Below are 71,592 nucleotides of genomic sequence, written 5' to 3'. Positions count from 1 at the left end.
AACTTCCCTGCAGGCGAAGGTTTCAGCACCTTGACAGTTATAATCTTCTGTGCACTCCATGTCAGGTACTGAGGCTGACCGAACTTGAGATAAAAATCGATGAGTTCACGATCAACCTGATGGTGAGGTGAGGGAACTTGAACAGTCGAATCAAAGCAATGAAAAGTAAATGCCTTTCGTGTTATAGGCATATCAAACTGTGAGTCCCTCGAATTCTCACAATCAAAAGAAGCTACAGGTTCCAGCAGTACACGCTCGGAAACTCTATTGCTTCTTTGATGAGCGTTTCTCTAGTCCAAAAGGGAAACAAGGCCTTCTTGCAATTTAAGGCATCTTGCTCTTCTTTGTTCTTTCGCTCCCTCTCTTCTGCTTCTTTCGCAACCCGAAGGGTTTCATCCAATTCCTTATCCCTTTTCTTTCGTTTCAGGGCTTTGGCAATTGTTTCCTCTTCATCACTATTATCCGCAAGTCCCTTCTTTTTATCTTGATTACCAGAACCTGAAGCTTCATTACCCTTCGCTTCGGTTTTGACAGTGACCTTTGGTTGAGTCGTTTGAACACCTTCTCCCCCTTGTTTTGGAGGTACGAATCTCTCCGAAACACCCTTTATCTCATGTAAGAGTGCAAGTACAGGAAGAAGCTTGGAAGTCAGATGATTCCTGATGGTCAGAGTAAGTATCGGATCATGAGCACTAAGAAGATTGGTTAGCATATTCGTTACATCACCAGCACAACTCCGGAATACAGCTCGCTCAGTCTTCAATAATGAAATCTCCCTTTCAGCTTGAGCTAATTGAACTTTCTGAACTTCAATAGTAGAGGTTTGTCGTGCAAGATCCTCCTTTAATGCACTCTCCTTCGCTAAATCAGCCTGGAGTGTTTCAAGGTGAGAACTCACTGAGCTAAGTAGAGAAGTGTTCTCAGCTTGAATGGAAGAACGAACATTCTCAAATTTAGCTTGCTCCTCTTGAAGTGACTTGGATAAAGAATCAACTGAAGCGTTCACTTTAGCTGCATTTGAATCAGCATGACCTTTGAGGGATTCGAGAAAAATCTGAGAACTGTGAACAAGTTCTGCAACTTCAGTAGTGGCCTTCTTGCAAGAAGAAGTGGAAGCTTCAACCGCCTTCGTTGATTTGTCTATAGCTCCAGTATATTGCTCAAAAGCGGTGTCCAGAAAAGCTTTGAGCACAACATCGTTATATGTTGTTGTAGAGGCAAGCAATTGATCAAGTTTCTCATCTAAACTTTGCACTTGTTGTCTGGTGACAGGAGCCTCTTCATCGTCGTCTGTTGGAAGCCAATAAGGACTGTAATAAGTCGAGTCAAACTCAACATTATCACCACCGAGAGTATCACCAGAATCGGTTGAGGGTGAGGGTGAAAGAGGTTTGGAAGTAACCGGAGGTTCGGTTTCAGTATTAGCCCCCGTATTAGATACGTTGACGTTTACTGGAGGTTCGGTTGTTATGGTGGTGGGAGTAGTTGTGGTAGTTGCTTGTGAAAAGATAGGAGGTGGTAAAGGAGTTGTAGAGATTGGTATGGTACTAACTGGTGGTGGTGGTGGAATAGAAGTAACTGAAACTGGAACAGTGGTTTTCGGTGGAGATGGAGGGGGTGTTGGAATCTTGTCATTAAGCGGTTCAGTTGGAGTTGGAGAACGAGGAGGAGTATTACCTCTCGGTGAACCATGATGCCGAACTTCCTCTTCTTCATCTGTCGATCGCTCCTCATCATTGTCTGAGCTTGAAGGAGAAGGACTTTTTGATTTCTTTGCCATCTTTTTAACCTTCTTTGGAGCGAAGAATCACCCTTTTCAGCCTTTTGCTTTTTAGACTTGGCAGCTTTAGACGAAGGACCTTCGGTTGTCACTTTCTTGGTAGTTGCCCTTTTGCCTCGGTTGGCTGGCTTCTCCACAGCTACTAAAGCAGCTTGCTGTTCAGGAGTCAGTTCTCTTGGTCCTTTAGGAGGAAGCTTTCGGTATTCGGCCATCACTTTACTTTCGGCTGACACACACCTGTACATCGTCTCAGGTATTGAACCATTGTGGGAGAACTTGGTGGCATCAGAGAAGATGATCTTCTTCGTATGAAAAGTAGCGACAGAAGAGACCAATGCATCCTTCATGACTGGAATCTTCAAAGTATCAATGGCCCTGCGTGTGACGATGGTCCAGAAACGTCCACAAGAAATCTCAGAATGTCTCGTCGAAGTGTTGAGACTTTGTACCAATTGCGACCAAATGATCGACCCGTAATCGAGATTAATTCCATTGTAGAGACCATAGAGAATGGTCAGAAAACCCTTACTGGTACCATCTGACCCAGCAACCCTGTCCGCTAAACCCTTGTTGAGAAGAGTAAGCAATCCATTCCATTGTGGCGGCAAACACGATTTCTTAATCTTCGTCACTGTGGTAAGAACATCAGTGTATCCCATCTCGTAAAGCATCGTAAACAGTTGGATTGTAGTGACGAAATCGGGAGAGATAACAGAGGCATCGACGGCAAGCTGTAACAGGGAACATAATCGCCCTTTCGAAATTGATGCCTTGTGCGAGAAGATTTGAAAGTAGATCCTCTCCTTGTTCTTGTCATAGGTTGCAGTAGAATAGACTTGGGAAAGAAGAGACATTGGGACAGATTCCACTTGTGTGAGTGCGATAACCAGAGGAGAGTATTTGAGACATTCAACAACCTGGAGCATGTACGAATCATACAGAAAGGGGTTCAGTTGAATGATCATGTTCTGATTGGGTTTGATCACGAGCAATGAGGACGAAGCTGTTTGATCTTGAACAGATGAGGAATCCGCCATTATTGAGGTAAGGAAGAAGATGAACAGTTGCAAATCGCCTTGTGTATTTGAGAGAATTTGAAGAAGGTAAGAAGGTACAATTTGTGCGAGAAACCCTTTATATACCGTTGCCAGGAGAGAGAAAGAATCTTCGTGATGATGATACGATCACTGAAACGTCGCCTGAAAAAGTGCTATGTGACAGCTTGGTTTCCCCAAATAGACGTCAGCAAGCGTGGGTTTAGGAACCGTTCAAATTCACGCGCCCAAAATCTTATCCACATATGGTCTTTTCAAATTCACCTTCGCTCCAGATGTGTTAATAACCACTTTCGTGCCTAAAAGAAACTTCAAACGAGCCATAAGAAACATCAACCAGAATTTTGGAAAATCACAAAGTATTTTCGTGCAAGAGTGTGCCAAAAATTAAGAAATAAAGCAAAATGTGTATAGGATGTGAGTGATGTCTGTTAGAAGATATAAAGCAGATGATTCCGGGCATGAATCTCTTCCTTCAAAGTCAAGAGAGACTTGAAGTGCTTGTGTGGTTTCCCGAGAAAATATGATCGAGTGCTTGTAAAGAAACACCGAAAGGCTTTTTTTTGTTTTTAAATAATAGTCTAAGAGTGGCTTATCTTCAACCGAACATCGATTCTTAACATAAGACCGAACGTTGGATGAAGTACTTGTGAGACCGATATGGTCTGTTGAACAAGTATGTTGGATACAATTTGTTGTGACTAAAGATGTTATAAAAATCTCAAAAACAAAAACAAACTGGATCTTGTTGGGAAGAAATGCCTTGGTGTTAGACAATTTCATAAAAGACCACTCAAAAATAAAATGAGATTTCGTTAGGTATCATGTAAGATCTTGAATATAAAGATTCACCGTCAATTCGTTGTTGGTGTTGGATTTTGGGTCTCACTTAGCACGTGGTGTACGTATCTAAGATCATAAACACAGATTTTATGCAACCATAAACCTCAGTGGTAAAAGCTGAGAGTCTCAAGGGTTACAGTGTTGAACCGAAAGTTGATGGAGAATGTAAAAGAGGTGGTTAAGGAACCGAAAGTACCTCTGCTATATAAACGTGACAAAGCAGAAAACTCTTAACTCATTTGAGAAGAGTAAGGTAGCTCATGACATGAGTGGATTTACCAACCTAATTGGGAAGAAACGATAGGTATAAATCGATTCATTAAGGCCTTGCTCTTAGTCTTAGAGGCTTCGGTCGACATGCAGCAGCATGCTTCTAGCGACACTTAACTAGTTCATATTAAAAGAATCATACCTGCCTTAGCTCCAAATTATGTAGCACTGAAGTACTTGAGACCTAGTAAAGAGAACAAGCAAACAAACAAACCACACAAACAAAACAAACAAAAAAAACAAAATAAAATAATTAAGAAACAAAATAAAAAAAAACTTTTAGAAAAATATTTTTGGTTTTTTTTTTGAAATTTCTGAAAAATAATAAAAAAACAGAAAAATAAACAAAAAGAAATTAGCACAAAACACTCCAAAAAAAACTCTTAAAATAGAGTAAGAAATAGACTTAAAAACGAGTGTACAAAATATACAGCCGAAACCAAACCGTAAAAGAATGAAGCGAAATAAGTCGAGCGTTCGGTTCATTCCGGTTCCCTAAAATTCCAGAGCCGAAATAGACCGAGCGTTCGGTTCATTTCGGTTCCCGAAAATTATGGAGCCGAAATAAACCGAGCGTTCGGTTCATTTCGGTTCCGAAAAATTATGGAGCCGAAATAGACCGAGCATTCGGTTCATTTCAGTTCCCGAAAATTATGGAGCCGAAATAGACCGAGCGTTCGGTTCATTTCGGTTCCCGAAAAATCCGAAACCGAAATAGACTGAGCGTTCGCTCTATTTCGCTTGTCTAATTTTCAGAGAGAGATTTGAGGATTCGGTACCGACTCTGCTTCCATCATTCCCAAACCTTGTAAAATTTTATTGAAGCTTGCTTCTGGTAAGGCTTTGGTGAATATGTCAGCCAGTTGATCAGAGGACCGAACAAAATGTACTTCCACGTTCCCATCTTCTACATGGTCCTTGATGAAATGGTATCTTAGTGCAATATGCTTTGTCTTTGAGTGTTGCACTGGATTGTGGCATATTCTTATCGCACTTTCTGAGTCACAATAGAGAGGTATTTTCTTCATACTTAGTCTGTAGTCTCTTAGTTGGCTTTGTATCCATATCACTTGAGAGGTACAGGATGCTGCAGCTATGTACTCAGCTTCGGCTGTTGAAAGAGACACACAGGTTTGCTTCTTGGACTGCCAGCTAACAAGTTTACCGTCAAGGAATTGGCATCCACCAGTTGTGCTCTTTCGGTCCAGTCCACATCCTCCAAGATCGGAGTCAGAAAAGGCTTGAACAAAAAATCCAGATCTAGCAGGGTACCAAAGACCGAGAGAAGAGGTTCGCTTTAGATAACGGAAAATATTTTTCACTGCCACCATGTGAGGTTCTCTTGGATTTGCTTGAAACCTGGCGCAATAACAAACAGAAAACATAATGTCTGGTCTACTAGTCGTTAGATACATAAGAGACCCTATCATTTGACGATAGAGTGTTACGTCAATAGCAGGTTTTTCCAAAGACGGTGTTAGCTTTGTGCCAAACGCCATAGGAACCTTCACTTTCGAATCACCCGTCATACCGAACTTTGCCAGCAAGTTCTTCGTGTAGGCCTCCTGGTTGATAAAAATACCTTCTGGTCCCTGTCTTATATTCAAACCAAGGAAAAAATTAATTGGATCCATTGCGCTCATTTCAAATTTAGTCTCCATCAACTTCCTGAATTCAGCCGTTAAGCTAGGATTCGTGGAGCCGAAGATGATGTCATCGACATAAATCTGAACTATCATTAGATGTTCGCCTTCTTTCTTTCGGAAGAAGGTTGGGTCAACCGAACCTTGCTTGAATTTTGACATTTTAAGAAAGTGAGTTAAAGTTTCATACCAGGCCCTCGGTGCTTGCTTCAGACCATATACAGCTTTATCTAACACATAGCAGTGATCAGGGTATTTCTCGTTCATGAACCCAGGTGGTTGCTCAACATACACCGTTTCTTGTAGTTCTCCATTCAAGAAAGCACATTTCACATCCATTTGGAAAACTGCAGAGTTTTTATGAGCAGCATATGCCAGAAAGATTCTGACCGATTCCAACCTTGCTACAGGAGCGAAGGTCTCCTCATAGTCTATCCCTTCTTCTTGGCAGTATCCCTTCACCACCAACCGAGCCTTATTATGTATGACGTTGCCCTCTTTGTCCAACTTATTCCTGAAGACCCATTTTAAGCCGACCACTGAAGCATACTTTGGAGTGGGAATCAGCCTCCAAACTTGATTACGTTCAAACTCATGGAGTTCATCTTGCATAGCTTGTACTGCCAAGTGCAGTACAATCAGCATGATCAAGTGCAGCATTAACCATCTTTGGTTTGACTTTGGAGACAAACGAATTAAACATACAGAATTCAACATTAGAGAATAATGCAGTTTGTTTCGCTTTCAATTGAGAACGTGTGAGAACTCGCTCAGATTATTCACCAATTATTTGTGCTTTGGGATGATCTTTAGTCCATTTCATTAGAGGAGGGTAATTAGGGTCATAGGCTGGATCCAACTCTGCATTTACTTCTTCTTCAAGTTCTGATTGATCACCTTCGTCATTTATGTTCGCATTCTCCCCCTCAAAAGGCGAAGCGTATCCCTTGTCAGGTTCATAATTCTCCTCCTCTGTTGGAGTTGGATTCTCCCCCTCGACTGGACTTTTATGGGTTGGGGAGTGAGTTGGATTCTCCCCCTCGACTGGACTATTGGTTGTTTTTGGTGTAGATGAACCCTCCCCCTTGAACGGTGAGCCGTTGTTTTGAGGGTCAGTTGAGGGTTGACCACCAGTCGGTTTAGGAGGTTCATTTTCCATTTCTTTTGCAGCTTCATCAATGATCTTTTTCAGATTGTCGATTTTGTTGTCTGCTGCTTTCGCCTCCGAGTGTGCAGCCTTCTCTGGTTCATCAAATAACCTTATTTACTCTTCAAACAGGTTGGAAATTGGAACCGAGACTTGTCCTGATTCAGGAAATATTTCCCCCAAGGCACTTTCGCTTCTTTGGACTTTCTTCATGTAGTTGTCATCAAAGGTTACATAGTATGTCTCTTCAATACGTTTGGAGCGTTTGTTCAAAACTCTGTATGCCTTTGAAGTGAGTGAATAGCCAAAAAAAAATTCCCTCATCAGCTTTGACGTCAAACTTGTTTCGGTTTTCTTTGGAATTGAAAATGAAGCACCTTGAACCGAACACGTGGAAAAATTTAACGTTGGGCTTTCAATTGTTCAGAATCTCATACGGAGTGATGGAGAATCGTTTGTTGAGTAAGGATCGGTTCTGAGTGTAGCACGCGGTTGCAACTGCATCAGCCCAGAAGTATAGCGGAAGAGAAGCGAAGCTTAGCATGGTTCGGGCTGCCTCACATAAAGAACGGTTTCGTCTTTCAACAATCCCATTCTGTTGTGGTGTATAGGGGGCCGAGAAGTTGTGAGTTATCCCCTTGTCAGCCAGAAAATCCTCAAAATCTTTATTCTTGAATTCAAGCCCATTGTCGCTTCTGATATTCCTCACCAGCTTTCGCAGCTGCACTTCCACTTGCTTGATAAACGTTTTCAACTTGGGAGTCGCGTCTGATTTTTGTTTAAGAAAGAAAACCCAGGTGAAGCGTGAAAAATCATCTACTATAACAAGAATGAACTTACTACCACCGAAGCTTTCGATAGCCGAAGGTCCACATAAGTCAATATACAGAAGTTCAAGAGGTTCAACAATCTTTGTATTGATACGTGTAGGATGGCTCTTTCTGCTTTGTTTGCCCATCTCACACGCTGCACATAGGTGTTCCTTATCAAACTTGAGAAGAGGAAGGCCTCGAACATGATCACCAAGCACCAACTTATTAATGTCTTTGAAGTTCAGGTGCGATAGGTGCCGATGCCACAACCAGCTTTCATCAGTGTTCGCCTTTGACAGCAGGCATATTGCTGGTTTTCCTCGAATTGGGTTGAGATTTAAAGGATGCATCTCTCCCTTGCGTTCAGACTTCAACATAACTCTTTTGGATTGCTTCTCAATTCTTTCTGATCCCTCATCATCGAATGAAACCTTCAAACCAGTTCCCACAACCAATTGTGATACACTGATGAGGTTGTGCTGCAACCCTTCCACATAAGCTACTTTTCGAATCGAGAAGTCTCCGTTGGTTATCTTTCCATATCCTTTGCTTGTGCCATAAGAGTTATTTCCATACTTCACACATCCGCCATCCTTAAGGGACTGAAACTCCCTCAGCTCTTCCCTTTTTCCTGTCATGTGACGCGAGCGGCCACTGTCTATGTACCATTCGTCATCGAACTGCTCGTCGCTAATAACCTGCAAATTGAAGCAGATTTAGGAACCGAAAGTCTCTTGGGCCTTGGTGAGTCTTTTACAGAGAAAGGAATAGCAGTAGAAATATCAACCAAATAAGTTCTTTTGATTAGAGTGGTTTGGTCTTTTCTTTTGATGGTATACACCTTGATTTTGTTTTTATCTTGTTTAAATTGTGGTGTATTAGATGGTGTGTTGTTAGATGGTTTTGGAATATTTTTTTGAATCCTAGGGTTAGCTGACTTTTTCTTATTTTTGATATCAGAATCTGAATCAAGCTTTCCCTTTCCTTTGATGTCCTTCACTGAATTCGGTGTTCTTTGGGAGTAGGAAGGACCGAAACTTGACTTTCGGTTGTTAGCCTTGATGTTGTGACCGAAACTTGACGTTCAGTTCTGAGCGTTGGTGATGGAGCCGAAACTTGACGTTCGGTTCTGAGCTTTGGAATAGTAGGAGCTTGGACTAAAATTTTCTTTTCCTTTTGGCTTTTCATTTTCTTTGACAATTGACTCTTTCTTGGAAGGAACGTAGTTGGGGTTTTGAGATTGCCAATACCGTTTTCGCTCATTCAGATTTTTCATGTATCTCTGATTTCTTTGGCGTTTCTGCTCAGCTAAGTGCTTTTGAGATTTATGAATATTAAAGCTTGATTTTGGCTTCTCCTTTTGAGTTTCGGTAGTCTTGGAAGAAACATTCGGTGTTTTCTTTGGTTCTTCAGGTATCTCTTTTATTCCACTTGTGCTTGGTTTGTCAAAACTTGAGGGTTTGTTGATGGGTTCAGCAACATATCTACCTTTTACCCTCCATGAGGTTCGCTCCGATAAGCCGATGGTTTTGTCTGCGTTATCAATAGGGGCTGACCAGAAATAATCATCGCACCCTTCAGCATTGTCTGTGTCGACCAAGATTTTCAATTCTGCTGTTTGTTTTGCAGTGACCCCTGTAACAACATATACCTGATTTGGCACAGTTTGAACCTTTTGATAAACCATTGCTTTCTCTTTGAGTTTCTGCGGCATGTCCTTTGACAGGCGAACGTATTCAACCGAGTTTTCAGATATGAGGGGTTTCTCATTCGCGGTTTCGCTCTTCATAAATTCAGAGCAATCAACCACATCTTCTACTGAGATTTCGCTCATCTCACTTTCCTCATCAAATTCAGACGTGTTTTCTATATTCATTTTATGTTTTGAAATTAATTTGGCATTAGACGAGTCAAATGATTGAATGGTCTCGGACTTAATTTTTAACCTATCATTTTCATCTAAAAGATTTTTGAGCATACACTTATGTTCCTTAGAGTCAATGAAGGTCTTTATCTTGTCTAGTCCGATTTTATAAGCGATGGATGTCTCTTCTGAGGACATTATGGATTCACATTCAGCGATGACCTCATCCTCCTTAAATTCAAGGAAGGGTAAGATCATCTTATGAATCTTTTTCCCTATTTCACAACTTAAGTGCAACTGAGAAATATTTGTATATAAGCGTTTAGCAATTAAGCAAAAAACATTCTGTTGTTTCAAAAACTTTAAATTGTCTCGTTGCAAATAAATAATCTCATCCCTAGCCCTATTTAACTCCGTCTCCTTCAGCTCAATCCACATCCTTCTCTCCTCACTCTTTGAAGACACCCTGCTGAGTTGGTCTGTTAGGTTAGAGTTCACTAAGCGAGTTTGCATGAGACTACCACTTAAGTTAGAAAATTTAAATTTTAATTCATTTAATTCTTCTTCATAATTTGTTACTGGAACTTTAAGTGATTCAATGATGGATTGTACCTTTTTGATCAGCCGATCACAGTCGTTGATCTTCTCACTCACGGGCTTGGCTGCAAAGCACTTGTCCTCAGTCAGGTTCGGCTCCTTATGCTCACTTTCGGTTGGTCTTCCAGCTGTAACCATCAAACATTTTCCAGCCGAACCAGTATCCCTCGCCACATAAGCTCTTCCATGTGTGGGTTTTATTACTTCTTCATCCTCAGAATCGGTTGACCAGGCTTCAACGCCACCAAACTCATCTTCATCCACATTTTCCTGCATAATCAAGGAATTCATTGAACTGTTAGTTGCCTTATTTCTCTTGATTTCTTCCAACTTTCGCACGTAGTACGCCTCATCATCTTCACCATCCCTTTTCTCAGCCATCTTCCTTAGCATGCAATCTTTGGCAAAGTGGTTCTTGCCATGACAGTAATTGCAGTTGAATCCAGAGTCTCCTGCAAGCTTGCTTTCCTTCTTATCATCATCTTTTTGAGAGGTATTCTTCGTTTCTTCTTTCACCTTCTCAGAATTGTAACTTCCTTGCCAGTTTCGGTTCTTATTGACAGGGAACTTCTTTCGTGCAAACTTCTTTGGATTAGTGACCATCATTGCATATTCTTCGCCTGTAAGGTCACACTCAGACATATCTGACTCTTCCTCTTCTTCTGCAACACTTTTGCCTTTTGAGACAAGGGCCAACGATCCCACACCCGAAACTATCTTCGCCTCCTTGGTTGCCACACTCTCATGGGATTTAAGTATGCCCACCAGTTTTGCTAGTGAGTAAGATTTAAATTGTTCATGAGCTTTCACTGTTGAAACCACTGCCATCCATTCTGGTCTTAAGCCATTCATGAAGGTTACTTTTTTCTCGATCGATTTTCTTTCTATACCATGCTTGATCATCTTGCTAAGGACATGATTGAAGCGATCGAAGGTATGTATCAGTTTCTCTTCAGGTTTCTGTTCGAAAACTCCAAATTCTGATAGCAGCAAGGTTTGAATAGAGTGTTCTAGATCTTCATCGGTTGAGTGGAGTTCTTTCAACCTATCCCAGATTTCTTTGGCCGTCGTGCATGAACCAACTAACCGAAAAGTGTCAGATTGCAGTGCGAATCTGATCATTCTCATGGCCTTCACATTACATAGCACCTTGTCCTTTTCATCCTGTGGCATCTTATCTACGTCCACCACGAGCTGATTATATTCTTTTTGAGTCTTCACTATCATGTTCGTTCCAGAGTGAACAAACGGCCCAAGCGTGATAGCTTCCCAGATGAGATAACCATTATCTTCAGATCCAACCACGTAATCTTCAAAGTGATGCGCCCATACTTCATAGTCTTGAGTGTAAAGAATGGGAACCCTTGTAGTAGATCCAATGCTGTTGGAGATGTTGATGGGATTAGTTTGAGAATCTTCGTGAGACATGGTGAGCCTTTCCTTAGAACTGCTAGAATCAGACCTGTAAATTTGAGATTAGGGTTTTATCAAACACACGAGTTTCCGTCGACAGGAAGAAGACGGCTTCTTTATATTCGATAAAAGCGGAAACCCTAAAGAATTCTTAACACAGAAGGAATGTGTATTGATCACACAGTCTCCTGCTCTGATACCAATTGTTAGAACAAAGTTCTTGTCGGAACGATAGATTCTAAGCAGAAACACAATTAAAGACGTAACAAAGAACACAGGAATGGTTTAACTGATGTCGAATGATTAAACTTTAACACCTCAGAAGAGCTCGATTAAGAACTTCGACTGTAGAGGTGTTTAGGGTTACAAAGCAATAATAACTATAATCACGTTAGTTTCTAAGGCATACATGCATGCACTATTTATAGCTAAACCCTACTCAATAATCACGGATGGACAGGCCCAATCCGGATATACAATACTAAGCCCATGACGCAACATAAGATACCCAACAATATTAATTAGTCATTTGAAAAATACAGTAGGTTGCATGCTCCCAGAATTAAATAGTTTTATATTGCTTGATTTGGTACTATTTCGCAGCTCTCGTATGAGTCTAACTGTTGTAGTATTGAATCTTTCACTCGACAGACTGATTAATTTTAGCGGCATGCAATTTTATTCGTCTGATGATTAGTTAATATTTGTAGAAGTTCTTCCTTGGCTAAATAGTAGGGAGAAGTGAAAAGGAATCCAAGATGGAGATTTTAGGAAGTTTAATATATTCTTGATAGGGCATATATTCGTAATGTAGGGCATCAGTAAAGATGCAAAGTCCTAGTGGAGTATAGGAAAATCTGTTGTATGTGTTCATGGGACACACACATACACACAAACACACGCATATATATATATATATATATATATATATATATATATATATATATATATATTGGTTATCGTGTGTACTTTTGGAAGTGACTTGGAAACTGCGAGACAATTCTTGGACAAGTATAAGTAGGTGTGAAAGGTAGTAGAAGCCAATACTATCCGAAGCACAGGACTCACACTTGGATCAGGAAGAGTCACAAAGTTGGTAAGGCATTGGTAGTTATATAGATAATGTGGCTAACACTATAAATTTGTTTGTGTTATTTCCGTCATTACCCATTGTACGATGATGTCTATGAGAGTGACTCTAAGTTCGGGCCCAGGTGGCCATAAAAGATCGATTCCGAATAAATTAGAATTGCGTAAGTGATTTGGTTCTGAGAACCTCTCCCCATGTAGTACCGACTTTAGTCATAAGGATGAAAAAGGACAATTGGAATGCGACAAGGTGATCATCCCAGAAAAGCAAGAAGGATGGAGTTAATTCAGTAATCGTTGTTGTTGTTAGTAGTTTAACTACATTAGTAATACCCCCTTATACCATTTAGACATGCATATGAGTTAGTGCGTCTCTAGACAACGTTGTGCTTGTCATGACCTTATCATGTTTTGGTTGGGCTACGTAAGGAGATCACTACAGTAGACACGAGCAGTAGTACGATGATAGGGATATTGAAGGTCATTGAATACGACAACCATGAGTTTCTTTAAAGTAAAAAGGAGCTATAAGTCACATAGGAAAATCCAGATTAGACTTCGGCTAGTTACGAGCAGCTGCAGATGATGGCTCGAACCTATGTGGGGGAGAATCGTCCCTTAAAGAAAAAGTGCAAAAAGTAGTTAGACTTTTGATTTTGACGTCAAGGTCCAAGTGAGTTGCAACACAAGTATGTGGAGGTTGTTAGTTTCAATTTCGTTATGTGAGTAACAAAAGAAAGAAGTCTTCAGTTATATTACCCATAGACTACAAGCTTCTTGCTTCTCAAGGAAAGGTTGGTCTTTCATTTCCATACGTTAGATGGGATTTAGGAAATACCTGAAATCCTAGGTGTGGCTCAAATATCCAAGAGAATCATCCAGGTTCCATACGTTATATTTGAGACGATTAGTATTTATATAGTCATATATAGAAATCTAATGTAGCTAAAACTTATACCTATGGTCACATGAATTCTTTGTATGACCATATGTATCATTTAGCGACACATATAGAAATCTAATGTAGCTAAAAGTAATACAGATGGTCACATGAATTGTTTGTATGACCATATGTATCATCTAGCAATGTATAATAAACGTAACAAACCATGTGACTGTAAGCATATTATGGTTGAATTTTGTTAATATTTTGTGTGTCCATATGCATGTATCGTTTAGCCTCATCCGAATAATACGGTGACCATCTGACACGCCTTTGTGTTCGATTTATCGGAAATAATGTATAATGGATTCTAATGTAGCTAAAGGTAATACATATGGTCACATGAATTGTTTGTATTGCCATATGTATCATTTAGCGCCATATAATAAAGGTAACAAACGATGTGATTATAAGTATATTATGGTGACATATATATTTTTTAATAATTTGTGTGTCCATATGTATCGTTTAGCCTCATTCGAATAATGTGCATATGTATCGTTTAGCCTCAGTCGAATAATGAGGCAAAATATGACCATATATATCATTTAGCAGAAGATGAGGTATTTTGGATTGTTTGTATGACCATATGTATCATTTAGGAGAAGACGAGATATTTTGGATGTGATTTCAAGTGCTTTGTTATGGACCATTTGGACATACAAGAACGGAGTGGTCTTCAATAACAAGGTGAATAGATCGGTTATTTTAGCCTTTGATGATAAGGCTTTGGCCTTCTTATAGGTTAAGAATAAAGCTAAATGGGGTAGATATTTGATATGGGAATCTTGGGCTAATAACCCTTTGTATTGTAACTTGTAACTTGTAACTCCAATCTTTTGTTGATCTATTTATAAAGTCTAGTTGTTAAAAATAAATTTATAATTACTATATAAGATAATTGGCTTCATTTATGCATTACTTTATGAATATAATTAAGTGTTGTCTAGTAACCAAACATCCATAAAAAAGACAAAAGATATTACCCATTATGATTTAATGTCTTAACCCTTAATCCCTAACCCATTTGATTTATTGTCTTAAACCATACGACTTAATGTCATAACCCTTAAACTCATGACCCATATGTTAATTACCTATTGTCGTCGGTCATCCAATGTGTCTTTTCAACATACATAGATTTAAATATTTTTTTAACGTACATACATTTCTTTAACATGCTTTTTACTATATTGGTTGATATCATCAGTCTTGAGTTTAATTTGTATAGAAAATTTGAAATACTAATTAAAATTTATAAAAAGCTAATAAAAGTTATTAAAAACTAATTTAGTATTTTTTTTTGTAGAAAGGGTTTTTTAAATCAACGCTTAAACTATCATACTTTATATTTATATAGAACTTTAATACTAAAAACGAGTTTATCATATTTTTTTACATAGATTGATTTCAAAAAATAAACATCTTTTGTCAAGATTTCATTAAGTAACATAAAATATCAGTCCCTATTTGATTTGATGTGTTTTGAGAAAAATACTTTTACTAATAAAATATGAATCAATCTATATAGAAGGGAAATTATGTCGTTTTCTCCTTAATTAGTGGATTTTTTAAAAGACATAGATCAATTGTACTGGGCGTGTTTTCAAATAGATTGGCTTTTTCAAATTATGTGTATTCACAAAAAATATCATTACTAATCAAATATGAAGCATTGTATTTTTAGGGGAAATTTTCTCATTTTGTACTCTACATTTTTTAGATGCCATAATATCTTTGACATCATCATGTCGTTTCAGTTCTTTGGCGATTTCAAGAAACTACAACCATCCCCAACATCAAATTTCCTACCCTCTTGAAAAACCCTAAAATCCTTGTTCTTCCAAAATCCTTATTATACTCGATGCAAAGCAAGATTATGGAAGGAACCAATTCATCTAGGATGCTAACAAGACATGCCAGTTGAAGTGATCGAAAAAAAATGATTTGGAAAATTGCTAAGTGACATGTCAGTTGATGTGATCGGAAAAAAATTAATTTTATTGGGGAAAACATCAACAATTGATGTTTTCAAGTGCAAGGTTGTGTAAGTTTCATGTACAATCCTTCCATTACATGTGTATATTTAATTATGTGTTTACATTATAGATCAATTTTGTGTATGCATTATAGTTGCAAACTCTTTAGAGAGCAGGAAAGACGGATAAAATATACAAAACCATGGATATATATCGATTAATATTGTGTCAATGGTCTTTTGGGAAAGAGGCAGTCTTTTTCAAATGCGAAGAGTTTAGAAACCCAAACATATTATTCAAGGATGGAATGGTACTCAGGTTTATGCATTCTATTTAACAATTTGTTTTATGTTTTGCATTGGTTTAAATTAAAATCGTTTGTTTAATGTATTTCAAGCGATTTTTTTTTTCTTGGAAGATGAGGCTTGGAAACAGTTGCTTCAAGATGCATTTGATTTAGGACAATTAGATGCAAATTTTTTCCTAGGAATGTTGCTTATGGCAGAAGGCATAGAAAGGAAGTAAGAAGATTTGAGCATGTTGAATGTTGTGTACCGTAGTAGAAAAAGAAATTTGAATATTACAGAAACATGCTACAAGGTTGAAGACCACTTGAATAAGTAAGGGAGAAAACATATAGAATTCTATGGATTACATAGAAATTATGAAGTGCATGGTGATGTGCACAACTTATCACGTGCTTTTTTTGTCTCAATACAAATGGTTGTTCAGGTGTGAATTTTTTTTGTGAGATGCTTGTTTTATTATGTTTGCTAGTATATTTGACATCCATTTTGAGTAGTTAGTTGATGGTTGTTTCATTATGACCATTAATGATGTATTGTAATTAACTATTTTGGTAATATATGAATCTACATATTGTATTTTGGGATTTGATCATTACACTGTGAACTTTGTATGGTATATTTAAGTAGTTACTTGATGTTGTTAGTATGTTTAAGTTTGATCATTAGATTTCATCATTATTATTATGAAAAATATGTAAGTATATGCAATATACTTACATACTAATGAAATATATGCAATATACTTATATACTAATATATTTTGGGATCTGATCATTAGAGTTTGGGATTTGATCATTAGATTTGATCATTAATATTATGGCAAATATGTAAGTATATGCAATATAGTTATATACTAATGAAAGTTTATTAATTTGTTTAAGTTTGGTTATTGTTCGAATAACCATGTGCAAAAATATTTATCTATGGTGTGTAGATGTTGTACATAATCAAAGTATGAGAATATCGAAAGTTTAATATACATATGTGTTGATCAAGGGTTGAAATAGAATATGATTTTGTATAATTTGAATCGGCTTAGATTTGAGTTATGAGGATTTAAAAATAGAATTTAATTGATTTAGGTAGAAATAAAATAAATAACCCATGGCCATCTTATTTATTTTACTTAAATATCCATATCAAAGTTATCTCATTATTTATATTATGGTTCTCATTATTTATATTATGGTTCAAATGACCTAAGACAACATAAATTAAATTTTTTGTTATTTAATTTTCATATGTATATTTTTTATTAACTTAAGGAAAATATGTTTTGTTTATTTTGATTTAATATCCATTACGTATTTAAAGTTTTTATGTCAATATGCAAATGTTTCTTTTTATGGCATTTTCAATTATATTCTCTCCGTCCTAAAATTATAGTCCATCTTTCCTTTTTGGTTTGTCCCAAAATAATACTCCCTCCGTCCCAAAATTATTGTCCACAGACAAAAAATACATAGATTGAGAAAAGTAACCATTAGTTTTGTCTTTTTGAGTAAAATGACCATTTTGCCCTTTTTTAAAACCAATGGGAAATGTGCGTTTGTAATTATTCAAGTTTACTTTATTAAATGTTAGGGGTAATATGGTAAAAGTGTATATCTACTTTTGGTAGTGGACAATAATTTTGGGACAAACTAAAATAGTAAGGTGGACAATAATTTTGGGACGGAGGGAGTAGTCCACTTCTAAAAATAAATAACATTTATAACCAAAATACCCCTCATTATTACTTAACCAACTAAGCATTTAATGGAACATTAAATGCAAAGTAAGGACAAAACTGTCATTTTATTAAATAAAGTTAGTGGTAATTAATGCTTTTCTTAATATGTGTGTTTTTTGTCTGTGGACAATAATATTGGGACGGAGGGAGTATTATGCAAAGTATTTTATACATTCCAAATTCCAAACAATTAAAGTGGTTGACCCTTTTTTTATTTTTACAATTCCATGTAGCGTAAACAAAAACTAGAACAACGTAAACAATACATGGATATTTAATATTAAACTTTCAAATGGTTTGAAAATGCAACAAATACACACACTCGTTAATAGCAAACTACTTATTGTTTTGACAATCAAATAATATATAATATGTGTTTCTTGTAAAACACGGTAGAAATAAACCATGGATCAAGGTTTGTCATGTGCCTTTTCCTGAAAGACAACTTTTTTCATGTGCATGATACAAACAAATATAAATATTAGAGTAAGTTCAATGAAATATAATATTATATTAATGTAATCATATAAAACAAGTATAAGAGTTTTAGTATGAATGCGGAATACAAACCTTACGTAAAAAAATACCACGACAGTCGGTCCGAAAATAATCATTTCAAGATTCCTTATACAAATCTTGTGGGTCTACATGTGATAATATATTATCATTTTAAGGAAAAACTTCAGTTCTAAATTCCTCATCCACATCCTCATATGCATATCTATAATTTTCGGGAAGTTTCTTGAACACAATAGACATTTTTTGTCTAGTTGATCGGTCACGTGAAATACTTGTTTTGCTTGTGAGGCCAATATGAAGGGATCAATGTTTTGGCCTAAATTATTTAGGTTAACCAATGTGTACCCTAGATTGTCCTTCTTGTAACCACTTCTATTGTCTACCCTAAAAACTCATGGGTTTAGGCTGCCCATCAGTCATCTCGTGGTAGCCTGCTTGTCACCTCGTCGTGACTCATCACGTCATGGGGACCTGCTCCCCACATCGTGGCGACCGGTTTTCACCCGATTCCACTCCTACTTCAAGCATTCATAACTTCTTCGTTTCAACTTCATTTTCGGCGATCTTTATATGTACGAAAATGTATTGATGAGCCCCACAACCTATCTAATTACTTTTGACTTAATACATGTCAAACTAAAACCATAATCCATGCAAGAAGCCCGAAATATTACTTTTTCCATTTTACCCCTTTGCTTCAAAGCATAATTAGAGGGCTTTAATCACTTAATCCAACATTATCAACATCCGATAGGGTTTAAACTCTACTCCCTTGAAGCCCAAGATCTTTATTTGATCCATTTACAACTTGTTATCCCGATATTAGAAGCGTCTTAAAACTAGGTGTTATAATTCTCCCCCACTTAAACTGGATTTCGTCCTCGAAATCTAACTCGGTTATATGTAGTTGGGTGTAGGGTTGTGGGATGGTTCTTTGATCTTGTTGGTAGGGTGCATGTTGGATACGACCCTCGATCCATCGTTCATGTATACACTCTATATACCGCAATTAAGTAGATATATTGTATGTGGTTGGGTCTAGGGTTATGGGTTGGTTCTCTGATATTGTTGGTAAGGTGCATGTTGGATACGACCCATGACCCATGTTGCATGTATACACTCCATATAACACAATTGAGTAGATAAATTGTATATGGTTGGGCCTAGGGTTGTGGGTTGGTTCTTTGATGTTGGTAGTAGGGTTCATATTGGATACGACCCATAACACATCTTGAAAATGACATTAAAATAATTTTATTTGAATTATTCATATTTAAATTTATAATTTTAATATTTTAAAAAATTATTATTATTATTACATTATTTCCATTTTTGTCTAGGTATTACATTATTTATAATATAAAAATAATTTGTATTCATTTAAAATTTTATGCATTTGTAGGCTAAATTGAACTATTAATCTAAAAGGATCAATAATGTAATTATTTTTAATATATTTAAAAGAACTCGCCACATCATTTTCTGAATTTTTAAAAATTTTGAAAACAATTTTAGGATAAACAAGTATGTATCATATCATATTTTGGAAGCGTTTTGAATTTATCGACACAAGTAAAGAGCGAACGTGGGATTAGGAAAACGTTTGCAGGATGATTTTCGCCTCTAATAGAAAGCGAGAATTCATATTCATTGTCACTACCAAAAATATACCAATTTTAATCTTCATAGAAAATGTTGATGGACTTAAAAAACAATCCCGAATGAATACATTCTTTCATCCTTGATAAAAAGAAATAAGATGCTTATGTAGAACATACAAAATCAGAATAATTCCAAATATAAATTGCAGATTTTCGTTTAATTTTAAATTTTATTATATTCTTTAAGAAAAAACTAATGATTTCATTGACATATATTACTATTAAAGGATGTGTCGAAAAGAAACGTGGCAACACGTGCCAATTTGCCTTATCATCAGAGCATGGGACGATGGGGATATTGTTATGTACATGAGAAATCGGTATGTTCACTATATTATTTAATCGTGAGTACTTGTGTTTGATTTAATAATTGTTTTTTTTTTTTGTAAATGACTACAAGATTGAAAATAAAGTAATTGACAAATATGACCAGCCCCCCCCCCCCCCCGGCCATATATGTGGTGTAAAGCATATCAAAATAAAGAAGACCACATTATTGACCCGGAAGCTAAAGTGAAAGTAGATGAGATTGTAAGTTTTATGAAATTTTATACCGTTTTGATAAGTATATGTTATTTGACCATTTTGTTGACAAGTTTTATGTTTAGCTTGAAAAAGAAAAAGAACTTTGAGAAGGGAACTTGCAGCTTGATAAGGACATGGATGTCATGACACTAGTATTTGGCAACGAAAAAGGTAGGTCCTTCAAGGGGGGTTGGCTTCGGAGTTACACGAAACAAGTATTTCAATCTGTAGAGAAATAAGAGATCTTCCAGCAACAAGATGAGCGAACTAAAAATGAATTAGATAACATGAAAAAAAGAGTGCGGAAAAAGATGATAAACTAAGGGAAGTGATGAAACAAAACGAAATGTTAAAACAAGCTTTGTATGCACTTAAAACTCAAGGGATTAAGGTACCAGGTCTTTCAATTCCAGAAGATTTGTCTAAATCAGAAGTAAGTGAAGTCTCCTTTTTACCCCTTCAACCCATTAGAAATTTCAGTATGTTACTTAATATCCATAAAAAAGAAGTTTGTTTATTTTTTTAATTTACGTGAGCTATAGTTATAGTTTTCCTCTTTTTTTATGTATGTACTTTTATCGGTGGACAAGAGTGTTGAATTAGAGCCCACTACAATCTGTGACAATAACCTAACAAAGACAAATAAAGCATCATGACATGTAAGTAATAAGTTAACATCCTTATACTACAAAAAAATGATTTATGTTATTTAGATAAAAGATAGCTATACTTTTCTTATTTATTTATGAAATGTAATTTCATAGTGGGCAAGAATGATGAATTAGAGCCCACTCCAGTCCCAACCAAATATAAAACAATATCAAAGGTATCATCAACACCAGAAAGTAATTACCACACATTGTTATAATGCATAATATTGATTTTAGTTTATTCACATAAACTATACTTATACTTTTTTTTTCTTTATTTATGTAGGTAATGTCATCTGCGGGCAAAAATGTTGAATTGGAGACCACTCCAATCAATAACAAAAACAAATCACATACAAATGATTCCATAACATCAATAAGTAATAAGTTAACAAATGATTCCATAACATCAATAAGTAATAAGTTAACATTCTTTTACGAAGATTGATTAATTTTTTTATTTACATAAAGCCTACTTATACTTTTCTTCTTTATCTATGCAGGTAATTTTTGTGGACAATATTGTTGCATCTGAATGTACTCCAATGCAGGTAATTTTTGTGGACAATATTGTTGCATCTGAATGTACTCCAACGCAGAAAAAAAATACAAACAAGACAAAACAAATCAGTAATACCAATAAGTAAAAACTTGACAAGTTCAAAACTTTTAATATACTATTTCTAGTAATTTAAGATTCCACATATACGAGTACATTTATGGTTTTCAGGAATTTGAAAAACCTCGGAAAATAAGTATGCAGCCAAAAACACCACAAAATCAGGCACCAAAATATATACAAGTATGTACTGCATCATCCTATATATATATATATATATATATATATATATATATATATATATATATATATATTTGTTCTTATTATTCTATAATTCATTGTAGGGGATAAAAGTGTGATTTATACATAGTAGGAACCAATATCAAAAAAATCTTGTTGCCCGTGATATAGCTTACTTCTCAATAGAAATGGAATATCTTCATGAGATTCCACTGAAAGATGATTGCTATAAGGTGTCTATTGAAGAAGTGTTAAAGGATAATTCATATTTACCAAATCAAACTACTGAACACAAATTAGTTGGAAAAACACATAAAGATTTTGTTGCTTGGACAAAAGACCTTGCCATATTACATGGACATGTTTGTTTATTATGTTATATCTTTTCAAGTATTTTTTCTTTTTATCATTTTTGTTTTAATTTTTGACGATACGTATAAATTGTGTTGCTACAGGTACTGGCTACAACTTCAAGTAAGGAGGGTAAAATTGTCAACTCTAAAAAAAACAAAATATCATACATAAAACCTAAGGTGTTAAAGACAAGGAGCATGGTTAATAGGATGAAGAATTAATGTAGCTTTCGTTTTATGACTTACATTTCATTTTTTGTTTGTATACATGCTAGGTATATTTTGCTTACAACATTTTTGTATATTATTTAAGTTGGCTTTATGATTAATGTTATTTTCTTTTATTCTTGTTTGCTCTTATAGAATATATTTGCAACATTTAATATTCTCGTCGTCCATTAATAAACGTTACCGAATGTTAATTAGAACCACGATCACAAAATTAAATGTGGCTAAAGGGTAACAAATAACCACACCAATTAGATAAAATGTGATGGTTTTAACAATTATGTATCACCAAACGCAAACAATGATCACATTTTTTCTTTATGATTTTCTTTATGTGACTAAATGATATCATACGTCACGCTTTTACATAAAAGAATGTAACTAAAGGTAACAAATAGTCACATCATTTAGAAACTATACGTTGCTATAACTAATAAACAAAATTGCAAAAATGGTCCCTGTGGTATGCATTTTTTGGGGGTTTTGGTCAAAACCCCGACTTTTTTTGGCTTTGTGGTCCTTTTGGCCATGTTTGTACGTAGATTTGGTCCCTCGTAAAATTGAAATGACTAAATTGCCCTTATTAGATTTATTTTCCATTTTCTTTTTTTATAAGTGTTTTTATATAATAAATAAAGATAGTCTCTCCCTCTCTCTCTCTCTCTCTCTCTCTCTCTCTCTCTCGCCAGCCAACTTCCCCCCCCCCACCTTCTTCTTCATTTACAATCAAGAACACCCCACCGGAGGTGGAGCTGTTTTCCGGCCACCAGGAAACACCGCTGCCACCATCCATCTTTCTACCTCTTTAAATCACATTCTTAACCCCAAATGGAAACTCGGAGGAATGGTGGGTCGCAGGTGGTGGACTGCAGCGACGATGGAAGGACAGCTACGACGATGGGTATCTGTGGTTGGTGGCTGTGGGCGGCCTTGCTGCTTTATTTCTATTGGCGGATGCTCGGCGAGGGATCAAGACGAAGCAACAGCGACGATGGCGTTTGGTGGTGGTGGGTTACGACAGGATGGAGGTGGAGGGATTGCCACCGTTGGCTGTGGTGGTCCTCTTCCCCGGTGAAGTGAGAAACGGGGCAAAGTAACGAGGGGAGGTGGTGATGGGTGGTGCCTGGCAGCCTTCTCCGGTCAGTGGCATGAGAGGGAGAACCACGGTGGTTCTTGGTGGTTACACAGCAGCAACACCACCCTTGGTGGTGGTGTTTCTTGGTAGTGCAGGCTGCAGGTAGAGGAGGAAAGAGCTCCAGCAGAAACAGTAGGGTGGGGATGGTGGTTTACGGTGGGGAAGGAGGTGGTGGCAGTGGTGATGCTATGGTGGAGTAATGGTGGTTAAAGGTGGAGAAAATGGGAGAAGGATAAGCGAGGTTTTATGGATTTTTGAAAAAGAAGAAGGAGAAGAAGAAGAAGAAGAAGAAGAAGAAGAAGAAGAGAGAGAGAGAGAGAGAGAGAGAGAGGTGGGTCCCATAATTTTTATTAATAAAACTTTATATTAAATAGAAAAAAACATAAAAAATGTATGAAAAAGGTATTTTTGGCTTTTTAATTTTACGAGGGACCAAAACCACAAATAAAGTAGCTCAAAAGGACCGTCAATCCAAAAAAGTCAGGGTTTGGACCAAAACCCCAAAAAAATGCATACCACAGGGACCATTTTTACAATTTTGTCTAACTAATGTATAGTGATGGTTTTAACAATTATGTATCACCAAAAGCAAACAATGGCCACATTCTTTTTTATGAGTTATCTTTATGTGGCTAAATGATATCATATGTCACAATATAACGTAAATAAATGCCACTAAATGGTAACAAATAGCCACATCATTCCGAAAAATGTGTTGCTATACGTACTATTCAATGATGATTTTAACAATTATGTATCACAGAAAGCAAACAATGGTCACATTTTGTTCTTTATGTGTTTTGTTCATGTAACTAAAAGATTTCATATGTCACGCTTTACCGTAAATGAATGTCACTAAAGGGTAATAAATGGGTGTATCATTTAGAAAACAAGTGTTATTATAAGTAATATTCAGCGATGGTTTTAACAATTATGTATCACTAATACCCAACCAATGGTCACATTATTTTCTTTATGAGTTTTTTTATGTGACTAAATGATGTGACATCCCCAATTTCACGGCCAGAAAAGACCGATTTGTTTATGCTTTATTTGGAAATCAGAGTATCATTTTTAAAGAAAAGTGTTGCGGAATTTGTTCCTAGAAAAACATGATAGAGATATTATCAAAGCATTTCCGAAGAAATATATTTGGTTTATATTAAAACTTTGGGATGTCATCGTCAATACAGAAACATAAACATAAACAGACCTTACATTCATTTACACTAGTGATTTACATTTCCTTTAATCTCTCAATGTAGTGTAACTTCGTACCGACACATGTGATACAAATAAATTGAGTGGGTCAGGTTGGGAAACCTGGTGAGTACATAGGGTTTTCAATCCCACAATGTTATATCATATACAATTTCACCATATATAAGCAACTTTACCCCACCCCATCGATCCTCACAACGATACGATCTATACTCTAAAATTAACCTCTTTACCTAATTCATACTCCCAGATCTAAAATTTATCTCTTTACTTAATCTATACTCCCGGATCTAAAATTTACCTCTTTACTTAATCCATACTCCGGGATCTAAAATTTACCTCTTTACTTAATCTATTCTCTCGGATCTAAAATTTACCTCTTTACTTAATACATACTCCCAGATCTAAAATTTACCTCTTTACTTAATCCATACTCCCGGATCTAAAATTTACCTCTTTACTTAATCCATACCCCCGGATCGGGTATGTCTAATCCATACTCCCAGATCTAAAATTTGCCTCTTTACATAATCCATACTCCCAGATCGGGTATGTCTGATCCATACTCCCGGATCTAAAATTTGCCTCTTTACCTAATCCATACTCCCAGATCGGGTATGTCTGATCCATACTCCCGGATCTAAAATTTTCCTCTTTACCTAATCCATACTCCCGGATTGGGTATGTCTGATCCATACTCCCGGATCTAATAGCAAATAACTATGTCCTATCCATACTATCGGACTAAGGACAACTGACTAAGTCTAATCCATACTCTCGGATCAATGACAAGTTTTAAGCTTATTCCCTCCGTGTATATCTCACTCGTACTCACAAGGAGATACTACCCAATGTCCCTCTTAATTTATTTAGGTCTACTCTGCATCCTAAATCATCATATATTTACCAGATATGCTCTTAACACGTATTTCAGACAGTATCAAATGTTCCACACATAAACATATAATCTAATACTTGTACTAAAATCATGTTCATGAAAGGAACTATGCACTCACTTGATAAGGTGGTGATTTTAACTCGGGCAGCGCTTCGCTTCTTAAAAATATGATTTCCTTTTACGAAACCGGGTGGTTTGCTGAAAACTGGGCTCTGCGGGGGCGGAGCTTTCTGAGCCGAAAAACTCTTTTTCTCGGATCCTTCGGGCGCTCCGGAGCCTTCTCCTAACACTAGGAAGATTCTATGGGTTGGGGAGTGTTTAGATAGAGAGAGAGAGAGAGAGAGAGAGAGTAGAGAGAGTAGAGAGAAGAAGAATGGGTAAGGAGTGAAGAATAAGGGCTGGCCTCACACCTCCTTTTATAGTTGGCTGAAGCCTCGGTACGCAGGGCGTTCCTGCGAGGAGCGCAGCGCGTTCCGGAGCTCAGGGTGTTCCTGCGAACGCAGCGCGTAGGAGCGGGTTCGTACAAATGCGTGTCATCCTACGGCTGGAGCGACGTGGTCGAATCGAGGCCTAGTCTTTGCGAACGCGGGGCGTTCCTTCCCTCTACGCGGGGTGTTCCCCCTCGGACAACTTTGCAATTTCTTCTCTCGACTTCTAAAATTCGTAACTTTCGTATACGAGCTCCGTTTTCGACGTTCTTTATATCCACGTGTAGGTAGAGACGTACTCTACAACATTCGTTTAGACTCTGTCGGCTAATTCTGACTTTATTTTTAAAGTTATATTTTTAACAGGTCGGGACAAGAAAAGTCCGTTAAAAATTCATAACTTTGCCATCCGACGTCCGATTTCTTCTGTCTTTTTATTTTTGAGCTCCTATTGACGAGATATTTGATTCTCGTTTAGGTTGTGCCGGCTAAAAATCGCTTGATCTAAAATTCGAACTCCGGGTTGCACACTGCTATGCCAAATCTTAGAAAATTCATAACTTCCTCACACGAAGTCAGATTTGAACATGTTTTTATGTCCGCTCTTGGTTTAACGTATACTACGAATTTCGTTTAGATCGCTAAGGCTAAAAAACACTTTATCGTAAACTCACTTTTTACGTCACACAGCGTCGTGCCGTTCTTGTCACGAAACTTCGACATGTCATAACTTCTTCGTTATAGCTCGGATTTCGGCATTTTTTATATCTCCGGAATCCTTGTCACGACCACTGCAAATTTCTTCATAGATATCAGGTTTATCTATATTTTTATTTTTGACGCTTATTTTCATTCTTAATTTATTATATCTTATAAATAAGTATAATGCACATAACATCACATAATTCAAGTAATTCCTCTTTATTACTTTAAAATAAGTTATATTTGTTGACCCTAACTATTACATCATCGTACCAATGCTTAGTCTCGAAACACGGACGTTACAAATGATATCATACGTCACAATTTAAAATAAATTAACGTGACTAAATGGTAAGCAATAGTCACATCAAATATAAACTAACCATGGTTAACACAAACTCGGCTCACTTTATATGTGACTAAAAGGTATCCATACATAAATGTTGAATTTTAATGTGGACGTAAGATACCTATGATGTCACGACATACGGTCATACTTTTGACAAAAAAATAAATAAATAAGTGTGACGGTAGGATCCGGTCACATTTTTTAGGCCTTAAAAATTGTGGGTGTAAGCCATTTTTCTTGTAGCGAGTAATTTATGTTCTAAGCATAAATAATAAACTAAACTCCAATAGTGAAGTTTCAACTTGCTTCTTACTCTTTTGGAATATCTGTAAATATTTACAAATATTAGATTAACATTAAGTATCAAGTACTTGACTACTAAGTATAAGTTCTACCTAATAGATACTTGAATTACTGGCCCGACCAATATTTCTCAAATAAGAGGGACAAGTCCTCTTCCAGTGTCTTGCTTCTTGACAATAAAAACACAATCCATCTTTATGGGCCTTTCTGGATTTCTTGGGTTTATATGTATCATTTCCGTAAACTATGAGCCTCTTAGATCACACATGATGATTCTTTTCAGCATTACATTCTTCCATTGTTTAAAGTGGCTCAAAACAAATATCATTGTATTGTTGGAATATCTGTTTAACCTTTCGGAACATTTGATATACATCTAAGTTATCCAAAGACTTCCTGGAAGTCATGAATAACTATTCCCAGTATGATGTTAGAAACATCTATATCATCATAGTAAATCCTCCACCAGGATCATCTTACAAAGCATGGAAAGATTAACACAACCATAAGAAGAAAGAGCTACAACCTTTGAAGACTTTGATTCTTCTCAGGAGGTTGGAAGTTGATGAAGATGGAAAAAGACTCAAAATAGAGCTTCTCTAGAAGTATCCATAAAGCAAAAGCAAACCACTTAAAGATGCTAGTCTTCACTTCTATTAAGTCGTTCTTAATCTATTAAGACTTATATCAAATAAGCCTTAAGGAGAAACAACTTATGAACACTTAGTTCATGCACCAAATTGCAAGAAAGAAGAGAGTGAGAGAGGCTTCGTATTCTCGAAAATGGCAGCCAAAGAAGAAGGAAAATAAACCAAAAGATCAACCCTTTCTTACTAGTAATACCTTCCTTTTATACATACAAATATGTACCAAAGTCTAGCAAGTAATACATGAAAGTATGGCTCCATCTTATGACATGTAAGGATGTAAGAAGCAACACTATAATCAATCTCTGACTCCATAAAGGAATACATGGTTTTGGCAAGGAAAGTCAAGACCAAAGTGTGTGTCTTACTCCATCTCATAACTAGTGGTTACATTGCAAGTAAATGGTTTACTCTAAGTGCCCAAAATATTGTACATAACCTTCATATTTATATCATATGATATTTACTAGTTTTTTTTCTCTATATTATTATTTCCTAGAAATAATAATTTCCAATATGATGATAAAATATTATTTTCATAAAATTTTGTTTTTCCAATTAAATACAAGTGCTGATATTTATTAATAATCAAAATTAATCTAATAAGTTATCAATTAGTAACTTGTTGTAAATAGTTTATGTCATTAGCAAATATCATTTTATAATGATTCTGGGCATAAAGATCTTTCAAAATATACAAAACTTAAAAGTATATTGATAACTCAATGTATATTGAACGGTCAATTAAAAAAATATGCTCCAATGAAATAAAATAGTCAATAAAAAATCAATAGCAATAAACTATAAAAAAATTCCACATTAAAGATGTTATAAGGTCAACCTTAAGGCTGAAGGGAGTAGTGTTGAGGTCCCGAGCTCAGCAAAGAAGAGGAAATTCTTGAAGAAGAGAAGGAGAAGAGAAGTGGTGAGCTATCGAGTTCAGGAGAAGAAAAGGCGAATCAAGTGTAGAAGGAGAGATACTCGAAAGAGGGGTGCCGATTTACGTTGCCAAATAGTCTTTGCGGAGCATGAGACGTTGTATGCACTGAGTCCACGTAGACATGGTGAGCTCTTTTCCAAGTCCACTCCGTATAACCTAATACAATATAAATATAAATGAGATACACATAAAAAAAGATAGAATAATAAATTTAAAGCAAATAATATAAAATGAAACCATTTCGCAAGGATACCATAAGCACTCTGTTAACAAAATAAAATTTAGCCTAAATTTGTGATTTTTCGAAAGCAAAGGGACCATTTATGTAATTTTGTTTAAAATAAATTATATGAAAGTCAGGTTGGAAGGAAAATCAGATTTTGACTGCACGCATGTCAAATATTGTTTACAAAAACCTTTTTACTCAAATTGCAAGTATACACATAAACATACGCAAATCTGAAATCCCCAATATTCATCCATTAGATTCTGTTTCCTGTAACTCGTACGTACCTATAGATCACAAATCTCCCCTATTTTATCACAAATTCGATTTAATTTCGCCGATTCACGTCATCTAAATCAAAACCCTAGAAGAAACGGTTTGTCCTCTTTCTCTCTGTTGGGTAATTTCAATGTATGTTCCGTATTGTTATATCTCTCGATTATTATCGGAGAAATTTCGATATTTTATCTGCTTATAGAGCTGGTTCGATTACGAATACACTCGATAGAGAAGGAGACAACAATGTCGGAATGATTATGGCTTGAATGAATATTTCAGCATTTGTTATCACTTTCTATTTTGTTTTCGTGGCTTGACAAACAGTTTTTTGTTTTCGTTTGTGGGTAGATGAGATTTAAGATAAAGAACCGATCTTTTGATCATATGTGTTTTAATGTCTCTGTGTTGTAGATGTCCAGTTGTTCTAGTAGTGGCAGTAGTTGCTTTGTGGACGATGAGGAGTTATTACAGTTTGAAGCGAGATGTAAAGAGGTACATTTGTTGTTCAATTCCCATGTCAAAGATAGTTTGTAAACTTTTATGGTCCTGTTTTTTGGTTGTGTTGTAAGCACCTTATTTATATTCAAGATAAAAAAAGAAAAGGCACCCAATAAAGATAATCAAATCATTGATGAAATGAAACCTTTTCTAAGCCTCATTAAACAACGAATAAGAAATAAGACATCAACAAAACACATATGGCAATGTTTACTACTTTACTTCTTTTAAACTAGAGATATAAAAAAGATTCCAACATTGCTAAGTAAAGTAGTTTTTTCATGTTGTGTATTACCTAAATTCTTTTAATCAAATATCACTCATTAAGAAGCTTTTTCATGTTTGTGTAGATATAGAATTTACATCCAAGTATAGTAACACTTCTAAGTTTTTTCTCATTGTTCTTGGATGTAGTTGAGGATAGAAAAGGACATGCTGAAAGAATCAAGCTATGAACTCATTCGGGTAACGTTTTTTTATTGTTTATAAGCCTTAATTAATGTCATTATTTGGTCTAATGCTTTAAATCAAGACAATGAACCTATAGCTTAAATGATACAGAGCCTTGAATCACATGCAAAAACATTATCCCAAAATCGTTCCAATGACAAGAAACGTATACAAGATTTAGAAAGAGAGCTAAGAAACTGCACACAAGAAATAGGTAAATGTCTCTTATGTAAATATTGAGATTTTATTCAATATAATTCCATGTAGGCTTCACTCATTGCAATACACCTCATAGATTACTTGCAGGATCAAGTAAACACAAGGGACACAGAAATAAACCACATGACTGATTACGTCCAAATTCTAGAGTCAAAACTCAAAGCAAAAGATAATTTAGATGGAATCATGAGAAGTTTAGAGCAAGATTTGAAGGCATGCAATTTGGAAAAGTTGGTTTTGTTGGAAAAATTAGAAAACAAAGAACAAGAATTGCATGATGTTGCTTTAGACTACCAATGTGACATAGAAAGCATGAATCTTGATTTAATGGCTATGGAGAATAGTTTTCTTGAAGCTAAAGAACTCCAAGAAGAAGTTGTTCAAGAACATTGTAAGATGCAGGAAATGACTAAAAACTACAACCTTCAAATGCATGAATATGAACTTCTTGTGAGCCAATTGAAGGTATGTAGGGTTAAGTGATGTGTAATACAAAATGGGTATCACAAATTTTTGAACTTTATGTTATAAATTGTTGGTAGGAACAATTAAGAGATGAAAAATTTAAGGCAAAAGAAGAAGCTGAAGATTTAGCTCAAGAAATGGCTGAGTTAAGATATGAGTTAACCGGATTGCTTGAAGAAGAATATAAAAGACGCGCATGTATAGAACAAAGAGCTTTACAAAGAATAACCGAGTTGGAGTCTCAGGTATTAATATATATAATATATTTATTTTTTTTGGAAATACTAATATTTTTTTTTTATCTTTTTATTGCAATCAAGATTGAAAAAGAACGAAGGAAAACTTTTGCTAATGTTCGTGGTCTTCCAAACGCTTAAAAGTGTTATTGTATTGGTTTGTGTTATTGAGATTGTTTTTATGGGTAGGAATTAGAATTTGATTTAATTATATCTTCTTTGTAGCGCAAATTGGTCGAATACAAAGAAATGTATATATTGTATTAATATAAGTTATTGTAAGCATTATTGCTTTAGATTTGGCAATTTATGATTGGAGTGTTGAAAGGTTTGGTGATGGAATTTATGTGGGTTTGTGTTTTATTAACATTTTTTCTACAAGTAGACTTCTCTTGGTATTAACGAAATGATTCTTTCTAAAATTAGGGTATCTATGATTTGCGGATTCCAAGAACGAAACGGAATTGAAATCTGACATTCTATTCCTTTCCACGGCTTGTTAACATATACACGAATTCAATTCCGGCGAATCATTTTCCTGTGTTTTATTATGATTGTATTGAAAAATTATTGTCTATTAGGGAGGGAGTCATTTCCTCCCAACCCACTGAATCTACTGCCACATCACTTTTTCTTTTTTATTTTTCTTCATCTTTCCCAACCCACAACATAAGGAAACCTATCTTTTTGAACCCACTCAACTCACTCATTTAAAAAAAATACAAAACAATCAAAGATAAAATCTTAATTAGCAATAGAGTTACCGACGGTACCACTCCCGCTTTAACGGGTTGGTTAATTGGTTTCACGAATCCACTTCATCATCTCTCTCTACTTTCCCTCTCTCATTTTCTCTTGTACCATGTGTTATAAAACTTGTACCTTAGTTGTTTTGTATTTTTTTTAATTGGGTGAGAGAGAAAGTAGAGAGAGAGGATGAAGTGGGTTCGTGAAACCAATCAAACAACCGGCTAAAGAGGAAGTGATACCGGCGATAACTTTATTGCTAATTAAGATTTTACCTTGATTATTTTGTATTTTTTTTAATTGAGTGGGTTGAGTGGGTTCGAAAAGATAAGATTTCCGTGTGTTGTGGGTTGGGAAAGATGAAGAAAAATCAAAGAGAAAAGCTGATGTGGCAGTGGGTTCATTGGGTTCGGTGGGTTAGGAGGGAACAACTCCCTCCTCCCTTAGGGAGGAGGGAACAACTCCCTCTTCCCTTAGGGAGGAGGGAGTCATTCCCTCCCAACCCACTGAACCCACTGCCACATCACTTTTTCTCTTTTGTTTTTCATCTTTCTCAACCCACAACACACGAAAATCATATCTTTTTGAACCCACTCAACCAACTCAATTAAAAAAAAATACAAAACAATCAAATGTAAAATCTTAATTAACAATAGAGTTATCGGCGGTACCACTCCCGCTTCAACGAGTGGGTTGATTGGTTTCACTAACCCACTTCATCATCTCTCTCTACTTTCTCTTTCTTATTTTCTCTTGTACCATGTGTTTTAAAACTTGTACCTTAATTGTTTTGTATTTTTTTTAATTGAGTGGGTTTAGTGGGTTCAAAAAGATAGGATTTCCGTGTGTTGTGGGTTCGGAAAGATGAAGAAAAATAATAAAGAAAAATTGATGTGACAGTGGGTTCGGTGGGTTGGGAGGGAACGACTCCCTCCTCCCTTATAGGCAAACGAGAAAACACTTCATAAAATTGTTGATAAAGTAAATTATAGTCATACAAGTAAAAAATTGGTCACTTTTTTTTCTCAAATGCAAAGTGTTATATGATACAAAAATTATTTTACAAAAAATTATCAATACAAGAAGAATTAAATGTTTATTTATTAAACATGGTTCCATAAATAAAGTCGTATTATTGTATAAATCAATAAAATTAAATAAAAAAATCATATAAATAAGTGTATTTAGAATTTGATGGGCATTATTTAATAAGAAACCTATCTAAAACTTTATATTTTAGTTTTAAAACCCCCCAGAGAGGTTTACTCGTCATCAAAGACTTTTTCTTCCAATATTCAATTCCCCCGCTTTCGTCTTCCTCTATATCCCTCGTCCCTTTCCACTTGGATATTCTCTCCGGCATCCACCGGTTTCTATCGTATCTCCTAATTTCACAGGTACTCGATTTCATCTTTTTCTTGAGCTTTTAGGTTTAGTTTTCAACTTTATCTTATTACGATCGGTTCCCATAGCATAATACAAGTTTCAGTTATATGATACAATCATCGTTTTATCCATTCCGATTCTGTTACGCTTCTTGATTCCCGTTTTGTAATTCATGTGAGTTTTGTTACTTCTCTTCGTTTTTTCTCGTGGGTTTTGCTTCAATTTAATTAATGGGTATCTGTTTGCTGAGAATGAATAAGAAAACCAGAAAGCTTTTTCGTGTATTATTATAATTTATCTGTTCTTGATGTTTTCTTGTTTGGTTAACTAATCCTTGATTTGGTGGAGTTGTTGTGGAATAAATTTCCTAATTTAGATAGTTACTCTGATGATGGTAGCACTTAGAAGTTAGAAGTCAATACTATTCCTTAGTTGATAAATCATCATCTCATTTTCTTCATCTTAATTTCTGGTGTTCAATTCATTTGCGTTTTGTTACTTTTCTAATTATTAAACAATTTACACTAATCTTCATGTTTTTTTGCATAATCGAAGCTTGCAGAGTCTAACATGTCTGGGCTCAAGAAACCGAATCAGCACAAACCTCGATTCCCAAGTCAACCCACCTCCAATCCATTCGATTCTGATGATGAAATCGACAAAAAATCAACCCTAAAACCATCAAAAAAACCCTCTTCCGAACCTTCATTAACCCCAAATTCAAAAACCAGTCTTTTCGATTACAATGAAATTAAAGGGGGCTCGAATTCATCTGGGTATGCATCAAGAAACAAATACAAAAACGATTTCATTGATTCTGGTGGTGTAGATAACCAAAGTGTCCAAGAATTGGAACATTATGCTGCGTATAAAGCTGAAGAAACTACAAAGTATGTGCATAGTGCATTAAAAATTGCAGAAGATATTAGAGAAAGTGCCACTAACACCATGCTCACCTTGCATCAACAAGGTGAACAGATTAACAGAACCCACAATGCTGCAGCAAATATTGAGCAAGATCTCAGTAGGGTATGTTCTTTTTTATGAACAAAAATGATCAAATCTTTATTTATTTATTTTCATTCGTTTTTTAGGGAGAGAAGCTATTGGGAAGTCTTGGAGGCATTTTTTCTAGGACTTGGAAGCCCAAAAAGGGTCAGACAATAAGAGGTCCTACAAGCATCAGAGGTAATTAATTATTATTTTCTTAAATTTGATATTGTTTTCATGAATAATTTGTAAATTTGATTGCTTTATTGAGTTTTGATTATCTATTTATTAACAGATGATCCTGATAGAAGAAAGGGTAACCATTTGGAGCAAAGAGAAAAATTGGGACTTACAACAAGTCCAAATAAGGGAGCTTCACGTTCGAGGATCCCACTTCCTGAATCCGCTGATGCAATGCAGAAAGTTGAGGTATCATTTAACACTAAATGACTAATATACCCCTCCCATGAAATGACTAATTTACCCCCTCATCTCTCTTAGTACGAAAAGGAGAAGCAGGATGATGGGCTCTCCGAATTGAGTAACATATTGGGGGAATTGAAGGAAATGGCTGTTGACATGGGTTCTGAAATTGAAAGGTTAATGTTTATAATATGGATTTTATGATTTAAATGATTGAAAAAAATAATTGATTTTTTTTTTTTTTTTTTTTGAATTTTGTAGGCAAGATAAAGCCCTTAATCCTCTTCAAGATGATGTTGATGAGATCAATTTCAGAGTAAGGGGTGCTAATCAACGAACTCGGCGTCTTCTTGGAAAATAATTGAATTGGTTTGAATGAATTTGGTTATTTTTATATATTTTATGGAAAAATATAGAAAACGATATCTCCTTACTACTTCCCTTTTATTTATTATGTAGATGATTGTTTACCTTACAGTTTTCCAATTAACTTTTTATAGGGTTTATATGTGTCTTTTCAATGTGATGATGATATATTAAATTATCATAATCACATAAGATAGTGTTACAAAAAGTAGCTTGCAAACTCTTTTTTACACTTGCAACTAATAATGTACATATATATACAAATAAAAGTTTAACACACCACAAACATCATCAAGTATATGTCAAGGTACAAACAACAATGCATCATGAACAACCTGGTGCATCAAAGTTTGGAAACTTCAAAAACTTGATAGACAAAGGAGCAATAGAAATCTTAGAATCAACCTTCACGAAATCCGGTTTAAAACATGGTATATCTCCATTTTCAGTCAACTTTAATGGAACTCCATTTAAAAGCATTGTTTTACTTGTTATATCTCCATGTTGTGGGGTTAAATGGTACTCTTCTCGTGTCAAATTTTCATCCGTTGATTTCAATCCAACCCATGAAACCGTTTTCTTGAGATCATCAACAAATGATGCTTTCTTTCTTGAAGTCTTTATATGCAAATTCATGTTCATGATGTTGTGAACATCAAGTTTGAAGTTTGTTTGGTTGCTTAGGTTGATCAAAAGCACAGTTATTCCTCTCTGATCACAAACAATTTATTATTAACATTCGGTTTATTAATAATTTAATACATAAACATGAACATGAATATGAACTTACTTTTGCTTTTGAACAATGTGCATAAGTGCGCAAATGTGGTGGAATATTTACTCTTTCAACATCAAGAACTCCTGAACCCATAAGTCGATCCCAAAGAAGAGCACTTCACATCAAGATTGTCACTTTAGCTAAGTTTAGAGACAAAATTCATATAACCTTTTTGATAAAAATTAAAGATTTTTACCTGTAGTAATCAGGGTTAGGTATGAATGTTGTTCTATTGAGGAGACCATAATTTCCACCGATTAATGTTTGTCTGCAATATACTTTTGTGTGATACTTAGCTGCCATTGCTAACTGATCCAAGTACCTATAAATATTACATTCTTTAAAAGCTTAACTTTACAATTAAAAAATGTAAGAAAATGAATGAGAATTTGTTATATGATTACCAAAAGCTATTAACAAAAGTGTCTGAAACATGAAGACCACCACTGTTGTAGGCCCCACCGGATTCCCCGACCCATGAAGAAGCCCATGGGCCATCCGTTTTAATAGTTTCATGAAGAGCATTAAATGTGACAGATGCTCGACTCAAAAAATGAGGGTCTAGAATCTTTTTTACCAAATTCGGATCAACACCTGTTGACTTTAGAAAGTCAAAGCTAATACTTTCTGGAGTCAAATTAAACTTATATTCTTTCGGTTTTTTTTATCGATGAAATGTCGATCTTGTATTATTTTTTGTGTAGTGAAATGGGTTATTTGTCTTTTTGAATAAAGGAAATGTTTATTGTCAATCTTGAAGTTAAAAAGAATAAGAGATTTGACATTAGAAAGTCAAACCTGGGCCTAGATTGTACATATGGTGTGTCATGACATTGACAATTTCTGAACCTGAAACTTGAAGCAACTTGGAAAACCATTGTTTATCAAAGAAGCCTCCTGGTGCTACGAGTAATGGTTTTGGCTGGAATTTGGTGTATGAATTGTCGATTATACCCCTGAGTTCAATTACATCGCTTGCATACTGCTCAGCATCCACCATTGCACCAATACCCTTGCCACTTAACTCATTTCCTACATCAATCAACAAGAGAATGATGATTATGATGCATATCACCTTTTTCTTTTCCTTTTTCCGATAGTTAAAACAAAAAAAAAAAAAAAAATCACTTTTGTTTATAATAAGTTAAGAGAAAGAAGCATATCTAAAGAACTATCTACAAAATTATACCAAATTCCCATGAGTCTATCTGATACCCCTTGGAAACAGTATACTTTATGAAATCACGGGCATTGTTATAGTTCCAATCTCCTCCCCATACTCCTTTTTTAACTTGGTGTCTTCCATGGAGGGCATTCAAGCCAAATGTCACAAGTGCTCTACATTGAACATGTTTGTTGATGAAGGGTATTTTAGATATTTAACTAATCGTCAAACAACCGCTTATTAGTCAAACATTGCATTTATTTTAATATATGAAACAAAAAGGTAAAAGGTAAAAGGTAAAAACTTACCTTGTTTTGTTGAAGAATTGGTTCAATTCATCCCACCTACTCATATTAAGACACCCTTTAGAGAACCCAAATAGTCCCCCTTTCATTTTTTTAAAAGGGTGGCAAGGACTTGTGAAATTACCTATGTTGTACAATACTTGATCTTGTAAGGAACCTCCAACTCGTATTCTCATGCACTCGAAAGCTGTTGATGCCATTAAAAAGAAATTATATTTTTTGTAAAACCTGAAAGAATTAGGTGTTAAGTTGTGAGACCAAATGATACATTATCATTTAGTAAGTTGTGGGACTGAATGTCACATCATCTGTCAGTAAGTTGTCAGAATGAATGTTACATCATCTATTGTGGGATTTAATATGACATCATCGTAGCAGGCAGTAAGTTGGGGGATTGAATGCCATAAAAAAGAAAATTATTTCTAGTAAAACATGAAGGAATCAATTCTTAAGGTGGGACCGAATGTTACATCATCAATCGTGGAACCGAATGTCACATCATCGATCAGTAAGTTGAGAGACTGAATGACACATCATTTAAGGTGATGAACTTAATTATTATGTAATTATTTGTAGTAAAAACTATAAGAATAAATTATTAAGTTGTGGGACTCGATGTCACATCGACTGAACGCCACATCATCAACTAGTAAGTCATTGGATTGTATGTCATGCAAAAAGAAATCAACTTTAGTAAAACTTAGTGGCTTATATTACAAGGCTCAATAAACAAAAGTTGGCACTCAAAAAAACCCAATAAAAACAAACCTTGAACCGCTTTCGTTAGAAAAGGATGAGATAAATCCTGAGAATATAAAAATAAGAATAAATTAAGATATTGAAAAGTATTCGACATCATAAAAAGCACTTTAAGAACATGCTTACAAGATTTAAAGCAGATGAAGATCCCCATGGGCAATGGTAGTAGTCACACTTTGTATTTGGCCACCAATCAATAGTAGCACAAATATAATTTGCATCTGTATGAGCCATTGGTAAACTCCCATTGATCACTAGATGTCCCTCTTCCACATTTTGTGCCAAAATCACAGAAATTGATGATAGAAACAGAAACAATGAAGTCCAAAACTCCATTGATGGATTAACTAAAAGCTTCGACAGCTAGCTTAGCCTGTTAGAGATTCTGATTACAAGTGAGAAATAATTAAAAACCCATTTTTTTTCTTGTTTGCGATGTCTTCTCCGCTACTACATAAACCCTAAAAGTAAAAGCAAAGTCATGACGCCATTAATTCTTAACTTAGACGAAAGAAACTACTTAAATCAAAAAATTCAGATTCCGGTATATGAATTAGAAGTCTTCTAAACAACAATCGTCAACAATGAAAACTCCATAACACCAAATTCAATGAAATTAATACTGAATAAATGACTTTCAAGAAGAAAAAAAGTAAACCAGTAATTCGCCAAATGCAAATTACAAAATCTAACGCTTCAATAACATTAAAAAAAGATGAAAAACCCAGATATATAAACAAACCTCGAAGTGATTTGAGGCAGCTGCTTGGTTTATGCGGGTTTGTTACTTAATTAGGATTTTTTTTTCTCTGTTTCATAGCCGTTTCATATGAAGCCGATTCGATTAGTCTGTTTTAGGGAAATGGGCTGATAAAGTTGAGCGTGATTTGTGTTTTGGGGTTGGTTGAGATGTTTACCAACTCATTATTTGAGATGAATTCATGGTTGAACGGTGATAAACACATGAATTTGGTGAGATTTCAACTTTCAAGGAGAAGGTGGCTGGATGAAGACAAAGTTGATGGCGCAGTTCTCTATTTATTTTTCCATACTCCCGCTATTTTACTAAAATTGGGTGGAAGGATGGAATAAGTGTATCGAAATACTTTTTTATTTTTTAGTTTTTCAAAAAACTAATAATTTTAAAAAAGTTTAGGAATTTCTACAAGTATCTCTAAAATGTTTAATGTAGTCTTCTATATCATATGTAATAATGTTTTGTGTAACCTATGATTTGATAATTTATTTGAGTGAAGGGATATGTATAATAACACCCAAAAGTTTTTTATAAGTCTGATAAGTATTTTTAAAAAATATATATTATTATTTTCAAAAGGTCATTTTATAGAAGTTATATTTTTTAACTTATGACAAAAAGCTTTGAACTTATACAAATGAAAAGAAAATTTTATCGTCATTCAAACTAACCTTTAACAAACATATAAATATCTTTTTAAAGATTTTGATTAAATATTATTTTTATATCTTTACGCATTTTAAAATTATATATATATATATATATATATATATATATATATATATATATATATATATATATATATATATCAAACTATAAAACTCACATTTATATTCAAACTTATAATTTAATGAGTAAATTACACATGGTCCCTATGGTTTGGGTAATTTGCGTGCTTAGTTCCTAACTTATTTTTTTAACTTGGAAGATCCCTATAGTTTGTTTTTGTTATGTTTAGTCACTGTCTTACCTAAAAAGACTATTATTTAAATAGGGAAAATGGTGGGATAGGTAAGGTAAGGTGTGAGGTGGGGTTGGGGGGTCTGTTTATTTAAATAAATTAAAAAATCAAGAGCAAAATAGTGTTTTTAGGTAAGACATTGACCAAACGCATAACAAAAAACAAACAGTATAGACCTTCCGAGTTAAAAAAATAAGTTAGAGACCAAATGCACAAATTACCCTAAACCATAGGGACCACTCGTGTAATTTACTCTAATTTAATCAGAAATTTTTTATCTAAAATACAAGATTCTACATAATTATACTAAAATATTTTTTCCAATTAAATCTTTTGCGTACTAAATCTATACAAGTAATTAGTAATATTCATCTAAAAGAAAAAAAGGAACATAAATCTTTTTAATTAAATATGCCTCACAAAACAAAAGGAAAGACTTTTCTTCATTTTTCTCTCCGTAAGTCCCCACTCCTATTTAATTTAGGTTAAATTCAATAATTCATTGGATCGATTTGCTTTTGAGAATTTCATGGATGTCACCTCAAGGTGAGCATTAGAAATTAATAAGTAAGACCTAATCTAATTGTTCTCGGTTAGGCTATGTGGAGTGGTCACCACCAACTCACCGGAAAAGTGGTGCCACCTCTGCGCCACGTCACCTTCACCACCAACCCACTCCACATAGGAAATGGTCACCACTAACAACATTTACTGTTTTATTTTTTTTATTCTTTTAACATTATATTAAATAAATAACATATTTTATAAAATACATAACTTTTTTTATCTTTTATGACTAAATTAGATAAAAACATAATTTAAAATATAATAAAATATTTTATATTAATTAAAACCACATTACATAATTTAAAACATAATTTAAAACATAGAATATTAAATCTAAACTAGAAAAATATAAAACCACATAGAAAATTAAAACTAAAATACTAAAAAAACATAAAAATAACTTAGGAAATTAAACCTAAATTACTAAAAAACATCAAATCTAGTTGCGATATTGGTCGAGAACTTCTTGTTGAATTTTCAAAAGCACCCTTAAATTTTCCGGGTCGAGATTTGGTTGCGGCATTGTGTTTACGATTTGAAGATTGGTGAGTGCCAATTGTCGACGGCGTTGCTCCTCCGTTGAATCAAATTTTTTTTCTAAAAAATGTAGAGTTTTTTCGATTTTCTCCGCTAATACGTCATCGTTGGTTGATTTCCCGCTAGACGAAGCCCCCTTTCTCGCTTTGTCCCTTCCTGGTGGTCGACGAAGATGGACGTCCGATGGACCCTCCCCCTCGGTGGCGTCGAACTCATCATTGAGGTTGAGGTTAGCACCGATGTCCGACTCCGACGTTCTCGGCCTTTTGTTGGAACCGGTAGTAGATCCCGAATGCGCCGTTTTTGGATAAAGGACCCATTTTGGGCCATTGCGACAAACTTCCCACACTTTTTGGTTGCCAAAAGGTTTACCATTGTTGGTAATTTTGTATTGGTGCAACGCCGTTGATAAAATGTTGAAATCGTTGCTACCACTTCAATGCATATTTTTTAGATTGTCAAATACACCGTTAAATTTGGTACACGTCGCTCTAAGGTCACGCCATTTAGCATTGACCGAGTCATATGTCCGGCTCGTTTGCCTTCCTAATAACGTGTGGAAGTGGTCTAAAACACGATTCCAAAAGCTTTGTCCCGATTGCGCGTTGTCGACACCCCCGTCTTGTGATATGGCAATCCAAGCTTTAGCTAAAGTTGCCTCCTCCTCCTCGGTCCATTGGGTAATTTTCTTTTTTGTTGAATCCTTTGATTTTTTTTGCCTTCTACGACTTGGTTGTGTTTCTTGAACCCGTTCGTCGTCGTCTTCAATGTCGAGGTTTACGGGTTGAGATTGAGATAATGGAACTTCAGATGGTTGTGAAGTTTGGGGCTGAAATCGCGGAGCAGGTTGTTGTTGAAAGGGTTGAAATTGAGATTGAACAAATTATGGTGGTGGTTGTTGTTGGTAGTAGTGTGGGTGGTATGAAAGATTGGTGAATAGAGGTTGTTGTTGAACGGGGGATGATAACAATTGCATATAGCCAATATTCGCTAACGGGTCATTTGGAGTGTTTGGGGTGTTCGGGGTGGGTGGGTTATTTTGGTTTGGATCCATGGAGGAAAGTGTATTTTTTGATGAGTGTATATGTTTGTGTTCAAAGTGTGTGGTGTGTTTGAAATGAGAAAAAATGTTGATATATATAGAGAAAGGATTGTAAGTAAGTAATTAATTAATTAATTAATTTTTTTTTTTACAAACGGTCAAAACTTCAATGGTCAAAAAGCTTTTCCCCAATCAAATCAAGCGTCTTCGTCCGTCTCCAGCTCCACGGAACAAGCAACCCACCAGAAGGTGGGGTGGTGTTCACGCGTGAAGGGGGCTGACACGTCAGCTCCCACGCGCCTTTCTACTATCCACTTCGGGTAGCCTTATAACTTGAAGACGAGAGAAAGAAAATCTTGATAATTAAGAAATTGTGTTTTAGTACAATCATATAAATTTTGAATTTTAGATAAAAATAATAATATTAAATTAAGTAAAATTAAATTATAAATTTAGATATAAATATGAGTTTTATAATTTAATAGACATGTACAAGTAATTTTAAAATATATAAGGATATAAAAATAATAATTAAAATTTATAAAGATATAAATGAAATTCTTCTTTTATTTTATGTTAACCATTTTTTTATCATTTTAAACATATAAACTAGTCCAAGCATTTTAAAAAAAACTTATTAACTTATAGTTTTTTACATCCATATAAAATAATTTAAATACTTTTTTTTTAAAAACTATTTTTTGTAACCACATAAACTAATAAACTATTTTATTAAAAGGTGTTTATTGTGTTAAATAAACAACCCCCAACCCTCGCTAAGAGCTATTACATATCCTTTAGTTTAGGGGTGAACATTTGGACCGAACCGAATTTTGGATCAGACCAGCTTTCGGAGAATATTGTAGACCGTGGACTGGACCAGACGAGGCTTATCGGGTTTAGGTCCAAGTCCAGGTCAAGGTCCAGGTTTTCCATTTCTTGGACCGGTACAATTTTACATGTATATGGTACAACTCGTTAAAACGCGTTTTTGGGTTTGATACAACTCATTAAAACAGATATGTTGTTAGGTTTGATACATTACACCTCATTAAAATAATAAAATGAATATGTTTTTGGGTTTGATACATTAAAATGAATACGTTTTTAACTTTATCATATTTCATGATTAACTAATCTAACATCATCTATAATATTATAACTTGCAAAATTAATTTTCCAAATAAAAGTAAATAACATATAAATCAAGTTCACCAACAAAAGTAAAGATTCTTAACACAAACATATAAAATTAATTACCGTAACACCAAAAATCATACTTTAAACTTTAAAGAAAGCCACCATATCGAAGTCAGAATTTTACGATACTCTAACGAGATCCCTTTCATATGATTTATCTGTCAAAGATACATACAATTCAGAATTAAAGTCTAAAAAATATCTGAAATATTTAAGCTTTGATATCTCAACTTTGAAGTATAACGTCCCAAAATAAGACCCAAAAATTTTTCATTTTAAAGTTTATAAAACAGTAAACCATATCGTTGTCATAAGCCAAGGTAATCAATTTTATCAATACATTGCAATAATCAAAGTGAATCACAAAATGCGGAATCGAGTGGTGTGTGCTCTGCAATCATCCCCGACTCTTCCCTTTGAAAACAGAAGTACCTGAAACATAAACTGGAAATCGTAAGCACAAAGCTTAGTAAGTTCCCCAAAATACCCGTGACATCCCGAAATTTATGGCTAATATTGTAAACGGCCAACTCACCGTGAATCTCGTTGTAACTTGACTTATTGAGTTTTAGTGCATCTTAAGTAAAATAAATAAGTTCATTTCAACTATTATATGATACTTGATGATAACATACTTCCAAATGTATAAAATCTCAAACGAATCAAATAACGCGAACTATAACCTTAGTAATACGTCTGAAAAACTGAAAATTTGTAATAAGCAGTTTTAAGCGAAACAATTATTCTAGACTCATAGTACATGTTCCCCTGTTTCAAAAAATATAAAGAACGTCCAAAACGGAGTTCGTATGCAAAAGATATGACAGTTTTAAGAAAACAGACAGTAAAACACTGTTTTTCTTTAATCACGTAAAACCGAATCGATCCGTTGAGACAATTACACATTGCCGACGGGATTTCCGAGAATGTTTTTGGACTCAGGCTATAGTTTAATATCTAATTTCATACTCCAAATATTTTTAGCAAAAATATTTGCAAAAATCGAAAAAACGAACGTTACGGGCTATTTAGACGCAAAACTTTAAATGCGATTTCCCGAAGTTCCGTAACTCCAAAAATTAATCCGTCTGAGTTTTTGGAATCCTTGAATTAAACTCTATCTATCGGCACGTTTGAATTTTTTTCGTTTTTCGGATCCCGATGCACCCGATTTGGAGTGTGTTTGAGCATTAAAGGAGGGTATAACCCATGTGTTGCCCACATATGACCCAAGAAGCTAGAACTCAGATTTTCTTCCCCTTATGACTCCCCCACGTGCTCTCCCTTCTCCCTCCCCTCACGCCCTTGCTTGCATACAACACCAAAAGGTACAAGGTAAGCATGTTTGAGGTATGGCTCAAAAGGGCTTGTGAGTGTGTAATCTAACTATAAAATGATGCATGAGGAACCACCAAAGTCACTCATAACCTCCAGCTCTCTTCTCTATCTCTAACGATCTCTATCTCTCTCTAAATTCTCTCCATCTCTCTCTCTCTCTCTCTCTCTCTCTCTCTCTCTCTATATATATATATATATATATATATATATATATATATATATATATATATATATATATATATATATATATATATATATATATGACATGCTGAGCTGTTGTTTAACCTTCCCCACCCTTCCTTCTCTCCAGTCGTGTTACTTCCAGAAAAATGGGGAAGAAGCGAGGCAACAAGCCCCATCGTCCCCTCCTGCCCTCGCCGGAATCTCCCCGCCACCATCACTGCCACCGTGTGCCACCCCCTGCTGTTGCTCCTTTCATCGTAAGTACTCTCCCAAACACCCCTTTTATTCAAAGGAATTGCTTCGTCGATCGATCATAACCACGAGACCATTTTTTTCTTCTTCGTGTAAATGCATGTGACAGATACACAGACCTCTGTGTGAATTGAATGTTACTGCACAAACATGGTTTCCAAATCATATATTTTGTCCACATTCTCAAAATTGTTTTCAATTCTAGACCTAAACACCTAAACTCCCATTTAAAATATTCAAAACCTACCCTCCACCAAAAATCCTTTTCAAAACAAATACAAAGCCCACAAACTTCATTTTATTTATTTAAATTACACCCCTCCTTGTGATTTATTTGCAAAATAAATCCAAAACTCAACCTTAGAATTTAAATAAATCATTTTAGTCCCTCATTTGAAAAGTATTGACAAACTTAGTCCCATTTGATTTATTTTAATTAATAAATGAGCCCTATGCTTTGGTTAAATTACCAAACAACCCTCCACATATTAATTAATGTTAAAATTTCATACGAAACTAAATAATTCTCGACGGTTCGTTATCAAAGCGACACATCCCGTTTCTCACGTCAATTCTCGAAACAAGTTGACAACTACACTTTAAGGTAAGTATTACGTTCCACTTTTACATATTTTCGAGGGGGGGGGGGGGGGGAGATACATGTACTACTTGTACTATATTATATATATACATGTGTCTAAATGTTTTGTTTATACAAACAACATCATCATTTTTATGCGATATAAATCACACAAAAATATTATTTACTACTCTACTACTTATGGTACGGAGAATCTGGTTTGAAGGGTCGCATAGGGTTGTTGGATTTCAGAACGGCTTAATTCTAAAATGATCCTGTCCTCCGGTGTTTCATGTCTGGCCTTCGTCTGTACATGGTAGTACGTGTACTAAGTAATATTTATCATACAAAGTACACATGAAATATCATTATTTTGTGTAAACACATTACTAGTTTGTGAAATATTTGTTTAAACGCTTATATGGTATAAGTAAACAAACTAGTTTTAAACCTCAATATCAATATATGTTATGTCGTTAAAACGATACAACTAATAAAAAATAGCATATACTTTCCGACTACAAAAGTGTTATGATTGTACAGATGGTTATCAACTCAGTAGTTTCAACATACATCATACATACACATATATATAGGTTTATATATTTATACAAGTTATGAAACTTGTATCATAGGCTCATACATGTGCTTGTGTATGCTACCCTAAGATTTATCAACTGTTTAAACAAGTATCGTACACTTTTACGTTTACGCTTATCAAATATACTTGTCGTTTATCCGTTTATCCGTATCTACGGTTGTTAAGTACAACATTGGCAGATAACTTTATCCGTATGTCCGTTTATCCGTTATCCGTACAACTTTGTCACTATAAACTTTAACTAGATTTCATTATCTAGAAACCACAGATTAAATTTCTATCTTTATCAAACATTTCCAAACACGGTTTTACTTACAAAGGCAATACTTTTTGGATCATATTAAAAGTATCATTATTTCAGAAAACCTGTGACTCTCACCAACCTTTGTGTTGACCCTCAAACTTACATGTATTCTCAGGAGATCATTAGACAAGCATTCAGACAGAAGATTGGTCATGGATTACAGACGACCTAACTATCTAGTTTTTGTTATCTACTTACCTGTTTAAGGAAACTACTGTACTGTGATTATCTGTAAGAACCCTGTATTCAAACTTAATGATGGAATACAAATGTTGTTTTGTTTATCGTTGTACTTGTGCTATATATTCAGTTTATATGTGATCCATGAACTTAGTCGCATAGCTCGGCATTTTCCGCCTCGGCCGGGGGTGTGACAGAATGATATCAGAGCTAAATTGGCTATAGAGAACTCGTATCCTCAAAAGAGTAACTACAACTATAGCAACAAGCTCCTAATAAAAGTATTATTATTAATTACACTACTTCTTGGCTACGTACAATACGGGGAATCATGTTTGAAGGGCCGCATAGGGTTGTTGGATTTCAGAACAACTTAATTGCCAAAATGATCCTGCCCTCCAGTACTTCATATCTGGCCCTCGTCTGTACATATTAGCCTTGGAGTACAAAACAAAATTTTAATAATAATTCAAACTCCACCAACCATAATATATATGTGTTGATATACACTCTGACCCGCGATGAGAACACTTAATAAAATTCTAAACATCCCTTCAACTAAAACTACCAACTCAACCTTTTAGGTCAGACGCCTCAATTAAAGGTTAGTACCATACATAAGTCATACCATAAATGCACACCTATGTTGTTTATGGTCGGGCCAGTGCATAACCAACCTTGAGCAAGGAGTTTGACAAACTACAACAGTTAAGAGTTTTAGAGATTGAAGGATGTTCTCCATATTCGTTGCAGCAACCTAGTACCTGAGAATCCATATATACATTTTAAAACACTTTTATGTTTCAAAATCATTAGCAATCAAGGTCCCCTTTCTATTATTTGGAAATCTAGAGGATTTTTGTACCAATCACCTTCTCCTTATCATTTGGAAATCTAGAGGATTTTCTGAACCAATCACCTTCTCCTTATCATTTGGAAATCTAGAGGATTTCTGAACCAATCACCTTCTCCTTATCATTTGGAAATCTAGAGGATTTCTAAACCAATCAATCACCTTCTCCATATCATTTGGAAATCTAGAGGATTTATGAACCAATCACCTTCTCCCTATCAGTTGGAAATTGGTGGTTGTCGAGGCCAACAAAAATAATAACCCTAAATATTACACACTAAAATAGTGTATAGTGGTAAAGGGGTCGAATCCACGGAGATTGGTTCAATTTATAACTCTATGAAAATCTCTTTGTAAAAATACTTGTAAAATGACAATAAATTAAAAATGGGGGGTTTGGTCTTTTGAAATACTTGGAATAAACTAGAATTAAACTAAGATTTAAATAAACAATTTCAACAAAAATAAGAGTTTGATGTAAAATCAATAAGAGAAGGATGGTTGACTTAAGGTTCCCACTTTGACTTTTGATGAACATATCATTAGAATCCAATGGTGCAATACTTTGATTTAAATCCTTAATTTGGCTATAGTAATCCAAGGAGCTTGAGATTACCTAGACTTTTATTAAACATAGTGTATATACCTTAAATGTATAGACAAATCCCTGCAGAGTATATGTGTGTCTACTGCCGACTCTTGGCACATTTGGGTTCAAATGGTCCTCAATCTTATCAAACACAGTACACATATGGTTGTAAGTGAAATCCATATCCATCTGTCGTAGGGGTACCTATGTCAAAAAATTACACTTAATAAGGGTTAGATTACTTAATTTCCCTAATAAGTATCATTTTGATATAATGTGGGTAAAAACTGTATATACCTGTTAAACTCCTGTAAATTAGAGACTTGTGTCATACGTTCATTAGTAACTGGCTGTCGCGGGTATTTCCCTAAAAATCCTTGCTCTAGCATATATAGCAGGGAGACTTTCACCACATCTTCATTGCTTAATTGATGAAGTTATTGAACACATGCGTAAGGTCAGCCACACCCACACTTACCGAACGTGAAATCGGCACAAATAGAAACCCACGTTCTCTGAATTCTGCAAAACCAGAACTGGGTTGGAAATAATCCCCGAACCGCAAGCCGGTGACCAAGCAGAATGCTTTACTTTCAAAGCAAACCCAATAGTCGCCAACCCGAAATAGAAGCTCTTCTAGGTCAACTGGATCAAAAGTAGTAACTTCCTTGCACATAAGATATTGACATAGTAAAGGGTGACATTCGACACCCATCGGCATGTTCACGTAATCACCAAATCATGATTGCCTAAACATCACCCCACAAACTGGTCGGTTTTGAAAGTGTGTCATGATTTCACGCCCAAGTTCAGGTCTACAGGTTATAATAACAATCGCTTCGTAGGTTCTATCGTGCTACAATCAAAATAATTATTAGGGATTTTTGTATGTATGTTCCGGAGCAAAATTCCGGACAAAAAAAAAAAAAAAAAATTCCGGAACGGTAGTCCGGACCATAAATTCCGGACCCGATTCATTGTATTCTGGACAAGATTTTCGGATTCTGAACATGATTTTCGGATTTCGGACACGTTCCGGACTAGCAAAAATTAGAGTTTTTAATAACGATGTATGATGTAGTATAAATGTATAAGTCCATGTAATCCTATAATTGTCTTAACACGATTAAAATTCTTTGAAAATCCTATAATACCTATATAATTGCGTAAAATAAACATGTTTTAACGTATAATCTAAAATAAATGCATATAATTAGAAACAAAGTTGAAACTTACATATAAAAATTGCATTTCTTCACTGCTATCAGAAGACATTTTCACTTATAGAGGTGTCCGGAATGGTATGTATGATACACTACAAAAAAAATGCCAATTAGTGACCAAAATGATATGGTCACTGACAATAGAATGAATCGTCACTAAATGATTTAGTGACGAAAATTCCGGTGGTCACTTTTCGTCACTATAGGTCCGTCACAACCAATTTAGTGACCAAATATAAATATGGTCACTAAACAGTGACTAAAATATACTCGTCACTAAATATGTGACGACCCACTTCGTCACTAAATGTTGTCACTAACCAATTAAAGTTGTCACAATTTTATCTACTTAGTGACAAATAAAGTCGTCACTGTTTAATCCGATTAGTGACCATAGAAAGTGGTCACTGTTTAATCCGATTAGTGATCAGAAAAAGTGGTCGCTGTTTAATCCGATAGTGACTATACGAGGTCATCACTGATTTATCCTATTAGACACAAAAATGGGTCAATAATTAAGAAATTATTGAAATATTAAATGTCATTTTTAATATGAAATATAACAATATCCAATTAGACAATAGAAAAAGCAATCCTATAAATTTTTACAATACAACAATAACCAAATAAATCTTCACATTTATAATATGAAAATTAAATGTCAATTTAAAAAAAAATCCATACATTTTATCCAATATTTCAAACAACAAACATATAAAGATCAACCGGGTGAAGTTCATTTAATAAGAAAAGTAACTTCAATTGATCAATGCAATTGAGATAAACGTGAAAGCTCACTCATCATAAATTCCATTTTCTTATTTTGCTCCTCTCGATATTTGATCTGCTCTTCTTGAAATTGTAGTTGCTCTTCTTTAATTACACGAATTTCCTCCTCCAAGGCTTTTGATTTTTCCTTTTCCAATTCCACTTCCATTAGTAACTTTTCCAAGCTCTTCTTGAAATTGTAGTTTTTTCATACATATTTGAGCCGGCGAACAAGAAGAAGAAGCTTCTTCATTTAGCAATTCATTCTGCATAACAAAACAATTTACATAAAAATTATTCATAAATATGTCAAGATATTAAAAATATCCAAATTTCTTCGGCCTTCTCATTGATCATTTGATTTTTCTTTTTCGAAAAATGTCCAATCTTGTAACATTCAATGAATGATACTTCTTCTCCATTGATGAACTCTTTCTTTTTCCATTGATGAATTGCAGTCTGTTGGAAATCGTGTACCTGAAGAGCATTAAAGATTACAAAATGTCCAACATACCCTTCAGCCATCTTCCAATATAATAATTTAACTTTTATGAAAATATGATGAAGAATAACAATTTTAAAATTTGACCTGTAGAAGGATTCTACACCGACCCTTAAGCATATGGAATCTTTCAGCAAATTGGATGCTATTGCTAGGCGTTGACTAGTCAACACCTTCACCTATCACAACATGTATAGTTATCATTGCAACCTTTATTATATCAGCTACAGATCCCTACAAAAACACCAGCAGTTTATAAATTAATATAAATTACTAAAATGAGAAAATAAAATATTTTTAAATATTGTACCTGACAAATGGAAGCTTTTGATTTTTCTTCACTATTTCCAAACTTAACTTTCGCCAAAAACCGCTTCCTTCCCATCAAAGTTTCCACATAACTATATAATAAATACCATTAACATATGTTAAATTAATAAGTAAACAAATAAATAGTAAACTATTGATTATATCTTACCCTTTTTTATGGCAGATTGCAACAGCGTCTATAAGCCAAGAAGCAACACCAGGGAAAGATCTTTTGAAACTCTGAATTTTGTCTCTAGCATCATCTGCACCCATACCATATAAAATCCCATAAATCAATCTTTTAGTTTGATCTCGCCCTTTGGGGCCCACTAAAGACTCTTCTTTTCCTGACCATTTTGCAGTGATCATGTTGAACACATCACCAAGAGGCTTTGTCAGAAGATCAATCAGTGATTGGTCTTTAGAAAAATGAGCCATTAATCTCAGTTCTATCTGAGAATAATCTGCAGTTACTAATAACCAGTTTTCCTGTATGAAAAAAAAAAAAAAAAAAAATATATATATATATATATATATATATATATATATATATATATATATATATATATATACCCTTTATATTTTATACATTAACGAATTGAATAACTTGTAATTATCAGAACAAAATAAATATTGACCTAAGTTGGAATGAAGAAATCACAAGGATTTACTTTGTAGAGTTCCATGTCTGAATCATTGCTATCTATCTTGAATTCAACCATATGCTCGACACACTAGAAGAAATATTTATAAGAAAAACAAAAAAGAAAAAGGAAGAAAATAAGAAGAAGAGAAGATATTAACCTGAAGATTGGGATCCTCCATGGATAACCTTCCTGTTGCTGTTGAAGTTTGGAGCCAATGTCCATGAAGTGTATATCTTTGAGTCTTCATAGATAACTTAGAAAGTGAACAAATGGAACCCAATGTACAGTTTAAAAGCTTGGCTAATGTCCGGTGTTCTTTAATAACAGGAACAATAGGATGCTCAAACCTTAAAAACAAAGTAATAAACAAACAATCATCATCTCTTCATCTAATAAGTTACGCTAAAAAAAAAAAAAATGTACCTTAATAATTCTAAACAATGTTTGTCAGTACTGGGGTGTTGTTTCCCTTTATACCCTTCCCGAACTGGCAGTTTTAATCTGCTGACGTGTACAAAGAAAACCTCGTACCCGCCAATTTATAAGCTTCGCTTTCAAGAGATCTCAGTTTTTTACCAATCACAAGACGCGATTGTATACACCCCTCCATGTCAACACCTATTCCGAAAACTTCCATATCAGAAAGAACATTCACTAATGGCATCTCGATCGTTACTAATGGTTCTAGAAGCTTCTCGGATGTTAGTAACTTCAAGAGAACTGATGACAAAGCTCTTGTTTGAGCTGCGCGCTTACAGCAACCGTTGCGCGCTTACAATCGCAATCAGCAAGAATTCAGAAACAATCAACAAGATTTCAGAATTTAGAAACAATCTGAAATTGATTTACAATCCAAGAACAAATGAACAATCAACTGATCAAATATGAAGTCTCAACAAAAATCAGAACTGGAAAGTTATGAATTGAAGCTATGCAGAGTTGAAGATTCGACAATCAGGTATCAGCAAAAATCAGAAAGAGTGATGAACCGATGATACGCAGACTTCACAAAAATCAGAACAAATTACTCAGCAAAACAGAAGTCAACAATTACAACTTTACAGAAAGCAAAAGAAACTCAACTAATCGTAGAAATCGATTGAGGACCAACAGGTGATTCAGTTGTGGTAGAACGTAGAGAAATCGATTTGACAAATTCAGAAAAATGAGAGAGAGAGAGAGAGAGAGAGAGAGAGAGAGAGAGAGAGAGAGAGATAGAGCTCACCGATTATGAACCAACGGAGATGATATACTCAGGTACAACCAATCCTGCAGGAAACTTTAGGAAGAAACTTGCAGCGGAACTATATGTGCAATAAGTCGAACGAGATGCAGACCCACAGTAGAAATGCACTCTCAATTCATGTGAGCATTTCATCGAACAACTGTTGTGCACATGCTATTGAATGCGGGAGAAGATGAACTTCAGTCCCTAGATGCTGAAAATATAGGTCGAAGGGCAATAGATAAATACACAACCCGGAAGAGGAGAAGGAGCGCATCAAGTGATTCCACGTAGTCGATGTAAGCTATGTAATCATATTTCCTGGAATCAGGAAGCCGATTGATTAGCAATTGAACAATTGATTAGCAAGAAAGCTATGTATGCGACATGGAGCAACGATGGATCGACGACGTTAGTTCCGAACTGCCGATCGTTGGTGTGTCGATTTAGGGCAAACTGTAAGGAGAGATTCGCCGGGATAATCAATTTGATGGTGGCAGAGGCGATCCGGAGGGGATGTCAGGAGATGGAGCGGGGAAAACACGGGTTAATGGATCGTAAAAAGGTCCGATTTGTATTCATTTTTATTACGTGGAAAAAGGCTTTTATATAAAAATATATTCATCAAATAAACTGACAGCTGTCTAGTTATTTAACAACTCTTAGCAAAATTATGTGTAAAAAGAAAACAAAGTTGTTGTCATTTTCAAAAATAAAAAATATTAATTAAAAATATTTTAATTTTTATTAAATGAAAATTATATATATAGAGTCCGTGACCACTAATTTATAGTCACTATTTTTTTTTTTTACTTGTAATTCATCAATGACCACTAATTTATAGTCACTAATTGTTTTTTTACTTGTAATTCATGAGTGACCACTATTGAGTGGTCACTAATTGTTTTTCCTCATTTAAGTAGTTTTCAATAACAAAAGAGTAAGGGTGTGGTTTTGAATAAGAGTAGTCATGACTATTATTTTTGGTCACTAAACCTCCAATACAAGGACCATTCTTTTTGTCACTAAGCATCTAACATAGTGACCATTATTCTTAGTCATTGTATAGTTAACATAGTGACCATTATTTTTAGTCACTAAATAGTTGTTATGATATGAAACGATAGTAGTTTAATTTTTTCAGGGTTTAGTGACTGAGTTAGTGACCACCACATAAAATTGGTCATTAAATTTGTGGGATTACCAAAATTCAGTGACCACTTAATTTTTGGTGACTAAAAGATGCTTTCAGTGACGAAATTTTAGGTCGTCATTAAAAATTAGTCACTAATAAAGACTTTTCTTGTAGTGATAATTCGAAACAAGGGAATGCCGAAATCTAGTTCGAAACGAGTTAAATGGTATTTATAGGAGAACATATCACCAAGTCGAAATTTTCTACCCGTTTTACCCACTATGAAATCGGGTCTGGAACACCCCATTCTGGACCAAGTGATCATTTTGCAAAAAAAAAGATTATATTTTTTAAAACAACAAAAAAAAAAAGTTAGATAACTCAATTTCCTTTTTTTATGGCTAAATACAGTTTTTAAAAGAAATGATATTTAGATTTAAGATTATATTTTAATGCATGGTAGGCATATACGACATTCACCTAATTTAATAATCAAGATCTATAATACAACAATCTCCATATGGGGTTTGTTTAGTATTACTGATAAGACTTTATAGATAAGATATTTCTACGCTGGACTAGTTTATAATAAGGTCTTAATTATTGTACTTCAAGATCTGGGTTATAACATTTAACCAACCATATAGTTTTCCTCTTCTATCGTCCAATTATCACTCACGAGTTGAAACAATATATTAATCTACAAACTTGTCGACTAGTCTTGTTCGCATATGTTAGTTCTCTAATGGTATCTTTCCGGCATGCTATATAACAAACACAAGCAGTCGTAGGAAGCAGTTCATTAATCATCGGGCACAGGAAAGAATACAAAACCTATAGAGAGGCACTATGACGGTGGCCGTATGGTTGACGGTGGTGATAGGAGCGGTGCCACTAATAGGGTGTTTATTGTGGTGGTGGAACGACATATGGTATGGCTTAGTTATGACAGCTCTCCGGCCATCCCAAAGTGGCACCAAGCTGCCGCCAGGCTACATGGGTCTTCCGATCATCGGTGAAACGCTCACATTCCTGTGGTACTTCAAATTTCTTGGTCGCCCCGAAGACTACATAAATTCAAAGCGTCAGAAGTAATTTTCTTTACTCCTTTTGTGTTTTGTTAGTATTTAACATTTTAACCGATGCTTGATCATCAATTATGAATTCTAACTGCAGGTATGGTGATGGGACAGGTATGTATAAAACACACCTGTTCGGTAGGCCATCAGTGATTACATTTTTACCAACGACCAATAAATTTGTACTTCGAGATACCGAAACCTTCAGGTTGGAGTGGGCAAATCCAGAGCTCATAGGCAAGACGTCAATGTTTGTGGTTAACGGAGACGCACATCTTAGGATTCGAAATTTTGTTATTCGAAGCATTAACCAACCAGATGCTCTACGTCGAATCGCCCTTGCTGTGCAACCACGTATGATCTCAGCCCTCCAAACGTGGACCACACGTGGTAAAATTAATTCCTTCAATGAAATAATGAAGGTCACTTCTGAGAACATCGGCAAGTATTTTGCTAGTTTCGAGCCAGGCCCTATCCTCGACAAGATTAACGAACACTTTGAGGAAATTCTTGATGGATTTACGGCCTACCCTTTGAATATACCAGGATTTAAATTTCATCGTGCGATTCAGGTAGTCATCATATATGTTTGGATTAAAGTTTTCCATGTTAATATGTCATGATCAAAGATATATAGTACTTGTGGATAATATATAGATGTGCTTCGTTCAGAATTGTAAAGGTTTTTATATGGTGCTTTTTTTGTGATAGTCTCGTAGAAAAGCTCAAGCTATTTTCAAGGAAGAGTTGGATAGAAGGAGGAACAACACAGATGGAAGTAACCAACCTATAAATGATTTAATCGATGGGTTTATTACTCTGAAGGATGAGGAAGGGAACTATTTAAGTGACACTGAGATTCTTGATAACATTACTAGCATTGTTCTTGGTGGGTTTGAATCAGTTGTCATCGTCACAGTGTGGGCTCTTTGTTATCTTGCGAAATACCCCTCGGTTTTACAAAAGCTTCGGGTACACGCCTACACCTAGCATTATTTTTTCGTACTCTACTCTCAGACTTCTTTATCTTTACACATATCATCATATATAGGACGAGAACATGGTTCTGAAAAAGAGTAAGAGCCAAAAACTTGTAACCAGCGATGAGATTTTCAAGTTGGTATACACCATCAAGGTATATATAATAATCTTTGCTTCGCAGTAATATATATCCCTTTGGAAGTAATTTGACGAATTAATCCTTAGTATTGATATTCATGCCTTCAGGTTGTGGATGAAACAGTCAGATTGTCGAATGTCGCTAACTTTGTTTTACGTACAACAACAGAAGATGTTGAGTATAAAGGTAATTAGTGTTTTATTTATTCACTTGTTTTATTTTTATATAATTATATAGCTAAAAGTTTATACTTATAACAACGCAGGATACACTATACCAAAAGGATGGAATATGATTGTATTGCTTAGGAATGTCCACGTTGATCCTAAAAACTATGATGATCCATTGTGTTTCAACCCTGATAGATGGGATGTAAGTCAGATGTTAAGCATAATATTTTTCTCCATGTCATTTTCTTCTGATTTCAAAACTAAACACATATATGTTTTAAGGGATCAATGCTGCCTGAAAACTTCCAAGCATTTGGCGCTGGTCCAAGAACCTGTGCAGGAAATATGCTCGCTCGTTTACAACTGGCCTTGTTTCTACATCATATCTCCACGGGATACAAGTATAAATTCATTTCATAAGTAGATATGATCAAAAGTGAACTTTACTATGTAAGTATTTATATATAGTATATACTGATCAATTTTGAAATGGATTTCAGATGGGAATTAGTGAATCCAGACGTGAAAGTGAAGTATCTCCCAAATCCTAAGCCAGAGGATGGTCTCGAAATTACCATTGTCAGATTATGAATCCTACTACCAGAGAGTCTACTAGTTTTATATGTTATGTAGTTTCTATGATGAAACAAGCAAAGAGTGGTTCGCTGAATAAATATTACCCTTTGTGTTCAAAACCTCAAACTCAAATCTTTGAATAAATATTACCCTTGTGTTCAAAACCTCAAACTCAAATCTTTGACCTTTGTGAAATCCGTCAGTAAACGGTTTTATTGTTTCCGGAAAAGCCTTGTGTCCTAAGAGCATCCACAATGGTGAGTTCAATAGAAGAGTTAAATGAGGTGACAAGTCTATTTGTTATTCAATGGATTGAACTCTACTATAGTAAGATGCCACCTTGACATTCAATGAATTTAGAGTTTAATGGTCACTTAACTCTTTAATGGAAAAAATAAAAGTTTTTAGTTTTTAAATATATACTATAAATTAGCTTTTGTAATTTTCTATTGAACTTTGTAGAGTTCAATACATTGTAGAAAAAAAAAATTTGAAAGAGTTATATAAACGTAAAAAATGAAATGACAATCTATTGAATTCTATAGAGTTCAATATATTATGAATGCCCTAATTCTTTATGTGAAAAACTATTTGACAGATTACAGAAGGATTATTCCATTGGAAACTTACCTACGACGAATCACTAATTGACATAACTCTCCGACGGTCTTATGAAGGACTTTATTACCGATGGACCCGATTTGACAATTTCAATGGATATGTTTTAACCACTTTTAACCATTTTTGGCGAGTCTATTTTGACTAGTTTTGACCATTTCCGATAGATTAGGTTTGACCACCTTTGACCATTTTCGACGAAATCTAGGTTGACCAGATTTAACTAATTCTTATGGATTTACAACGGAATCTAGAGACATAAAAAGCACCAAAACAACAAAGAAAAATTTGAGATTTTTTTTTACTATAAAAGACTTTAAGAACAATTATAGAAAGCAACAACTAGATGAAACCCTAATACTTAGAGAAACATTTTAATAATTGTAATTGAACTACAAGAAAGTTTGGGAACACTACAATAAAAGGTATGAATGGAGGGGACAAATTAAAACTCACTTGTATAAGTATAGAAATCGCTTGCATAGGTTTTAGAGTCGACCTAATCACCTGGGGAAAACATGGGCATTAACGAGCCGGGACGTCCAGTTGGACATGTCAGATGTCTCCTCTAATTCCTAAATCGTTGTTAGTGCTCCCAAAAAACCCTGTCATCTTCCACATCTCTCTCTCTCTCTCTCACTCTCTGTCTGTCTATCTGTCTCTCTCTCTCTCTGTCTTACTCTCTCACTCTCTCTCTCTCTCTCTCTCTCACACACACACACACACTCTCTCTCTCCCTAATTTTTTGTATCGCCCCTAATATCGCATTTAAATTAAATGACAACTTTTCCCATTCTCTTTTATGCAATTTCTCATCTCTCTCTCTCTCTCTCTCTCTCTCTCTCTCTCTCCATCCCTCCCGATGATGAGCACCAACCCCTTTTCTTACATATTGTTTGATATTGGTAACCAACACTAATCACCACTATCATAGATTTATAGGTGGAAAAGGTACATCACCACCAAACGTTTATGTATTATGTTATTTAGTTGTATAACTTTTGCATAAAATGTGTTTAGATTATTATAGATTTATGAATTGAAATGTACGTTTAAATGTGTTTAGATTAGTATAAATTTATGAAATCTATGTGGAACACCAAATTCCAGGCATAATTGCTTTTATGAATACATCATTTAAGACTTAGAAGTATATGATTTTTAGTGGCCACGACGTGGTGGTGATAGTACCACGATGTGGTGGCACCCGATGAAAACACACATTCATTTAAGGTGCGACGACGTAGTAGGGTGATGGCCATGACGTGGCGGCCGTCAACATGCAATACCCTAATTTTCCGGGCTTAAAGCCTTATTTAAGGGATGTGATGGCTAGGGTTTGTACAACCTTAGCCTCCATCACCTCCTTTTCGACCTCGAGCAACCCTAGCCTCCATTGTTGACATTTGTTAGCTTTTCATGGTGTTTTTGGTGCCTTGAAGAAGAAGAAGGTGTCCTTGGTGCATAGATCCAGCAAGCAAATCTCCTCATCATCTCTTACACACATTTTGGACTCTTGTAAGTCCTCAAGTTCTGATCTTGTGTGCTATGTTTTTTGATCTAGGGTTTTGCGCACTTTTCTCCATGTTTGGGAGAGTTTGGATGGATGGATTCCATAAAGTTGGCAACGTTATCGATCCTTGAGGTCCCTTTATGGTTATATGTATTGGATTAGGAGTCTAAGTTCATAACTATTTATGGGATGTACTTGACCCGGTTGGCATGGTCCATTTGGGTTGCATGGCATCATGCATTTGGATAGACTAAAATGAGAGAAATAACACTTAAGGTTTATTAATATATTATAAGTTCTAATATATTAATAATATTATTTAATTAGTATTGATCAAGAATTAATTTGATATTAATTAAGTGATCAGAAGAAGACTAATTAAATATATGAGTTGATTGTGTAAATCACCCGTTACTTGTATAGTGGGCTAATGCTCCATGGATTATCAAGTTAGGCTAAAACCCATAGGATACTCAATAGATGCTCCATGGTGTCTTTGAACCCATGGATAATGGAAATGAAGAGCCATGTCAAGTTAGGGTTTAGATGGTGTAACCCTACCTATGACACACTATAAAAGGAATATGTGAGCAACCAAAATCGGTACTAGTGTGAGAACAAAAGGGCATAGCCGATTTTAGAAGTGTTCTATTTCTCTCAAGGTTATTCCAAGTGTATTTGGTGTTGTGTGAGACATTTGAGGCATCACACTTGAGGTGCTAGGATCACAAGGTTCTCAAGGAATCCAAACCACAAAAGGTATGTTCTTCTTCTAGCATTTATGTACAAAAGTTCCCCATGCTATGCTAGATAGAATAAGAACCTTGGAAAATCAATTTTTCATGTATCTTAGTAAAACATAGATCCAAAGTTTCTAGGGTTGCATGTACACCATAGGAGTGTTAGAATGCTCAAAACCCTTTAGTGGTATCAGAGCCTAGGCTTGTTTATTTGATACTTGATGCAAAATTGTTTTTCAAAAGCCAAAAACTGCCCAGACAAGAAAACTCGACGAGTTATGGCCAAAAACTCGCCGAGTTCATGAGTTATTACATGAACTCGACGAGTTTGTCATCCAGTGAGCAGTTTTTGGAGCTTTTCTGCTGGAAATGGACTAGAAACATTACCCTAAACTGATTTGGTGTTATAAAACTTGTTTTAGATGGTGTAATGGTCATGCTAATCCATTTTCAATATCTATTATCAAATTTTCAAGTTTTATATGGTTTATTTATGATTCTTGAAATTGTTGATATAAACATTCATGAACTTATGAGTTTAGAAGATCATAGGAATTATTTGTAACTTGCTTGTTAGTTTAATTCTTGATTATTATGTGTTTTAATGGAATCCATAATTTGTCCTCAAGTTATGGATTACCAAAAGTCATTGTTTTAAAGTCCATTAAAGAAACACATAGGTTACATAAAATGAAAAGTCTTTCATTTTAATAAACCATTCAACTCATAAGTTATGAAAGATGAAAAGTTTTGAAAGTTACAAAACTTGCCCTCAAGTTTTGGAACATCTAAAGTCTCTTTAAAACTTTAGTTCCAACCTCTAGAATTTTAAAAGTTAAAATTCAACCCTTATACTTTATAATATTATAAGTTAATAATAATTATATATGTATAAGAACAAGTCGTTTTACCGTTAGTAGGCATCATTCACGAAGCCGGTCTATAAGGGGGGGGGGGTATAGGGTTGCTGCCTATAAAATGGCAGCTTAATGGGTGTCCACTCTCACCCACCACTTCCTTGATCGGTGGAGGGTCGTTAGCCGAACGGATAAGACAAGGACTTTAAATCTTCATTAAAAGTATGATGATCATAAAGTAACTAAATGTTTTTATAAATTCCCAATCTTAGTTACTTTAGGAAAAATGTGAATAAGGTGCTAACCCATGAAATTACACTTTACACTTTGCTTAAGTCGGTTAGTGGAGCGCGTGTGGTTAATCGGCACACTAGCTGGACTTAACAAGGTAGGCAAAGGGTAACTTAATGTTTATCATAGTATCGATGGAGCGTGTGTTGTTAACCGACACATCGATTGAGGGGTAAACATTAAGGGTACCAAGTAATTTGCATGGGTACTTCACACCTTGTTTTGTGATCCTCAGCATCCCAGTCACAAAACCTGAAGGGCACACTCGAGATTGAAACATGCCATTGAAAGTTCAATGAATCTCAAAAGATCTAGGAGTTTCAAATCCAATTAAAACCTAATAATTTATTTCGTTTTTCATGGTGGAAATTGGTGAATCGTCATTCACCTACCTTCAAATATTTTATAGCTTGGATTACGGCTTCCCTCTTCCAAGTTATAAAATATTGTGTTGGGTCCTAGCCTTAATATTTCATATTGGTTGTTCTATTAAGGACTTAAAATCAACTAACTTGAATATCTACCATTGTAGATATCTGTTTTAGACAACTGTGATCTTCCCAAATCTCATGGAAATCATACTTCTCTACCTCCACCTCCTCCATTTATTCTCCTTGACCCACAAGCTCGAAGACTTGAAAAATTCAAGGTCACTAAAGCCCTACTAGCAATGAAACATAAAGATGGAAGACCTGTGTGCACTCATGTCTTAGGAATGAAGTCACACTTTGACAGGTTGAAAATGTTGGGTGTCGTTGTCCCAAGGAAGTTGGCTATTGACTGGGTTCTTCAGTCACTTCTTGAGTCATATAGTGAGTTCATTAAGAACTACTATGTGACAAATCACGACATGACCCTAATAAATCTATCTTATTTGCTTGTTGCCGTTGAGTCAGAAATGATGTGGCGCAATGGTCAAGCAAATATGGGTGGAAGGTCTATTTCTCAAACTTCCATGGACATTGACAATGGTAACATTGGAAGTCCATAAAAGCTTTCTCTTCCCAATGGAAAAGGATCGGCCTTGGTCAATCCGGTTGACCAAAAGGTAAAGGGAAAAACTAAGTCTGTGATAGTCCTGTGTACCATTCCCAAAGAGTCTATATGTTTTCATTGTCAAGAGAAGGGGCATTGGTTGCGAAACTGCCCAAACTACCTGAAAGATCTAAGAGAGAAGGGAAAAAAAAGGTTTGACTCTGCTTCAGGTAAGTCCACCATCTAACTCTGTTAAGTTCCTTATTGATGATTCTTAATACAAAATGTGACTCGATTACATTTTGGTGTTTTGGCAGGATCAAGCAAAGGGAAGGAAACTTAAAGAAAGAGTATGCTGAATCTGATCGCGAAGATGGATTTCAATCGCATGGTTCGAAGATCAGATTCTTGAGCTACTACTTAGGAGTTATGATAGATTGCTAGAAAGTATGTAAGAGCATAGTTTTCATTTAAAGTTGCATTGTAAGGAAAAAGTTTTTCCGCATTTTTATAAATAAATAAAATTTATTTTTTTATATCTCCTTGCAATGGCATTTTATGAAAAATTGATGTTTGTATGGTTCTAGCAATAATGGAAATGTGAATTTGATTCTTTCATTTGTGGTAGTGTCTAAATTTATCAAATAAGGAAAGATTCTCATCACCCAAGGTTTCAATTGGACCGAAACCTGGAATCATGCAAGTTGTAGAGTATGATGAATGAGAACTTTCAGCTTTGGAAAAATAAGACTAATTCCTTGTTCACATTTATATGTGAGTCAAGTGAAGGACTAAGGGATCGAGTACACATTCTTGTGCACTGGTCAAGTCCACCACAAAAGATCGATTCGCCATGATTTACTAAAGTTTAGTAAATATGGTTATACTTACCAGTTTAAGTATAATTCTGAAACATTGAAAAAATTTCAATGTTTCGTAGGACGAATGAGAAGAATCAAATTAGGCAGAAAGATAAAAGTTTCTCAAATCTGAAAAGATGGGAGAGTACTTTAGTATCATGTTTTGTGATCATCTTAATGATTAAGAAGCCATATCACAATTGGTCCTCAAAGGACATCTTAGTGCATTCCTATGGCTAAGAAGAGGAATCAAGAATTGCTGAAATGGTTAAATCAAGAAGGTGAGTCATACTTCGTTCCAAAACAAGTATTAGAGTCATACTCTAAGACTGTAAGTTGAGTGACATATCTTAAAGAAAGGTTTATAACACTTGTCAAATGTAAGAGTAAAATCTGTTCTACTTTTGTACATTTGAAATTGGTAAGTTGTGATGTTTTGGATAAAACAAAGACCAACTAAGGCCAATTGTGTGAAGTGTTTGTCTTGATAAAGAATCCGCACTATCTCTTGAATATTTGGCAAGTGAGTCTTATATGTCAAGAGGACAGTGAGAGTCTTAAAGATCTTGGAAAAGCTTCCAGATCTAATCAAGAGTAAAAAAAACTGTAGTTTATCACTAGCACACGACGTGAGGTTTATAACCTATCGTGTTGACATATTCCTATTTCTGTGCCCATTCCAGTTAAAGTTGGCTTTGCATATGAGTTCTGAGAGTTCTCAGTTGGTTGTATAACAACTTGGAAGCAATGGCAGGCCCTTGTGCTGCCAGGTGGCAAGAAGTTAAGACTGCATAAGTTCAATCCATAAGAGTTTGGATGTGTCACTAACCTTGTCTTGTGATTATGGTTTTGACAAATTCACATGGGTAGGAACACATACACCATAAAATCTAAGTGTCATAAGGTTTCTCTCCGATTCATGAAAATGATGGTGAGGAAACGTTTTCACTAAGTAGATTTTAAGTAGACAGCAACTGTGATATTTGCATTCTCAAAGTCGTTAGTGGAGCGTTTGTGGTTAACCAACACACTAACATGGACTTGTGAGAAATGGAAAAGGTATAAACAATTGAGACTATGATTATGGCATCCCTTTTCATAGTTCTGAAATTGTTTAGACACACATGTGTGCTATCTAAGGAAAGGTGTATGATTTTGATAAAGTTTTATCAAAGCATCTCGTATCAGAAATATGAACTTTGATAAGAAGATCAATAAAGTATTGATTTCTAGAAGTCCAGCAGATTTATGAGTACATGTCAAAGCTAGTGGGAGCATAAGTGTTATGCTAATAATCATCATGCAAGTGGGAGCGTGATAATTATAATAACTGTTGCAAGTTAGCAATGTTAATTATAGAAAACAAAAGGTTTCAATTGGGAAAAAGTTGTTTTTGCTATAATTAAGGGAGAGGAAATTATACTTCACTTCAATTCTAAAAGCTTAGATTGTGGTTTTAATCATCTTTAGTCAAGGATATATATATGAATTTCATGTTGGGATGGCTCAACATAAGGAAATTCTATATATGGGTCCATTATTTGCGTTCTAAAATTCGATTATGATTACGACATCCCTTTTTTATTATCTGAATTATGAGAACTTGGCAAATAAAAATAGAAATATTATAGAAAAAGACGGGTCTAGTATCATGTCTTTATGAATCGTGTCCCATATGCTTTGGATATAAGATCGATTGCAGATGCTATAATATTCATCTGTTCTAAATTTTTCCAAATGCCCAGAGCATTAAGAGGGAAAAAGTACTAGAACTAGATATGACTAATTTGATTAAGCAATTGTTGAGGACAATCTGAGGTTTACCAAAGATTGGTTGCTTAGGGACAGTTGGAAGTATAGTGTTAATTTTGGAAGGACCATATTGACATATTCTGGAAAGAGGCAACTCTTGTTCAGGAGTAATAGTCAAAAGGGGAATATGGAAATATTCCCATAGGTGGAAGTTATTCATTAAATCTGTGTAAGATTAGGAAACTTAATGCAAGAAAAATGTTCAAAGGCAATGAACTTTGAATATGAGACTTCTGTTCCATGGAGTTGATCTCCATTGGAGCACTCTGTAATGTCTATTGACAAGTCTTTGTGACTTTGTGCATAATCATTACAAGAGGACCAATGCATATAAGTTTAGAATCTAACAGATTTAGGTAAATGGAAGGAATTTGGAATTCTTACATTTATGGTAATAATTTGGGATTGTCAAATGAGTATCATTGGAATTATGTTCAATCGATCTATTTCATAGAGTAAAGATCATAGACAAACTTAGTGTGCATACTTGGTGTATGGCATAACTAATGTTTGGAAAAACATAGTGTGCATACTTGGTGTATGGCATGACTAGTGTTTAGAAAAACATAGTGTACATGCTTGGAGCATGGGACAACTATTGTTTTTAAATTCAAGTACAAAGTTGATAGTTTGAAACAATATGTAATGAATGATGGGTAATCAATATGGTGATAAATAAAAGATGTTTTATTTATATTCATAAGTTCTGAGACCATATTGGATTCGATTATTCTTGTGTTTCACTTTGCATGTTTTGACTTCCAGAATAACTAAGTCGCTCTTCCTGAATGACTAAGTTATTCAAACCATCCACAGTTGGTCATATGTTGGAAGTAGATATGAATCAAGACTGTCATGAAGCTGGATTGTAGATGTCCAAGGTATGGGACATAGCAAGGATTGCTGCAACATTCATGAGTGCTCATAAGTTCTGAGTATTGGATTCAACCCACGCTCGCTGGTATCACTTCATGGAATTTATCTCGAGTGATCGCGAGACGGTAATATCATATAAGTCTTCAAACCTAGAGATATGACTTGTTGCCTATGAGTTGGTTATGCATTGATTGTACGAAAACGCATTGGTAACTCGATGTTATAAAACGTGCCTTTGTGTATGATTCAACAAGTAGTAGAACAAGCATATGAGTCGAAGTTTATCTGTTCCTTCTTGGATTAGAAGCGATATCTGGGCCCCTCAATGATTATGTGTTGACCCATGTACCAGTCCCGGTCAGAACTAAGTTGATGTGTTCAAATAAGTTCTATGTCAAACAAATCGGAAATCGAGAAACAAACTGCTGGACAATAAGTAAGACATTGTTCCATGTATTTGTCCGGCTGATATCTAGAACAGAGGATTATATGATCACTTATCTTAAATGGAGTATCATCATCATCTCAGTTCCGCGAGACCTTGAAAGAGCTATGATTGCTGATCGGTTCCTGAAGTTATTCTTGCAGATATAGTTATTAGACTTATCCAAGTAGGAGGCTGTTGGATTAGGTGTCTAAGTTCATAACTATTTATGGGATGTACTTGACCCGGTTGGCATGGTCCATTTGGGTTGCATGGCATCATGCATTTGGATAGACTAAAATGAGAGAAATAACACTTAAGGTTTATTAATATATTATAAGTTCTAATATATTAATAATATTATTTAATTAGTATTGATCAAGAATTAATTTGATATTAATTAAGTGATCAGAAGAAGACTAATTAAATATATGGGTTGATTGTGTAAATCACCCATTACTTGTATAGTGGGCTAATGCTCCATGGATTATCAAGTTGGGCTAAAACCCATAGGATACTCCATGGATGCTCCATGGTGTCTTTGAACCCATGGATAATGGAAATGAAGAGCCATGTCAAGTTAGGGTTTACATGGTGTAACCCTACCTATGACACACTATAAAAGGAATATGTGAGCAACCAAAATCGGTACTAGTGTGAGAACAAAAGGGAATACCCGATTTTAGAAGTGTTCTATTTCTCTCAAGGTTATTCCAAGTGTATTTGGTGTTGTGTGATACATTTGAGGCATCACACTTGAGGTGCTAGGCTCACAAGGTTCTCAAGGAATCCAAACCACAAAAGGTATTTTCTTCTCCTAGTATTTATGTACAAAAGTTCCCCATGCTATGCTAGATAGAATAAGAACCTTGGAAAATCAATTTTGCATGTATCTTAGTAAAACATAGATCCAAGGTTTCTAGGGTTGCATGTACACCATAGGAGTGTTAGAATGATCAAAACCCTTCAATATGTTCCAGATTTGAAGTTTAATAGAGCTTTGATGTCATGCATGTGGTGTGGCCTTATTTTCACCATTTTGACCTAGCTTGAGCTCAAGACATGCATTATACATGTATGTCTATAAAGCAACAATTTTTGTGATTCTTTAGGTGTAAGAATGTCTTTTGGAAAGTATGAATGAGTACCTTGAAGGATTAAGAGCTTAATGCATTCAGCTGGACAGAGCAGGTTCCACGACGTGATTGGTTGCCCACCACGAAGTGCCGATAGGCAGTCTCCACGACTGTTTTGTCAAGAGGACACCATTGATGGGTTTTATAGTGTAACATCTTGATGTTGAGGTATTTCCATTTTTAACCCTAAGATTGAGAGTTAATTTCATTTTATCCCTTATGTGAGAGAATTGTTGGAAAGTGGCCTATAATGGCATTTTTGTAATATTTGGGCAGAGCACACGTACGCAGGGCGTACGTGCCAAAACCTCAAACTCTAATATTTAGGGTTTGGACCCTATTTAAACATCATTAACTCCCCAAACCTTATTCCCTCATCAGCCTCCAGCCCGCATTTCATCCATAGCAAACCCTAATCTCTTGTGTGTTCATTTTGAGCTTGAAAGTGTGTGTTTTGGTGTCTTTGATGCGCAAAGAAGATTGAAGAACCACCTTGGAAGATCAAGACCACTTAGATCCAGAAGCACCTAGCCTCCAAGCTTCATTTTTAAGTATAAAGTTCTGAACTTGATGACTATATCTCTAGGTCTTGTTAGTTTTAGAAGTTTGTGCTTATTAGCTCCATAGTCTTGGTCCTTTTGGGTATGAGCTACCCTAGACCAAATGAGTTGTCCTTTTGGACATTTTAGGGTGTTTTGAGTGATAAAAATGTGATCTTGGATCTTATTTTCCCTCCATGCAAGTGTTGAAATGTCTTAACAGGATAAGAAGTTAGGGTTTTAGCTTTTGGGCCTTGTCTAGCCATGGAAAGTCATAAAGGTGGAAACTTTATGACTTAGAGCATTGTTTTGAGCCTAGATCTGTGTTGGGAAGGAAAATATTAATGGAATAAGCACGTCTAAAAAGGAAAAGTTGGTTGTGGAGTACGGTGTGCATATTTCAGAGTACGATGCACATACTCCCTTAAGCCCTAGATGCTCGATAGCGAGTACGCTGGGCGTAATAGCTGAGTACGCCGAGCATACTCAGTTTGAGTCAACTCGGTTGACTTTTTTGACTCTTTGAATTTAACCTGGGTTTGACCTAAGGGTATTTTGGGTATTTTGAGTTGTATTTGATATTTGTCATTATTTGATGAATAGGTGACCAGTTGAGCTGATATTCGGAGCTATTTCCTACTCAACGATCTTTTTTAGACTGAAAAGTGAGTTTTCTTCACTGTACCTGTGGGTCGAAATCACCAATGTTGGCGCACCGAGTCATATATCCTGGTTAGAGGATGCTGCTATGTTGTATTGATTTGTTAGAATTAAGTCCTGGTATATAGGATGTTGCGAAGCGGTATTGATCTGTAGATCTGTATGTTCGCATGTGAACCGGTTATAAGTTATCAGTTATGTATATGTCAACATGTTATGGTTTTGGGTTGAGGGTTTACTGCTATGTGTGTGAGCCAATAGACCAGGGGTATTCCAGTCTGATTACTGAGTGGACCCGTTGCATATTGGTATTCTAGTCCAATGACTGACTGGGCCGAGGCACTCCAATCCGATGACTGATTGGGCCGGGGATAATCCAATCCGATGACTGATTGGACCCATCATGCACTGTTTGTTTATGTTATGTTGTTTGGTGGTACTTTGGTGGAACTCACTAAGCTTTGGCTTACAATTTCAGTTTATTGTTTCAAGTACTTCGGATGATCATAGCAAGGCGACGACATGTTCATACACATCCTTCGATGACATGTTTTTGGAGATTTCATGATACACTGATCTTGGGAATATTTGTATTTGGCACTTAATTCGACATGCTTTTGATTTGAAAACAACGGTTTCGTTTAAATTAAAGATGAAAAATTTTATCGTGATTTTTGGGATGTTACAAGTTGGTATCGGAGCCTTGGTTTGAGAGAATTGGGTGAACATTCGTGTTAATGGTTTTCCGAGTAGAGAGATCAAAACGTCGGAAACCGTGATGATATGTAGGTTATCCAAGGAACACACAGGGGGCGGAGCGAGGTTGAAGTTTATGGGAGGTATTGAGGCATGGAAAACATAGGCACCCGAAAACCCTAAGGTGATCATATGTGGAGTGCCGGTGAAAAAGAAGGAAATGGGGTGTATTATTTGAGATAGACGTAGAGGGAAGAATGTTAAGAAGGTGGTTGGCCATATAAAGAGCTTTAGGACAAAACGTGGGTGGTAGATGGGATTTGAAAAGAAGAGTGCACACCATATTATTTATTTTGTGAATAATGCATTCGGATTTACCGTTTTATTGGGAGGTATGCGGACAAGAAAAACGAGAGGTGATGCCATTAGATGCAAAATGGTCATGAAAACGTTGGTTGTCATATTCATCTTCGTTGTCTCATTGAAAATGTTTTATGGTGCGACCAAATTGGGTTTTAATTATATTTGAGAAGTGTAGAAATTTTTAAAACACTTCTGATTTATGTTTGAGAGGATAAGCCCAAAGGTAGTGAGAGTAATCATTTAAAAATAATATGTAATAACGTAAACCGCCAAAACTAGCGATAGGAGATGCCCATAAGTCAGATTGAATAATATCAAAAGGTTCAGAAACAACTATATCAGACAAATAAAACGGAAGCCTAGTGTCTTTCCAAGTTCACAAGCTTGACAAATTACATTATTTTTAGGGGAACGACAAGAAATTCAGCTACTAGAAAATAAATGCTTCAAGACTTGATCGCCGGGGTGACCGGGTCGTTGATGCAGAGTGGATGAAGACGTGAAAATAATTGTGTGACTTGTGGGGCTGGTGACAGTATAGAGGGGTCCAGAGTTGTCACATCGGATAAGGAGGTGGCGAGTTTGATAATCAAGAACAGTAAAACCGTAAGGATCAAAATCAATAGAACAATCATTATGAGTTGTGAATTGATGAACATATATGAGATTTTTAATGATATTTGGTGTGATGAGAACATTTTTTAAATGAAGAGGTCGATATAAATTTGGAATAGGAAAATGGGTATGTCCTGAGGTTGTAACAGGTATTGCAGAACCATTACCAACAAAATAGACTGAGGAGAATAATTATTATTACAGCGAGAACGGAGAATACCTGTGTTTGCGTGTATATGGTCGGTCGCCCCGGTGTCCATGATCTAACCACTTGCACCGGGATCATTTAATGACATGGTGTTTAACAAGTGGGGTAGGGAGGTGGGTTGATCAGAATTACCCAACCAAGCCCATGGTGAGGGATCAATTGGGCTAGACTGCTGCAGATGGGCTTGAGAATGGCGAGCCTGATGAATTGGTTGTTAGGGTCTGCTGCCAAGAAGTCTAGCATTTGCTGGAATGGGACGAGTCCAAATGTAACATGTTGTTTCGTATTGTTTCCATTTTGAGTTGGTGATCAAAGGATTGAGTGTTAGCAGGATTCAGATCCTTGAGAAATTGAGTTTTAGACCCATTTGGAGTTGGATACTATAATTCAGATGTTATGGGTATTCGGTTTGTGTTTGGAATCAAAGGGCATTTCGATAATTTTTCAGTTAGGGCTTTTATGGAAAGCGGATGTCTGTCCTGAAAATCTTATGTACGGTATAAGTTGATAATAGTGTAGAGCGTCTCGATACCTTTTTATGGATATATAGATTGTTGGAATCAGTGTTGTATCGAGAGAGTTGTGGCCTTCGGAAGAATTAGGGTTTGGGAAAAACCCTAGTACGCGGGGCGTACCAAAGTGGTACGCAGGGTCTACCGAGGAGAAGGAACTACGCGAGGCATAGTTGGGAGAAACGCGGGGTGTTTGTGCGAGGTTGGGTCAGGGTGCGCGGCCTCGTACGCGAGGCGTACGAGAAGGTACGCTGTGTGTACGAGGGGCAGATTGAAAACCCTAATCCAAGGGTTGTACCCTATATAAGCATAAGGTTAAGCCTCATTCTTCATTCTAAGTCAGCCTCCACCCTCTAAAACCCTAGAATTCGTCCTTAAGTCTTCATGGTGGTATCTTGAGCTTTTGGTATCCATTTTTGGTGTTTTGGTCTATTTCCATGAAGATGGAGCTTAGTGCAAGGATGGGGATGAAAGAAGAGCTTATGGATCTGGCTTATGTGTCTCATTTCCAGTTTGTTGGAGGTATAAAGCTTTGAACTTGATCATTGATGTCTTAGATATACCATTTATGAGTTTTGGTTCATTTTGGTCCCAAGAATGAGATCTAGTGGTCTTGATTTCATTCCAGAAGCTTTGAGTTGCCCCTCTTAGTGTTTATGAGGTTCAAGGTCCAAAAAATTGGCACCTTTATAGTTTAAATCCATCGATGCATGAGTTAGGACCATTTCCTTGGTAGTAGAGTGTTATATATGGAGTTTGGGTTCACTTAGGGCATGCAAAGTCACAAAGTCAGTGACTTTATGGGTCTAGATGTTATTTGGGACTCAGATCTATGGTTTGGACTTATGGGCTAAGCATTAAGTGCTTAATGGAAAAAAGTGGGATTAAGAAGGGAGTACGCTGGGCGTACAAGCTAGTACGCGCAGCGTACAAGCCATTAAGCGAGTATGCGCAGCGTACTACTGAGTAAGCCCTGCGTACTTAGTCAGAATGGACTTCACAATTATGGGCCTCGGGTTGGGCCATTTCTTGGACTAAGTTGCTGTAGGCCTTCATGGACATCTGGAAAATAGG

At 35.4% G+C, this 71,592-nt stretch overlaps 5 protein-coding genes across 11 annotated transcripts; 3 read left to right on the top strand and 2 right to left on the bottom strand.

Moving 5' to 3' along the window:
• Positions 1-29,223: 29,223 nt before the first annotated feature.
• Positions 29,224-31,573, top strand: LOC145108235 (myosin heavy chain-like protein). Its single transcript, XM_079045254.1, has 7 exons — positions 29,224-29,435; positions 29,750-29,830; positions 30,251-30,301; positions 30,398-30,500; positions 30,582-30,970; positions 31,048-31,215; positions 31,291-31,573. The coding sequence occupies exons 2-7, from the start codon at positions 29,750-29,752 to the stop codon at positions 31,345-31,347; spliced, it is 849 nt and encodes a 282-aa protein (XP_078901380.1). The 5' UTR covers positions 29,224-29,435; the 3' UTR covers positions 31,348-31,573.
• Positions 31,574-33,198: 1,625 nt separating this feature from the next.
• On the top strand, positions 33,199-35,258 carry LOC145108234 (SNAP25 homologous protein SNAP33-like). Its single transcript, XM_079045253.1, has 6 exons — positions 33,199-33,350; positions 33,895-34,368; positions 34,434-34,527; positions 34,625-34,758; positions 34,831-34,928; positions 35,014-35,258. The coding sequence occupies exons 2-6, from the start codon at positions 33,910-33,912 to the stop codon at positions 35,111-35,113; spliced, it is 885 nt and encodes a 294-aa protein (XP_078901379.1). The 5' UTR covers positions 33,199-33,350; positions 33,895-33,909; the 3' UTR covers positions 35,114-35,258.
• Positions 35,259-35,331: 73 nt separating this feature from the next.
• Positions 35,332-39,162, bottom strand: LOC145108233 (heparanase-like protein 1). 4 transcript variants are annotated; one of them, XM_079045249.1, is made up of 10 exons: positions 38,868-39,162; positions 38,252-38,586; positions 38,135-38,171; positions 37,370-37,553; positions 37,086-37,234; positions 36,695-36,928; positions 36,301-36,490; positions 36,093-36,218; positions 35,909-36,011; positions 35,332-35,829 (listed from the first exon to the last, which is right to left on the bottom strand). In XM_079045249.1, exons 2-10 carry the CDS (start codon positions 38,459-38,461, stop codon positions 35,443-35,445), a joined length of 1,620 nt encoding a protein of 539 aa, XP_078901375.1. In that variant the 5' UTR covers positions 38,462-38,586; positions 38,868-39,162; the 3' UTR covers positions 35,332-35,442. The 4 variants fall into 4 exon arrangements, with proteins under 4 accessions (XP_078901375.1, XP_078901376.1, XP_078901377.1 ...); XM_079045250.1 differs by having other exon boundaries at positions 38,252-38,510; XM_079045251.1 differs by having other exon boundaries at positions 38,252-38,498.
• Positions 39,163-49,911: 10,749 nt separating this feature from the next.
• On the bottom strand, positions 49,912-53,314 carry LOC145108231 (helicase and polymerase-containing protein TEBICHI-like). 4 transcript variants are annotated; one of them, XM_079045246.1, is made up of 8 exons: positions 52,744-53,313; positions 51,942-52,352; positions 51,676-51,865; positions 51,543-51,605; positions 51,041-51,360; positions 50,873-50,963; positions 50,650-50,796; positions 49,912-50,537 (listed from the first exon to the last, which is right to left on the bottom strand). In XM_079045246.1, exons 3-7 carry the CDS (start codon positions 51,763-51,765, stop codon positions 50,725-50,727), a joined length of 636 nt encoding a protein of 211 aa, XP_078901372.1. In that variant the 5' UTR covers positions 51,766-51,865; positions 51,942-52,352; positions 52,744-53,313; the 3' UTR covers positions 49,912-50,537; positions 50,650-50,724. The 4 variants fall into 4 exon arrangements, with proteins under 4 accessions (XP_078901372.1, XP_078901371.1, XP_078901373.1 ...); XM_079045245.1 differs by having other exon boundaries at positions 51,942-52,289; XM_079045247.1 differs by having other exon boundaries at positions 51,942-52,136.
• A 1,189-nt stretch (positions 53,315-54,503) lies between these two features.
• Positions 54,504-56,994, top strand: LOC145108230 (ent-kaurenoic acid oxidase 2-like). Its single transcript, XM_079045244.1, has 8 exons — positions 54,504-54,969; positions 55,055-55,529; positions 55,669-55,929; positions 56,009-56,092; positions 56,185-56,263; positions 56,343-56,449; positions 56,530-56,648; positions 56,748-56,994. Exons 1-8 carry the CDS (start codon positions 54,728-54,730, stop codon positions 56,836-56,838), a joined length of 1,458 nt encoding a protein of 485 aa, XP_078901370.1. The 5' UTR covers positions 54,504-54,727; the 3' UTR covers positions 56,839-56,994.
• The last annotated feature ends 14,598 nt before the right edge of the window (positions 56,995-71,592 follow it).

This window comes from Lactuca virosa, chromosome 4, assembly GCF_052849685.1.
Source record: "Lactuca virosa cultivar CGN04683 chromosome 4, Lactuca_virosa_CGN04683_v6, whole genome shotgun sequence".
Lineage (NCBI taxonomy): Eukaryota > Viridiplantae > Streptophyta > Magnoliopsida > Asterales > Asteraceae > Lactuca > Lactuca virosa.
This window is presented reverse-complemented; position numbering and strand designations above follow the sequence as displayed.

What these genes read in the sequence shown, in the direction of transcription:
- LOC145108235 (XM_079045254.1), top strand. Translation starts at nt 29,750, where the DNA reads ATGTCCAGTTGTTCTAGTAGTGGCAGTAGTTGCTTTGTGGACGATGAG. An exon ending in TTCTTGTGAGCCAATTGAAG is followed by an intron (nt 30,971 to 31,047) that starts GTATGTAGGGTT and finishes AATTGTTGGTAG; the next exon opens with GAACAATTAAGAGATGAAAA. An exon ending in TAACCGAGTTGGAGTCTCAG is followed by an intron (nt 31,216 to 31,290) that starts GTATTAATATAT and finishes ATTGCAATCAAG; the next exon opens with ATTGAAAAAGAACGAAGGAA.
- LOC145108234 (XM_079045253.1), top strand. Translation starts at nt 33,910, where the DNA reads ATGTCTGGGCTCAAGAAACCGAATCAGCACAAACCTCGATTCCCAAGT. An exon ending in AGGTCCTACAAGCATCAGAG is followed by an intron (nt 34,528 to 34,624) that starts GTAATTAATTAT and finishes ATTTATTAACAG; the next exon opens with ATGATCCTGATAGAAGAAAG. An exon ending in ATGGGTTCTGAAATTGAAAG is followed by an intron (nt 34,929 to 35,013) that starts GTTAATGTTTAT and finishes TGAATTTTGTAG; the next exon opens with GCAAGATAAAGCCCTTAATC.
- LOC145108233 (XM_079045249.1), bottom strand. Translation starts at nt 38,461, where the DNA reads ATGGAGTTTTGGACTTCATTGTTTCTGTTTCTATCATCAATTTCTGTG. An exon ending in TCTAACGAAAGCGGTTCAAG is followed by an intron (nt 37,554 to 38,134) that starts GTTTGTTTTTAT and finishes TGGCATCAACAG; the next exon opens with CTTTCGAGTGCATGAGAATA. An exon ending in ACTTTTGTTAATAGCTTTTG is followed by an intron (nt 36,219 to 36,300) that starts GTAATCATATAA and finishes TAATATTTATAG; the next exon opens with GTACTTGGATCAGTTAGCAA.
- LOC145108231 (XM_079045246.1), bottom strand. Translation starts at nt 51,765, where the DNA reads ATGAAGACTCAAAGATATACACTTCATGGACATTGGCTCCAAACTTCA. An exon ending in TGGAGGATCCCAATCTTCAG is followed by an intron (nt 51,606 to 51,675) that starts GTTAATATCTTC and finishes TATTTCTTCTAG; the next exon opens with TGTGTCGAGCATATGGTTGA. An exon ending in CAGACATGGAACTCTACAAA is followed by an intron (nt 51,361 to 51,542) that starts GTAAATCCTTGT and finishes TTTTTCATACAG; the next exon opens with GAAAACTGGTTATTAGTAAC.
- LOC145108230 (XM_079045244.1), top strand. Translation starts at nt 54,728, where the DNA reads ATGACGGTGGCCGTATGGTTGACGGTGGTGATAGGAGCGGTGCCACTA. An exon ending in ATAAATTCAAAGCGTCAGAA is followed by an intron (nt 54,970 to 55,054) that starts GTAATTTTCTTT and finishes TTCTAACTGCAG; the next exon opens with GTATGGTGATGGGACAGGTA. An exon ending in CATATCTCCACGGGATACAA is followed by an intron (nt 56,649 to 56,747) that starts GTATAAATTCAT and finishes AATGGATTTCAG; the next exon opens with ATGGGAATTAGTGAATCCAG.